The following is a 68,667-nucleotide window of genomic DNA, read 5'->3' as shown; positions in this document are numbered from 1 at the left end:
GTTGAAGTCCAAAACACCTGGAGGGACCAAGTTGGTCCATGCCTGATATACTTGGACCTCTTTATAACAAGTTGCTTGGGTTGAAGAATCGTTGAATTTTGGGTTTTAAGGGAGACTAACTTAAGTACTTAGAACCCCGGTGGCGAAGTGCGTTAAAGCGCTGAGCTGCTGAACTTGCAGACCGAAAAGTCCCAGGTTCAAATCCCGAGGGAGGCTTGAGCGGCCACTGTTAGCTCCAGCTCCTGCCAACCTAGCAGTTCGAAAACATGCAAATGTGGGTAGATCAACAGATACCACTCCGACGGGAAGGTAACGGCGCTGCATGCAGTCATGCCGGCCACATGACCTTGGAGGTGTCTACGGACAACGCCGGCTCTTCGGCTTAGAAATGGAGATGAGCACCAACCCCCAGAGTCAGACATGACTAGACGTAACGTCAGGGGAAGACCTTTACCTTACCTTTAACTTAAGTACTCAGCGATGCCCAGGTTAGTCACTTTTTGCTTTTTAGGAATGCTTACGTTAGAAGATGCATAACGATGTGGGTGAACTACAACTCCCAACATCACAGATCAATTCCCTCCCATCCCCGCTGGTATCCACTGATGGGTATGTGTACCCAGTGTTTACCAGATCCATCATCGATTGGGTTCACAGTGCTCTGTGGATGTACCTGAACTGTAAATCCCAACGGAGACCCTGGTGGCACAGTGGGTTAAACTGCTGAGCTGCTGAACTTGCTGACTGAAAGGTCGGTGGTTAGAATCCAGGGAGCGGGGTGAGCTCTCGCTGTTAGCCCCAGCTTCTGCCAACCTAGCAGTTTGAAAACATGCAAACAGAGCCGGCCCTAGGTATTTTTCAAGTGTAGGCGAACGGAATTTTGGCGCCCCCCCCCCAAACCAATCACTGAAAAATAAAAGCGTTGGATAAGCGAAAATGTTGGATAATAAGGAAAAATAAAGGAAAAGCCTATTAAACATCAAATTACATTATGATTTTACAAATTAAGCACCAAAACATCATGTTTTACAACAAATCAATAGAAAAAGCAGTTCAATACATGGTAATGTTATGTAGGAATTACTATATTTGCGAATTTAGCACTAAACATTGAACAGGGATATAGGGCAGTGTGGACTTAGATAACCCAGATAGCCCTCAGTATTAAAAAAACCCTCTAAAATCAGGACAATAAATAAAGAACAACACTCTGAAAACAGAAGAAATCCAGACAGTAAACAATCAGGGACAGCTAACACCTCCCAAAAAAAGATTCTCCCAAGCAAGAAGAAGCCAGGCCTTGAAGCCACAGGGCCATTAAATGCTAATCAAGGTGATTAATTACAACATTCACACCTGCTTCAAAGAAAAGTTATTTCTCCCACCCTGGACCTTCTACAGATATATAAACCCCACATACCTAGCTTCCAAGTTCCTACAGACCTCACAATCTCTGAAGGCCCCAAAGGTGGGCTCCCGTGTTGCGAATGTGGGTCTGCGCCGGCCGGAAAGCCCAGCACGGGCACCGGGAGGCCCATCGTGGCTGCCGGAAGGCCCAAAAGAGAAGGAGGTAGAGAGTGGTGCCCTCCTCCCAGGACGATGGCGCCCCTGGGACGATGGCGCCACAGGCAAGTGCCTAGTTCGCCTTATGGTTGGACCGCCTCTGCATGCAAATGTGAGTAGATCAATAGGTACTGCTCCAGCGGGAAGGTAACAGCGCTCCATGCAGTCATGCCGGCCACATGAGCTTGGAGGTGTCTACGGACAACGCCGGCTCTTCGGCTTAGAAATGGAGATGAGCACCAATCCCCCAGAGTCGGACACGACTGGACTTAACGTCAGGGGAAAACCTTTACCTTTACCTACGTTAGAAGATACATAACGATATGGATGAGCTACAACTCCCAACATCACAGCTCAATTCCCTCCCATCCCCGCCAGTATCCACTAATGGGTATGTGTACCCAGTGTTTTCCAGATCCATCATCGATTGGGCTCACAGTGCTCTGTGGATTTAGCTGAACTATACATCCCAACGGAGCCCCTGGTGGTGCAGAGGGTTAAACTGCTGAGCTGCTGAACTTGCTGACTGAAATTAATTATATACAGTAGAGTCTCACTTATCCAACATAAACGGGCCAGCAGAACATTGGATAAGCGAATATGTTGGATAATAAGGAGAGATTAAGAAGAAGACTATGAAACATCAAATTAGGTTATGATTTTACAAATTAAGCACCAAAACATCATGTTATACAACAAATTTGACAGAAAAAGAAGTTCAATATGCAGTAATGCTACGTAGTAATTACTGTATTTATGAATTTAGCACCAAAAAATCACGATATATTGAAAACATTGACTACAAAAATGCATTGGATAATCCAGAACGTTGGATAAGCGAATGTTGGATAAGTGAGACTCTACTGTATTTGATAACAGAGAAATGTTGGATCACTCTAACAACCACCATGTCAGACTACACAGAGAAGCCACTGAAATCCACAAGCTTGTGGACAATTTCAATGGAAAGGAGGAAACCATGTAAATGAACACAATCTGGCTACCAGTATTAAAAACTCTAAAATCAGAAAAGTAAATAAAGAATTACACTCTGAAAACAGGAATTCCAGATGGGAAACAATCAGGGTCAGCTAACAACCCGCAACAAAGGATTCCCCAGGCAGGAAGCAGCCAGGCTTTGAAGCTGAAAGGCTATTACATGCCAATTGCCAAAGTGGCCAATTGCAACATTCACACTTGCCTCAAACAGACAAGAATTCTTTCTCCCACCCTGGACATTCCACAGATATATAAACCCCACTTGCCTAGTTTCCAACAGTCCTCACAACTTCTAAGGATGCCTGACATAGATCTGAGTGAAACGTCAGGAGAGAATGCTTCTGGAACATGGCCATACAGCCCAGAAAACTCATAGCAATCCAGCGATTCTGGTCATGAAAGCCTTCAACAACACATATGTACAAACATATGTATGTATCCAGAAACATAGATACATACATACAAACATATGTCCACATTTGTATAGATAGATAGATTAGGTCATGGGTTTCATGTATCCCACGTTGAAACTGAATTTTAAAAAAGAAATTAATTGTACAGTTCCAGAATCCTCACAGTCACCATTAGTTTCAGTTTACCCATAGTAAGACCTCACTTTGATTGTAAAATCTTATATATAGTTCTACTGTGTGTTATGAGTGTTATTATCAACTCACAGCTCCCATGAAGTCGTGTATTTCGCTGTAGGCAGTTATCACTTTATTTTACCTTTTCTAGAAGAAAAACGAATTAGGCCAAAGTTTATCAGGGAGCTCTATCTTTAGACAACTTAAATCGTTTGTCTGTTTAGGACGTTGTTTACGTCTGTTGTGGAGATAGTGCCTTTGTTATGATGAGGTTTATTACAAGAATGGTAGAGGGCAGATAGTGAAAGGCTAGACAGCAAAAGGAACTGATGGACTTAAGACAAACTTCATATATATTTAATAGAGTGAGTAAGAAATGCCTCCAACCTTTGGCCCCATCTACACTGCCATATAATGCAATCTAAAACGGCATCATATGGTCAATGTAGACCAGGCATGGGCAAACTTCAGCCCTCCAGGCTTCAACTGTTTTAGACTTCAACTGTCACAATTCACAAGTCCAACTGTTTTGGACTTCAACTGTCACAATTCCTAACAGCCAATAGGCTGTTAGGAATTGTGACAGTTAAAGTCCAAAACACCTGGAGGGCCAAAGTTTGCCCATGCCTGATGTAGACTCATATAATGTAATTTTTAACTGCATTATATGAGTCCATTCTGACCATATGATTCTATGGCAGTGTAGATGGGGTTCTTTGTTTCATGAAATACCTAATCCTGATCCTTTAAGCTGGTCCACATATTTTTGATGGTAGGTTTTGCAGGAAAATTCCAAGACTCGACTTCACGTTTTGCTTTGGGGCAAATATCTTTGGAAAAAAACCAGCATTGAAAGCAACATTTATTGGTGATCTATTTTAACAGTATTACAAGTACAGTGATAGCATTTTCTTATCAAATATGTTTTGCCAAACAACCTTTGGTATTGAGTATTGCACTGTATCAAAATGCCATACTGAGATGTATGGTCTCTTTTAGGACTGAACTTGCACATCCACCAGACTCAATGAGGGTCACCAATAGTTCAGTGAAACTGTTCTTGCAGTAAAACCAGACCATTTAAATCCAATCTGGGACATTTAAGACAATAAAAACTGCAGAGATGTATATGCTTCAAATCGACCTTAGATTGCATCTCTTGAATCCCAATATCAAGAGAGAGGCAGGATAAAAATAAATAAGTAACAATAATCATTATTAAAATTATTATTTTTGGGCCATACATGATAAAAATCTAATGTACTCGCAGGAAGAAAAAAATGGCTTCTGGGGTATATCTACACTGTAGAATTAATGCAGTTTGACAACACTTTTAATTGCCATGGCTCCATGCTGTGAAATCATAGGATGTGTAATTTGGTAAGACAACAGCACTCTTTGCCACAGAAAGCTAAAACTCCTGCAAAATCACAGCACCCAGTATTTAAAACCAAACCAGGTGTTGCTGTTTTTTATATATTGTAATTTATTTGTGTTGTCGAAAGCTTTCATAGTTGGAATCAATGGGCTGCTGTGAGTTTCCTGGGCTGTATGGCCATGTTGCACAAGGATTTTCTCCTGATGTTTCGCCCACATTATGGCAGGCATTCTCAGAGATTGTGAGGTCTGTTGGAAACTAGACAAGTAGGGCTTATACATCTGTGAAAGGTCCAGGGTGAGAGAAAGAACTCTTGTCTGTTTGAGGCAAGTGTGAATGTTGCAATTAGCCAGCTTGATTAACATTAAATAGGCTTGCAGCTTCAAAGCCTGGCTGCTATAAACCCCACTTGCCTAGTTTCCGATAGATCTCACAACCTCTGAGGATGCTTGCCATAGATGTGGGCAAAACATCAGGAGAGAATACTTCTGGAACATGGCCATACAGCCTGGGAAAACTCACAGCAAACCATGTAACAGATTTGTTTAATGGTTTTAACTATGTGTTTTTTAAAAAATAATTAATGTTTAATTTGATTTTAATGTTTTTTTTTTAAGATTTGATATTATATATTACATTGCTTTTTCTATTAGCCGCTTTGGGTCTCTTTTTTAGAGTGATAAAGCAGGATACAAATAATAATAATAATAATAATAATAATAATAATAATAATAATGCTATAGCATTGAACCATGGTAGCTAATGTGGAATCACGCAATTCACTCTGCAATACCCTTGGTCTACAATTTTCCAACCATTTTCCTCAAGATAAACCTAATTCTAAGTCAGTGTGGATAGGATTACACAGTTATACGGTAAGTCACGGAGAGTGTAAAAAAGTCATTTGCATTACTTCGTAGTTTAAGAAATCAATTTACTTACTAATCCTTGTAAAATGACACAAGGCTTCTTATTGGAGTGAGTGGTTCAGTCTCAAGGAAGAACAAGTGTGTGTAACTATAGAGAAAAATGTTTAAAGAGCAGAAAACCAAAACCAAAACAATAGAAACTTAATGACATTATTTTAAGTCAGGTTTTTTTGAATTTTTTTTCAAATAATAATAACATGGATTTAATAAAACTCATCAACAGGGGGTGCAATTGCGTTCATGATATAGTGGAAGGCAACTCGATGGCTAATGTGTGAACAGAATATAGGAGTAGAAATGCCTTCAGCCAGCCTGGATCTACACTGCTCTATATCCGAGGATCTGATCCCAGATTATCTGATTATCCCAGATTATCTGGCAATGGAGACTCAGATAGGTAATGGTAAAGGTTTTCCTCTGACATTAAGTCTATTCGTGTCTGACTCTGGGGGTTGGTGCTCATCTCCATTTCTAAGCAGAAGAGCCAGCGTTGTCCATAGACACCTCCAAGGTCATGTCACCAGCATGATTGCTTGGAGCACCGCTACCTTCCTGCTGGAGCGATACCTATTGATCTACACACATTTGCAAGTTTTTGAAGTGCTAGGTTGGCAGAAGCTAGGGCTAACAGCGGGAGCTCACTCCGCTCCCTGGATTCGAACCACCGACCTTTCAGTCAGCAAGTTCAGCAGCTCAGCAGTTTAATCCACTGCGCCACTGGGGACTCTGGGGACTCATATAATCCAGTTTAAATCAGATAATCTGGGACCAAGTCCTGGGATATAGGACAGTGTAGATTCAGCCTCAGATGCAGAATCATAGATACTTGCAGAATCATAGACCCCATGGGCCATCCAGTCCAACCCCATTCTGCCATGAAGGAAGACACACATGCATGCACACAAAACACTCCCAACAGATGGCCATTCCTGGTCTGTGTCAAAACTGTTGGGGATTGTGGATGATAGGTAGAAGCTCTTACATGTGCTCATGAACCCAGAGTCACACTGCAGAATGATGCACCACTCAGCTTTGCAGAACAAATAACACAGGAACTTTACTAAGTCCAAGAGCTCAACAGAACAGTGGTACAGTAGAGTCTCACTTATCCAACATAAACGGGCCAGCAGAATGTTGGATAAGCGAATATGTTGGATAATAAGGTGGGATTAAGGAAAAGCCTATTAAACATCAAATTAGATTATGGTTTTACAAATTAAGCATCAAAACATCATGTTATACAACAAATTTGACAGGAAAAGTAGTTCAATACTCAGTAATGTTATGTTGTAATTACTGTATTTACAAATTTAGCACCAAAATATCACGATGTATTGAAAACATTGACTACAAAAATGTGTTGGATAATCCAGAATGTTGGATAAGCAAGTGTTGGATAAGTGAGACTCTACTGTATTTACAATAGCCCCTCTGATTGCTTACAGAAACCAGCAGTCAGAAGCAGTCCTTTCTTAGTCCATAAATCTGCTTCAGTGAAGATCAGCAGCAAACAAGGCCTGAGGAATAGTCAGGCCTCTCTGAGTACAGAGCTATCTTCTTTCCAGCCAGTACTCAGTAGACTCACATGTACACAGAGAGAAATCTGTTCAAACCAGCTCTCCAGCAGCAGGACAGCAACAGTTGCAAACTGATTCCAAGGTCCTTGCAAACTCAGGCAATCGTCTTCATGTATTTGATTTTCCAGTTAACACACATATAGTATCTTTTCAAACATGACAAAAAACCTCTGGAGAAGGAGATTCAACCACCCACCAAGGAAGTGTACTCCACTGCCAAATAGCTCTTACCATCAGGGAGTCCTTCTGAATGTTTAGGTTGAATCTTTTATACTTCTAATTACACTGCCTAGAATTACATTGGCTTTTTTAGCTGCTGCATTACAGTATCAAACCCTATGGCACTGGAGTGCAGAATAAAATATGCCAAACTGCATCCTAAAATAGCTATGAGTGTCAGCACACTGACGTATACACCTGAGTATGTACAGTATATTTCTGCATGGAAATTCAGAACAGAATAAGCCCCTGAATACTCCACATATGGTTCTTTCCACAATCTTTATACTTCAGCCCTATTTGAATCAGTCATTAGGGCTCATCTCAATTCAACAAAGAACAATTCTTTCATTTGGGCTACCCGCTTATTATTGCAGAATGCTCACACTATTATTTTGGATCATTCTAGCAAGTGTTGTAATGTTGTAGGAAGGCTGATGTCATATATATTTAGAAATGTATCAGAGACCAATGGCAGGGATTACTGTCCTCATTGTCCGGCTTCTGTCTAATCCCTCCACTGCATTTTTAGACATGTTCTTATCAGGCAGAAGAATGTCATTCTGTAACAAAGGAGGCAAGATAAAGATCAACACCTCTTGAAAGAAAAACAGTCCTCTGGTGAAACTCCTTTTCGTGGTTCTCTGATGATGGCAGATTCCTTAAATGCGTAAGGCATTTTGTAGAGCGGATCAGTAAACATTTGGACAAGGGAATTCTGTTTTCTTCCAGAGTCACTATTGCACTCATTGCCCCTTTTACGTCATATGTCTTAATTTGTGTTAGTGATAAGCTGCTTTGTAAGTTCTTTGAACTAAATGGCAGGGGATTAAATAATAAGTAATAACATTGTTTGTGTATGACTCCTACAAGTTGGTATGGACTTATGGTCACCACATGGATTTCATAGGGTTTTCTTAGGCAAGGAATAATCAGAGGTGGTTTTACTGTTCCTTCCTTTGAAGTACAGCCTACCGCACTTGGCATTCGTTGGTAGTCTCCCATCCAGGTTCTAACCAGGGCTGACACTCCTTAGCTTCCAAGAGAAAAAAAAGGACAGAGTATCTTGAGATAAATAACATTACTATTTTGTAATAATTATAACTAAAATTGTGTTGTTGAAGGCTTTCATGGCCGGAATCACTGGGTTGCGGTGAGTTTTCCGGGCTGTATGGCCATGTTCCAGAAGCATTCTCTCCTGACATTTCACCCACATCTATGGCAGGCATCCTCAGAGGTTGTGAGGTCTGTTGAAAACTAGGCAAGTGGGATATGCGGTATATATCTGTGGAATGTCCAGGGTGGGAGAAAGAACTCTTGTCTGTTGGAGGCAAGTGGGAATGTTGCAATTGGCCACCTTGATTAGCATTGAATAGCCTTGCAGTTTCAAAGCCTGGCTTCTTCCTGCCTGGGGGAATCTTTTGTTGGGAGGTGTTAGCTTGCTCTGATTGTTTCATGCCTGGAATTCACATGTTTTCTGAGTGTTGTTCTTTCTTTACTGCTCTGATTCTAGAGATTTTAAATACTGGTAGCCAGATTTTCTTCATTTTCATGGTTTCCTCCTTTTTGTTGAAATTGTCTACGTGCTTGTGGATATTAATGGCTTCTCTATGTAGTCTGAAATGGTGTTTGTTAGAGTGCTCCAGGTTTGTGTTCTCAAATAATATGCTGTGTCCAGGTTGGTTCAACAAGTGCTCTGCTTTGGCTGATTTGTGCAACATTCACACCTGCCTCAAGCAGACAAGAGCTCTTTCTTCCATCCTGGATGTTCCACAGATATATAAACCTCACTTGCCTAGTTTCCAACAGACCTTATAACCTCTGAGGATGCCTGCCATAGATGTGGGAGAAACATCAGGAGACAATGCTTCTGGAACATGGCAATACATCCTAGAAAACTCACAGCAACCCTATAACTAAAATTGTTTGTTAAGAGCCTAAATGGTATACAATACAAACTGTAGAAAATGTGGTTGCATTCTATGCCTTTATGTTTTTATAGCATCATTGTTCAGCCATTGTGACTGTTTTAATCATTTTATATTATGTTGATTTACTTTTATAATTTTATACTATGGTTTATTAACTATTGTGTCTGTTGTAGCTGTTTAATATTATTATAATTAGCTATATATTTTTAAATAAATACTTTAAGAGCTACCCTGGGAAGGTTTTGTCACAGAAAGCAGCATCTATTAAATAATTCATGTTATAAACAAGTAACAAAAATCCTGCGTTTAAGAAAGCCCATTTAGGCAAATTAATTGCTGTTGCCACGAAGGGGGCAATAATTTCTTGGTCTTCATTCTGTTTTCTTGGTCTTGGAGCAAGTAAAGGACAGCATGATTCCCAGCTGGAGATTGGGCGGATCCAGTCCAGCTGAAGATAATTTGGAGAAGAAAATTGTGTTCAGGGTGCATCTACATTGTAGAATCAATGTAGTTTGACACCACTTGAACTGCCCCAGCTCATTGCTGTGGAATTGTGGGGTTTGTCCTTTGTTAAGGCACTAGAACTTTTTGGCAGGGAAGGCTTGTAAAAACTATATCTTCAGTAATACCCTAGCATTGAGCCATGGCAGTTAAAGTGGTGTCAAACTGCATTAACTTTACAGTGTAGTGCTTCATTCAGGGATCATAGTGCTGGAAGACAGTCACATCATTTTGACACCTGAGGCAGAGAAGCCCATAACTATTTCTTCCACTCCTTGGTGGTAAAAATATATATACAGTACATTCAGTTAATATGTAATAATTGTCTGCCTATTCACGATGTCCCAAATCTGCTGCTTTAGGCAACCACATCACACTGCTAAATGGTAGGCAAAGGGGCCAATTGTCTGCCAATACATGCGTTGTGTCATATGCTTTCTCACAACTTTCCTGAATATCAGTGTTATTGTGTGGTTTCAAATTCCAACTTATGGTGACCCTATCATGGGTTTTCATAGCCAAGCGGGGAATTCACCCCTGGTCTCCTGTGTCATAGGAGTTACACACTTCGCTCTGATCCTGACACATGATGTTGGCGATAATTGGTTTGTAATGTGTTTCTTAGGCTTTAATCTGGACCTTTAGATGTGTGGATATTTACACTGCTCTGGGCAGCATCGCTTTGCTGTGTTATTGGGGAGTAATGGGCCAAACTAGTTGGTGGCAGGTGTTGTGACTGTGCCTTCGGGGATTATGGTTGATGGGGATGGAATTCGAAGAGGAAGAAAAAACCCTCGTGATGAGGGTTCACTGGAGGAGTTGCGCAGGAAGCGACTTAGAGAGCTATATGGGGGATCTTCTGAGGAAGATTCAGATGGGGAGATGGATGCTGAGGAACAGTGGTGGCTGGGGAAGCGGGCACTGAATGGGCACAGCCACCGGAGATGTCTGGGGATTTGGGGTCTATGGATACTTCTGAACCTGGGGTTTCTGCAGGAGCTGATCCCAATTGGGATGCTTGGAGAAGGGAGGATGGTTCTTTAAGTGTTCATGGGGCTAAGTGTGGGCAGGATGATTGGGACTCCGACGAATTGCTAGGTACTCCAGATCCACGAGCTCTAGCTGTGTGGAGCTCAGATTCTGAGTAGATTTGGGACACCTGGTGTTTGGGTGTGAGTGTTTGGTCACCCAGGAGGAAGGGGAATAAAATGGGAATGTTTGGCCACTGCACTTTGCGTGTGGCAAGGTGTTGCTGAGGCGCCATTGGGATCTCTGTGTTTCCATGAAGACTGGATTTGGACTATAATTTGAATCTGCTGTTATCACCTAGCTTGGCTCTCGCTGTGTCTTATCGTGGACCTGTTTTGGATGACTGTACCCTCTTCAGACCTTGGATCGGAATTTGACCTTGCTACTGCCTTCGCCCTGTGATTGATGACTACTATCGGCTTTTGACTCCTGGCTTGCTCTTTGGACACCGCTGTTATCTCCTGACCTGACCTTGGAATCCCGGACGACGTCTTTTCACCATCCTTTTGGAGCCTTCGGCTTTATCCACATTGTGGAAGCAGTCTACTGCATTCTTAGTTTGTTTGTTTCCTGACCAATGTGGTGTTTTCTTTTGGGAACTGTTCCTTTGAAAACTACAGAGCCGGCTGGCAGGGCTTGGACTCAGAAAGTGCAGTTTGCACTAAGTTTGTTTAGCTTTGTTTTTACCTGCTTGTGTTGCTGAATTATATTTTTGTTTGAACTGCTCTTGAAGCACTGATAGTGAAGTGTTTCAAGGTTTTTTCTGTGTTAACATTACTTTTTGGCTTATCTGCTGAATAAACTCTATTTTTGTTCGCTAATTGGCGTCTGACTCTTGACAGCAGGTGAGCCTTCTGTTTCCCGGGGGAATGTTAACGTTTTTCAAAAGATGGTTCATCATTGCCTAAATACTTGTAGATCAGTATATCAGTATTTGTGCACTTTCGCTTGGAAGGAAACATTTTATTTGCATTTATTTGCATACATGATGTAGAAAATATTCCCACATGGTTGAATATAATACAGAAGTTTGGAAATTAACTTGGCAGGCAGAGATGTGTGGCCAGTTACAGCAATCTCATCACGATGTGTGTGCCATCAACAGGGTTACTGCAGACTGGGAAAATGCTGTGCCAAACAGATTTGTTTTCATCAGTGTAGACAGGCCCACAATCCAATGCTCTCTATCTTGCATATTTGATGTCCAAAGCAGATTTGACACGCAGGGAAAGGGGATATGGGGTGCATCAATATTGTAGAATTAATGCAGTTTGACATCACATTAACTTCCATGGCTCATCGCTGTGGCAACCTAGATGTTGTAGCTTGGCACCAGCACTCTTTGGCAGAGGAGGCTAAAAGGCCTTGTAAAACTACAAGTTCCAGGATTCCATAGCATTGAGTCACAGCAGCGAAAGTGATGTCAAACTGCATTCATTCTACAGTGTAGATGCACCCTGAGTCACAATATTGTCTCCTTCCTTACATGTCTTGTCATAGGTAGTAAAGGTTTTCCCCTGACATTAAGTCCAGTTGTGTTCGACTCTGGGGGTTGGTGCTCATCTCCATTTCTAAGCTGAAGAGCTGGCGTTGTCCGTAGACGCCTCCAAGGTCATGTGGTTGGCATGACTGCATGGAGCGCCATTACCTTCCCGCCAGAGCAGTACCTATTAATCTATTCATAATTTTTAAAATTTTAGTCAGTGTGTAATGCTTCAAAAGCCATTGCTGTGCCCTCTGTAAATAATAATAACAACAATAATGACAACACTATGTAACAAATTTTGTTCCTAGATTTTAAATGTCATTTCCTAATTGGTTGTCATAAAAACATAGAAAAAGTGTATTAAACTTCCAAAACTTTGTTTTTGCGGGGCATCCTGCAACACATTTTGCTATAGCTTTTCAATGAATATCTCATAGAGTCTCAACCAATTCAACATAGTGTGTGGCAGCTACAAAAACAAAGTTTCTGGAGTATAACGACTACTTTCAAAGGAAGTACTGGCAATTAAACAGGAAATAACACTTTCAAACCAGGAACAGATTGTTTTCAAATTTTGTTACGTAGTGTAATAATAGTAATAATAATAATAATAATAATAATAATAATAATTTATGAAATTCATAATATTTTTATGAATTTCATAAATCCATAATAATCCATAATAATATTATTATTTATGAAATCCAGCATGTCTATCTTGTTTGCTGTGTCATACAATAATAATAATAATAATTTTTATTGTATGACACAGCAAACAAGATAGATATGCTGGATTTCGTATCACAAAATCACAGGTCGAACACTTCCCAAGCGTTTAGGACTATGTGATGTATTTTCAGATGATGCGCACAGATCCCAGTAGGGTGGCCTTTTGCAGTTGGCAGATCGTAATTTTGTCAATGTCTGTTGTTTCCAATTGCCGGCTGAGATCTTTTGGCACGGCACCCAATGTGCCGATCACCACCAGGACCACCTGCACTGGTTTCTGCTAGAGTCTTTGAAGTTCAATCTTGAGGTCCTGATAGCGGCTGATTATTATCATTATATTTATAATATATTATAATCATTTTATTTCTTAGCAGCCTCCCTTCATGGCTTGAGACAGGTTACAACAAGGAACCTTGGCACTGTTAAAGTCTGAGTGCTTCTGGAGAACACCGTGAGGTCACACTCTTAGGTATACTGACAGAGGAAGTCATCCCACTGAAACTGAAAACACTTCCAAATAGATATGATTAGCATGTAAGACATCTTGAAATGCTAGGTAGTGATCAGTGGAACTAAAGTCTGACATGTTTTAGGTGTGCCTTAATACATTGTAAATTGCTTAAAGTCTCTAAGATTGTGCCCAGTCAACATGCACACTTTGAGCTTTGTGAACAATAAAGATCATATCTGGCACTACAATCAGGTCTCTAGTAACCAAGACACTTTGGTGACAAATTACTTGATTTCCATACAGTTTATAGAATTCTGTTTGGGGTAATTTATTTTTATTTCTCTGCTTCTTACCTATTATGTGGGATTGCCTTTGAAGACTGTTCAGAACTTTCAAATGGTCCAATGGGCGGCAGCCAGATTGCTCACTAGAGTGGAGTGCAGGGAGCACACAATTCCCTTGTTACGCCAGCTCCACTGGCTGCCAGTCTGCTACCAAGCACAATTCAAAATGCTGGCTTTGGCCTATAAAGCCCTAAACAGTTCTGCCCCAACTTACCTGTCCAAACGTATTTCCCTCTACGAACCATCTCGGAGTTTAAGATCGTCTGGGGAGGGCCTGCTCTCGGTCCCGCCTGCTTCGCAAGCGTGATTGGCGGGGATGAGAGACAGGGCCTTCTCAGTGGTGGCCCCTCGGCTGTGGAATTCCCTCCCTAGGGATATTAGTTCAGCCCTCTCCCTTCTGATCTTCCGTAAGAGACTGAAAATGTGGCTTTGTGACCAAGCCTTTGGAGAACTTGTGCAATAGACATATATGGGACAATGTGAAATGACTTTTGGAATGGCCTGGTTTATGCTTTTGGATTACGTGATTAATTGTGAATGTATTGTTTTAAATGTTTTAATTGTTTTAATGTATTTTACAATTTTCTTTTAATGTCTATTTGAACACTTGTATACACTGCTTTTAAGGCATCAAATAATTACTTATGTGAGTTCCCCTCAGGGTTGAAAAAGGCGGGAGAGAAATGTCGTAAATAAATAAATATTATTGGCTTTATTAGGATTTGAACTGAGCCTTGGTGGCCAGGCAGTGGATGTACAATACATTGTATATTTATAAGGTAGGATCCTTGCTCTGCAGAGACAACCTTTAACAGAATTACAGATAGAGTTGCCACACTGAACATTGGAGAAGTCTCCTGTATCTTTAATTGAAGGGTAGAACAGAAATTTCAGCAAGTGATATCAGGCATCTAGCAATATCTGTTGAAATTCCCTCTTCTACACAACCATTAAAGGGACAGTACTAACCATCCCGTTTTCAATCTTCCAGCCATAATTACAGCATGTGAGTGGATGGGGTTACTTCTTCCCTCCATTGTGGTCAATAGGGGTGCATCTACACTGGAGAATTAATGTAGTTTGATGCCACTTTAACTGCCGTTGCTCAATGCGCTCAAATCCTGGCTGTTGTAGTTTAGTGAGACATGGGCACTCTATATATAAGGATAACGACCTTATAAAACTACAGCTCCCATGATTCTATAACATTGGGCCATGGCAGGCAAAGTGGTGTCAAAATGGATTAATTCTATAGTGTAAGTGTACCTCTAGTCTAATTCTCAAACTACTACCCCACACTGGTTCTCTATTTCTCAGAATACCTGAGTCACATCTACTCAGGCAGAATCCCTCCCAGGCTAGATGAAGATTACTCCAAAATAAGATGGTAGCCATTTCACCCACTACTGTTCTCTTTAAAGCCGTAGCTTTTGAGGATTATTTTTTTCAAAAAACCAGACCATCTCTGGGCCCAGTCTTGTCTAGACATGCTATTAACTGCTATCCAGACACTTTTGGGATTAGTAGCAGGTAAGATCATCTATGTTAACATCTTTACATTCATACAACCAATGTTTACTGTCTCACACAGACGTATGTCTTTAATCAATGGGTAGAAGGATTCGGGTGGAGCATAGGAAGTTACTTATTAAAAGTCATTTGTTCTCCAGCTCTTAGTAGTGAAAACATAATTGTCATTGCTATTTGTTACTAGGTTTTTGAAATTATGTGTGGTGCTGCGCTGCACTCCTGTATTGCTGTATTTCTTCAATTCTAAAATTCACTTTCCCCCTATATAAACATTGCTAAAAATGGAGTGTAATTTAGAATCGCAGATGTACCGTATTTTTCGCTTTATAAGACGCACCTGATGATAAGACGCACCTAGTTTTCAGAGGAGGAAAATGGGGAAAAATAATTTGAACTAAAAGATGACCTAGAACATTTTAATAAAATAACATAACAGTAAGGGAGAATTGGGCGATCTGGGCGATCGCCCAATTCTCCCTTAGTTCCTTGACACAGGCGCAGATCGCCCGGGCGATCTGCGCCTGCGTCCAGGAACTAAGGGCAAAATGGGGCGATCTGTGCTGTGTGCGCACACGCCCCATTCTCCCTTCCTGGACGCGTCCGCAGATCGCCCTGGCGATCTGCGTCCAGGAAGGGAGAATGGCGATCTGCGGACGGCACAGATCGCCCCATTGATGGCAAGGCTGGGGTGACTTACTTGAAGTGGGGACGAACTTAGTAGATGTGGGTGAAACGTCAGTATTTTAAAAACACTAAAATCAGGACAGTAAATAAATAACACCACTCAGAAAACTGAGAAATTCCAGGCAGGAAACAATCAGGGCCAGCTAACACCTCCCAACAAAGGATTACCCCAGGCAGAAAGCAGCCAGGCTTTGAAGCTGCAAGGCTATTTAATGCTAATCAAGGTGGCCAATTACAACATTCACACCTGCCTCCAACAAACAAGAGTTCTTTCTTTCTCCCACCCTGGACCTTCTGCAGATAGATTTAACCCCACTTGTCTAGTTTCCAAGAGACCTCACAACCTCTGAGGATGTCTGCCATAGATGCAGGCAAAACGCCAGGAGGGAATGCTTATGGAACATAGCCATAACCCCACCAGTGACTGGGAAAATGGCCAATGTATGTTGGTGCAGTAGAAAGGAGATGAGGAAGGAGGAAGGGAGGCAGGAAAGAAGGGAAGAAGAAAAGAAGGAGGAAAGAAAGATGGAATGAAGGAAGGAAGGAGTGAAGCATAGGAGGAGAAAAGGAAGAAGGAAGGGCAGGAAGGGAGAGGAGGAGGGAGGGAGAAGAGGGAGGGTGCCAGGGAATCCTCAATCACGGCCAGCTAACACCTCCCAACAAAGGATTACCACAGGGAAAAAGGAGGGAATGCTTCTGGAACATAGCCATACAGCCTGGAAAATTCACAGCAATCCAGCCTTTGACAACACAATAAATTTATCATCCTCCTCCTCCTAGTTATGAAAAGATGGGTAATAAATGTATTGTTGTTGTTGTTGTTATTATTATTATTATTAGGCTAGATAAGGAGAGACAGGTAATACATTTATTATTATCACATTAAATAAGGATAAGGGGTATTACTATTATTAAACTAATAAATTTATTTATTTAATTATTAATAAATATAATTATTTATATGTTATATTATATAATATATTAATATAATATAATTAATATTAATAATAAATAAATAAAATTAAGCTGCCGGAGGGAGGCAGAAGAAAGAAGATGAGGAAAGAAGGAAGGAAAGAAAGAGGAAAAGAAAGAAAGAAGGGACAAAGGAAGGAAGGAAGGGAGGGAGGAGTCCCTCAAGCCTGCAGGAAGGGCCCCTGCCTCTCACCTGGCCTTCGCTCCAGCCGAGGAGGAGGAGGAGGAGGAGGCAGAGGAGGGGGCTGCTGCTGCTGCTACCGCTTGCTGGCTTGGCTCCCCCGCCTCCCTCCTTCCTTGCCTTGGAGGAAGGTGGGGGCAGGCACCGGTCAGGCAGGAGCAGGCATCGCGGCCAGGCGAGCAGCCGGCAAGGCTGGCAAGGCCGGCGAGAGGCCGCAGGTCTGGGAGGAGGAGGCGGGGGTGTGCAGGCCAGCAGCAAGAACAGGCCCCGCGGGAAGCAGGAATGGGAGCCCGAGGACCCTTTCCGTCCGCCCTGAGCCTCACGTGACACATCGGAGGCTTCCTTGCTCGAGCACACGCACAGGCCCATCGACGGCCAGGGCGATCTGCGGACGCGTCCAGGAAGGGAGACGGAAGGCACAGATCGCCCCGTTCTCCCTTCCTGGATGCAGATTGCGTTTATAAGACGCACTGACTTTTTCCCTTTATTTTGGGGGGGAAAAAAGTGCGTCCTATAAAACGAAAAATACGGTATCTTATGTATTTTTGGTAGTGGTGGTACTGAAATTAGGATAAGTTTTACAGTCAATGGCATCTTACAATAAAAGAAATACAGGTACAGTAGAGTCTCACTTATCCAACATAAACGGGCCGGCAGAATGTTGGATAAGCGAATATGTTGGATAATAAGAAGGCATTAAGGAAAAGCCTATTAAACATCAAATTAAGTTATGATTTTACAAATGAAGCACCAAAACATCATGTTAGACAACAAATTTGGCAGAAAAAGTAGTTCAATACGCAGTAATGCTATGTAGTAATTACTGTATTCATTAATTTAGCACCAAAATATCACAATATATTGAAAGCATTGACTACAAAAATGCGTTGGATAATCCAGAACATTGGATAAGCGAGTGTTGGATAAGTGAGACTCTACTGTACTTTAAAAAGACAATGGCAAAGACAATGGCTGCCTCTGGAAACAGCCTTTAGAAGCAAACTTGAAAAAGGACTTTGACTGTATCTACACTGTCCTATAATCCAAGATCTGATCCCAGATTATCTGCTTTGAGCTGGATTATATGAGTCTACACTGTCAGATAACCTGGGATAGACTGACAATCTGGGATCATATCCTGGGATATAGGGCAGTGTAGAGCCAACCTTGTGTAATCCAGTTCAAAGCAGATAATCTGGGATCAGATCTTGGATTATAGGGCAGTGTAGAGCCAGCCTTGTGTAATCCAGTTCAAAGCAGATAATCTGGGATCATATCCTGGGATATAGGGCAGTGTAGAGCCAGCCTTGTGTAATCCAGTTCAAAGCAGATAATCTGGGATCATATCCTGGGATATAGGGCAGTGTAGATCCAGCCTTGTGTAATCCAGTTCAAAGCAGATAATCTGGGATCATATCCTGGGATATAGGGCAGTGTAGATCCAGCCTTAGGAGCCCTCAGTGGAGCAAGAAGCCCCGGGCAGCACAGCAGGTTAAACCGTTGAGCTGCTGAACTTGCTGACGGAGAGTTCCGCGTTTTCAATCTGGTGAGTGGGGTGAGCTCCCACTGTTAGCTCCAGCTTCTGCCAACCTAGCAGTTCGAAAACATGCAAATGTGAGTAGATCAATAGATACCTCTATGGTGGGAAGGTAACAGTGCTCCGTGCAATCGTGCCGGCCACATGACCTTGGAGGTGTCTATGGACAATGCTGGCTCTTCAGCTTAGAAATAGAGATGAGCACCAACCCCCCAGAGTCGGACACAACTAGACTTAATGTCAGGGGAAAACCTTTACCTTTACTAGATCCAGCCTTTGGGTGCATCTCCACTGTAGAATTAATATAGTTTGGCATCACTTTAAACTGCTATTACTCAATGCTATGGAAACAAGGGAATTGTAGTTTTATAAACCATTTCTGCAAAAAACTGCAGGTGGCTCAACAAATTTAGCATTGAGCCAAATGAGTGTCAAACTGCATTAATTCGACAGTGGAGATGCACCCCTCCTTTGATTAATTTCATAGACCAATTTAAAATCCTACACATTATTTGCCGATTTCCAGTTTAGTCCCTTCTATTTACATTGATTCAGAAACCTGCACAGGAGACAGATGGGGTGGAAAACACCAGCAATCCTCCTTCCCCACCCAGCAGTAAATATTTGCTCTTTGGGGACCCCATTTTTCCATTGAATTACCATGGATATGTGTTGTTGGTTCCCCACAGGCTCTCCCCTCACCTTTAACTAGGTGAAAGGTTGCCAACCTGAGTGAGGGAAAGGTTACAAGGCTGCCAGGTCACTGGAGTCAATGATTGACCGGAACGAATCACCGAGCCAGGACCTGACCTGTTCCAAAGAGCAGAAAGGTGCCAACCTTCAGTTCGGTCAACCACATCCAGTCCCCTTCCTCTCAAGTTTGTTTAATGGATGACCCATAGAACAAGAAGGGGACATCTCCTTGTACCTAAAAACGAACAGTAGGAACTTTTTCCCTTCTTTGACTGATTCAGTTTTTTTTAAGTGAGCCTGCAATTCTAAACCTTCTGTGATTCAATCTCAGAAGATTATAGTGTAATGATAGGATCATGCAAGCTACCAGAGCAAGAAGAAATAGTTAGAAATGACTCAGGTATGGATACATTGAAATTTGTTATAGGTGTGCTGTGAGATGAGAGTAGCACATGCCGTTAGAGGACGTACCTGTGGTACATCTACACTGTAGAATTAATGTAGTTTGATACCACTTTAACTGCTATGGCTCAATGCTGTAGAATCATGGGCTTTGTAGTTTGTGAGATGCCAACACTGTCATAGGATGCTAAAGGTGTTATATAACTATAACTCTTACGCTTCCATAGTGTTGAGCCATGGTAGTTAATGTGATGTCAAACTACATTAATTTTACAGTGTAGATGCATCCTAAGTTACCCATCTGCCTTCTGATGTAGTGTCTCAAGTGGGTAACATAGTATCAGGTTATTTGAAGGACCATTTTGGATCTTGGAAGCTAGGCCCTGGGTTACATCTACACTGAAGAATTAATGCAGCTTGACACCGCTTTCACTGCCATAAATACTTTGGCACCTGGGAATTAAAGTTTTACATAGTCTTTAGCATTCTCTGCTAAAGGGTACTGGTGCCTCACCAAACTACAGATCCTAGGATTCCATAGCATAGAGCCATGGCAGGTTTTTTTTTCATGTCAGGAGCGACTTGAGAATCTGCAAGTTGCTTCTGGTGTAAGAGAATTGGCCGTCTGCAAGGATGTTGGCCAGGGAATGCCCGGATGTTTGATGTTTTTACCATCCTTGTAGGTTGGTAAAATGTCCCTGCATGGAGCTGGAGCTGACAGAGGGAGCTCATCTGTGTGCTCCACGGATTCAAACTGGCAACCTTCATATCAGCAACCCAATCTTCAAGTCAGCAGTCCTGCCGGCACAAGGGTTTAACCCATTGCACCAGCAGGGGCTCCATAGCCATGGCAGTGTTGTGTTAAAGTGTTGTCACTGTGCCTTCGGGGATTATGGTTGATGGTGATGGAATTCGAAGAGGAAGAAAAAACCCTCGCGATGAGGGTTCACTGGAGGAGTTGCGCAGGAAGCGACTTAGAGAGCTATATGGGGGATCTTCTGAGGAAGATTCAGATGGGGAGATGGATGCTGAGGAACAGGTGGTGGCTGGGGAAGCGGGCACTGAATGGGCACAGCCACCAGAGATGTCTGGGGATTTGGGGCCTATGGATACTTCTGAACCTGGGGTTTCTGCAGGAGCTGATCCCAATTGGGATGCTTGGAGAAGGGAGGATGGTTCTTTAAGTGTTCATGGGGCTAAGTGTGGGCAGGATGATTGGGACTCCGACGAATTGCTAGGTACTCCAGATCCACGAGCTCTAGCTGTGTGGAGTTCAGACTCTGAGTAGATTTGGGACACCTGGTGTTTGGGTGTGAGTGTTTGGTCACCCAGGAGGAAGGGGAATAAAATGGGAATGTTTGGCCACTGCACTTTGCGTGTGGCAAGGTGTTGCTGAGGCGCCATTGGGCTCTCTGTGAAACTGGACTTGGACTATGATTTGAATCTGCTGATATCACCTAGCTTGGCTCCCGCTGTGTCTTATCGTGGACCTGTTTTGGATGACTGCACCCTCTTCGGACTTTGGATTGAATTTGACCTGGCTTCTGTCTACACCCTCTGACTGACGGCTACTCCTGGCTTCTGACTATTGGTTTGTCTTTCGGAATTTCTGCTGCCTCCTGACCTGACCTTGGATTCTTCTGACGACGGCTATTCATCATCCCTTTGAGGCTTTCGGCTTATCTGCACCGTGGAAGCAGCTTTATTGCTTTTCTAGTTTGTTTATTTTCCAGCAATTAACTGTATTTGTTTTCCAAAGCTGAATTGAAGCGTTATTTAGTTTTTTATTGAATGCCAGCATGGGAAATTAGCGTGGCTCGTTTTTGAGTTATTATTGTCCAATCTACTCTCGAAACACTGAAAAGTGAAGTGTTTCAAGGATATTTCCTGTGTTTATGTTATTTTCTGGCTTATCTTCGGAATAAACTCTGTTTTGTATGTTAACTGGCGTCTGACTCTTGACATAAAGTGATGTCAAACTGCATTAATTCCACAGTATAGATGCACCCCCTGGTTAGTACTTGGATGGGAAGCTGCAAAACAAATGTCACGTGATACAGGCTATATTTAATAGGAAAACATTTTCAAAACTATCTCCGAATAGTTCTTGTTGCTATAACAGACTCATGGTTGAATAGGGGCAGATGGACCTCAAGGAGAGCGGTACAGGAGTCCCTCGGTCAAATACTATCTGTGAGCCCAAGTGTAGTCAAAATTAAGTTCATTTCATGGCTACGTAGGGACTTTCAAGCTCAGGACCGCTCCATACGTCTCGTTATCACCTTTGATGATAGCACTTTAATTGAAGCACTTTGGGCGCGTAAACCCCTGTTGAATTCATGGGGTATTAATATTAGGAAGGTATTTCTGGACCCCACAATCCGCCCCTTGATGGCAGGTTCGGAACTGCATTTTCAAGGTACCATTAGTTCCAGAATGGTTAGTGCCCATGACTCTTTATCTAGGTCCCCTCCACTCTTAGAATCTTGTGTAGTGTCCCCCATTTCAACTCTAGACCCTTCCCAATCCATTCTCGATTCCCGCCCAGAGACATTGCTCTTGTTTAGTCAATCTAGTTCCCCTGACTGCTCCATCATCTCATCATTACAGGATTCATTCTCAGGCTCTAAGCAAGATAGAATCCTGAGTAGCTCCCCATTTATGGACAGCTGACTAGGGCATCGCAATGAGAGCTCTATCCTGCCTGTCGCCCTGGGGGGAGTGGACCGGAGCCTGGGGGAGACCATTGAGGTCGTGTGGGGGAGGAGGAGGAGTGGTCACCTTTATCCCAGGGATAAGCGCAACAGAGTTCTTGCGACCCTGGAGAAGGATAGGAGTGGTAGCCTCCATGACAGTCCCCTCCGTTTGAAGGTCCTGCTATTTAATGCCAGATCCGTCAATGGTAAATCAGCTATCATCCAGGATTTGATCCTGGATGAAGCGGCGGATCTGGCTTGCATCACCGAGACCTGGTTGGATGAGCCCGGTGGGGTAAATCTCGCCCAGCTGTGTCCTCCAGGTTTCGGGGTGCAACAGCAGGCCAGAGCCGGGGGGCGGGGAGGTGGGGTTGCGGTGGTCTTTCGGCAGACAATCTCCCTGGTCAGGTGCGCCATCCCGCAATCTGCAGGTTTTGAGGGTGTCCATCTTAAGGTGGGTACCCGGGACAGTTTGGGGATTCTGCTGGTGTACCGTCCACCCCGCGACACGGCAGTCTCCCTGCCCAAGCTGGCAGAGGTGATCTCTGGTGCGGCGTTGGTCTCTCAGCAGCTGGTAGTGCTGGGGGACTTTAACATTCATGCCGAGGCCACATTAACTGGTGCAGCTGAAGACTTCATGGCCGCCATGACGACCATGGGACTGTCCCAAGTGATATCTGGTCCCACTCATCAAGCTGGACACACACTTGACCTGGTTTTTGTTGCGGCAGATGGTGAGGTCGGAGTGGAAGAGCAAAATATTCTTCCGTTGTCATGGTCCGATCACCACCTGATCAGTTTAAGACTCACTGTGACCTCAAACCTCCGCAGGGGTGGTGGACCCATTAAGATGGTCCGCCCCAGGAGACTGATGGATCCAGATGGATTCTTGAGGTCTCTTGGGGATCTTCCTGTCATGGAGGCTGACGATCCTGTCGATGCCTTGGTAGATCGCTACAATAGCGAGATGTCCAGGGCAATTGACATGATCGCCCCCGAACGTCCCCTCTCATTGCGAAGAGTCACTTCGGCTCCCTGGTTCACGGAGGAGCTGGCAATGATGAAGCGCTCGAGGAGGGGACTAGAGTGCCACTGGCGGAAAACTTGTAGCGTTTCTGACCGAGCACGGGCTAGAGCCGCTATTAGGGCCTACTCCGCGGCTTTGCGGGCAGCCAGGAAGACCTTCACGACTGCCCGCATAGCGTCTGCAACTAACAGACCATCAGAGTTGTTTCGGGTCGTCAGGGAGCTCCTTCACCCTCCTGAGGGAGGAGGGGCACCCGAAGACTCGGCAACTCAGTGCAGCGAGTTCGCGCACCACTTTGCAGACAAAGTCGCTCAGACTCGCTTCGACTTGGATGCTAGTTTTGTTGCAATGCCAAAAGAGGTAACTGAGGCACCTGTCTGTTCGAACTTGTGGGATTCGTTTCAGCTTGTTCGCCCGGATGACGTGGACAGGATCCTTGGGGCGGTGAGAGCGACCACTTGCTCTGCAGACCCTTGCCCCTCGTGGCTAATTAAATCGGCCAGAGGAGGGTTGGTAGAGTGGTTTGTGATGATAATTAATGCCTCTTTGGATCAAGGCAAATTTCCATCTGTCCTCAAACAGGCCATAGTGAGGCCTATATTGAAGAAGGCCTCCCTTGATTCGGCCATTCTAAACAACTACAGACCAATCTCGAACCTCCCTTTCTTGGGCAAGGTCCTGGAGCGGGTGGTTGCCTCGCAGCTCCAGGGTTTCCTGGATGACACCGATTTTCTGGACCCATCGCAGTCTGGCTTTAGACCTGGGCACAGTACTGAGACGGCTTTGGTCGCCTTGGTGGATGACCTCCGCAGGGAGCTGGACAGGGGGAGTGTGACCCTGCTGGTTCTCTTGGACATCTCAGCAGCTTTCGATACCATCGACCATGGTATCCTTCTGGGACGGCTCTCCGGGATGGGCCTTGGGGGCATGGCTCTGTCGTGGCTTCAGTCCTTCCTGGAGGGCCGTTCCCAGTTGGTGAAGCTGGGGGACACCTGCTCGGACCCCTGGCCTTTGACCTGTGGGGTCCCGCAAGGTTCCATTCTGTCCCCCATGCTTTTTAACATCTACATGAAACCGCTGGGAGAGGTCATCCGGAGTTTTGGAGTTCGGTGCCATCTCTACGCAGATGACACTCAACTCTACTACTCCTTTCCACCGAACTCCAAGGAAGCCCCCCAGATACTGAACCAGTGCTTGGCAGCTGTGATGGGCTGGATGAGGGCGAATAAGCTGAAGCTTAATCCCGACAAGACAGAGGTCCTCCAGGTCAGTCGTATGTCCGATCGGGGTATTGGGTGGCTACCTGTGCTTGACGGGGCCGCACTCCCCCTGAAGGCGCAGGTCCGCAGTTTGGGGGTCCTCCTGGACTCAGCACTGACGCTTGATGCTCAGGTGTCAGCCGTGGCCGGGAGGGCCTTTGCACAATTAAAACTTGTGCGCCAACTGCGACCTTACCTCGTGAAGTCTGATCTGGCCACGGTGGTCCATGCCTTAGTTACCTCTAGACTGGACTATTGCAATGCACTCTACGTGGGGCTGCCCTTGAAGACGGCCCGGAAACTCCAACTAGTTCAACGTTCGGCAGCCTTGCTTCTAACTGGAGCATATTATAGGGAGCGGTCAACCCTCCTGCTTAAGGAGCTCCACTGGCTGCCGTTCACCTTCCGGACCCAATTCAAGGTGCAAGTGATCACCTACAAAGCCCTGAACGGTTTGGGACCTTCCTACCTTAGTGATCGCCTCTCCCCCTACGAACCTGCACGATCTCTTCGTTCGTCGGGGGAGGCCCTCCTCTCGCTCCCACCTCCGTCACAAGCACGGTTGGTGGGGATGAGAGAGAGGGCCTTCTCCGTGGTGGCCCCCCGGCTCTGGAACTCGCTCCCCAGGGAAATCAGGCAAGCCCCCACCCTGGTAGCATTCAGAAAGAGCTTGAAAACCTGGCTCTTTACTCAAGCCTTTAGATAAAGATTGCTAATCCAGAAGCAATCTGTATCTGTGACCATTCTTGTACCGGTTTGCACCTTTTACCTTTGTCAACTCGATATAGACACAGGGTCTATTCCCATCCCAATTTGCACTTCCAGAATTTGCAGCACTTTATCAGTCACCTTGTGTTTACAATATTTATATGGTGCACCTTACCCAGTCTACTTTTACATTCTCTCAGTTTTAATCCATGTTTTTATTAGTTCTTGTTTTTTATTGGCTAATGTTTTATTTTATTTTTTTTATTATTATTTTTTATTGTGCAAGTTGTTGTCTATTGCTGTGTTTTATACTGCTACTGTTTTTATTCGGGCTTGGCCCCATGTAAGCCGCCCTGAGTCCCCTCCGGGGAGATAGAAGCGGGGTATAAAAATAAAGTTATTATTATTATTATTGCTATATACAGAATGGAACAGCAACCATTCTGTTCTTTGTCTCAGTGAATAAAATGCCTTATTGGCCTTGCTATTATGCTCACTATAACTCTGCATTGGTTCTTGCTGGGGGCAATGCCAACATTTGTTTTGTTGTTTCTTTTTGTTCCAGTTATTTCTGACTTATAGCAACCTTAAGGTGAACCAATCATGGCATTTTCTTGGCAAGATTTATTGAGAGGGGGTTGCCATTGCCTTCTACCGTGAACACAAGACTTATTATTCAAGATCACCCACTGGGTTTCTATAGCTGAGTGTAGATTATAATCCTGTTCTCCCAGAACCCCGAGCCAGCATTTAACCCACATGTTGCCCCTCCTGCCTATGCCAGGGACAGCCTCCCAAAATTACACCTGTCCCATGAACTTTCTTAAATAGTGTTCTTAATGCAATGATACAGTCTTGAAGATTAGTTCTATCCAGGATTCGTACTAATGGGGGATACTTGTGGTTGGTTTATCACAACAATTGTGCTTACATAGCTGGGAGAGAGAGATTGTACGTGGTAAACATAGCCACAGCATGAAGTCAGATAGATCACGAGAAAAGTGGTAGACAGGAAACTTCAGAAAACAGAGATAAAGAAACAAAGTACAGGAAAAATCTCCCCTTTGTGATACCGTTTAATAGAACAGGACAACAATAAAAGTGAGAAGTTACTGATCACCAGCATTGGTCAGCACAAGGAGTACTTGTGCTGACTATAATGTTACTTAAGGTTAAGTAACATGAAGCCAATCTCGACCCATAGTCTGCATCACTAAGTCTATTAATAAATATTCAGAAATGGAAGAGAAGGTCAAGAGGTGCTTGGGCTTATTTAGTACACCAATTTAGATCAAGGTGATTTAAATCACTTACTTAAATTAAAAATTAAACCAAGGGAAGGGGGAAAAACCCCTTTTAAAAGAAAGCACTAAATCTACATTTCTAGTTCTTGACAAACCCATAGAAATGGAGGTGTGTAATAATTAATTTGAATTACCATAAACAAATGGAACTGCCGTGGCACAATGAGTTAAACCCTTGTGAACTGCTGACCTGAAGGTTGGGTTGCTGACCTGAAGGTTGCTGGTTCGAATCCGCGAGATGGGGTGGACTCCCATAAATCAGCTCTAGCTTGTGGGGACATGAGAGAAGCATCCCACATCTGGGCCTCCTCTGGGCAATGTCTCTGTAGACGGCCAATTCTCACATACCAGAAGCGAGTTGCAGTATGCTGTCATGTCGCTTCTGACACGATTTTAAAAAGTTGTGAATGATTAGAACTTCCAAGGGTTTTATGCTTACCCAGGTTCAATTCCCTTGAAGGTGATCATTGGATGCTTATTGTGTTTTTTTAAACATGTGTTTATTTCCAAACAAGAGCATAGGCAGAGACATATAGCTTGGACACTCCAACAGACATCTACGCCCACTGTCCCACCACATGAGATCTCCAAGGTAAATGCTCTTGATGCTATTCCTTATGGATCCCCAAATCCTGGACTCAGTATTCTCCAAAAGCTACTTTTATTATTTTCCACTGTCCTATTTCTCTATTGTACTGAGTGAGGGCCAATATATCCCAACAGCACTCACCAGGGCTGATATACAGTTGGAGCCTGGGTTGTATGAGGTTCCATAGACTTAGGGTGAATCTATACTGTAGATTGACATTGTAATTGCCATGACTCAGTGCTATGGAGTCCTGGGAGTTGTAGTTGTACAAGGTCTTTAGCCTACTCTGCCAAGTCAGTGGTGCCAAAACAAACTACAACATCCATTATTCCATAGCAGGGAATCATGGCAGTTAAAGTGGTGTCAAACTGCATTAATTCTACAGTATAGATGCACCCTTTGGGATGGCAGGCATTTTCCTTGGTCATGCCACACTCACAAACATCTTTGGTGAGGATTCAGGAGAAATCTTTCTTAGTGAATGCTCTCTGCTAGGGTGGCAAGATTAGTTCTTTCCTGGATTTTCTGCATGTAGGTAAAGACAACTGATTGCAACAGTCTATTTCTTTCCTTCCTTGCAATGTTCTTGTTACATTTTCTCAGTTGATGGAGTTACATTGTTAATTCTACATTTTATTTCTTGGCAATTGGTTTTTGTATGTCTTAAAAACTTTATATCTGTTTTAATATTTGAAAGCTGCTTTGAAACCAATTTTTTTGGGTGGGGGTGCATATGATGCTGCTGTCTTCACTCATAACTATCCTCTCCCTTAGTGCTTATATCACTAAGCCACTGTATATATTGATGTACGCAAATATTTGGCCTTACTCTTGGCAGGGGGTTGGACTGGATGGCCCATGAGGTCTCCCAACTCTACTATTCTATGATTCTATGATTCTATACTCGGTATGGAAATGGTGTCATTGAGAACTAAGAAGCTATATGTCTCATATCCCATGGAGGGGAGTTCGAACAAACCATAGTTTGGTGTTAGGTGTAAAACTGGTCAATATATTGTATAGTACTTCCAATCTGAGGCCGAAATACCCTGGTCTTGGATACTATGCAGATGTTGGAGGCTATATTTTAGAGAGGAAGAACTGGCAAGACCACCTCTGAGTATTCCTTTCCTAAGAAAACTCTATGAAATCCATGGGTTTGCCATAAAGTCAACAGGACAACCCCAAGGCACATTACTCACATAATTTTGATCTCTGTTTAAACATGTCAAAATTTCTCTCACTGGTTAATATTGTTTTTGATACAGGTCAGAACAGACAGGTTTTAAACAAATGTGTTTTGTTACATGTTCAGCATCTCTTCCATTCTTGAGGATGACCTGATATTCCCCAAACAGCTGATAACATAACATGGTAAAACCACAGAGCTATTTTACATGTGACTGCTTATGTAATTGCTCATGATGCCAGTTATTCTACATATTTTAATTGCATTATCATAGTAATGCTTGTGGAGTACTTGGAAGACAATCATACTCGGCCACGAGTGATAGCCTATGATGATGACGATGATGAGTACTACATTCCCACATGCATTTACATTTCAAATACAATGTGATGGATCTTCCAGATGGCATCTAGACACTGAGTGGTTGAATTGCCTTCAGGTGAACTTCCTTTTCCACCTCAAAGCTTCTGACTCTGTGAATATTAAATGCAGCTTTCCCTGTGAGTGCTGAGGAAAGCTGCCTTTCCTGAATTTCTGCCCATGCGCAGCTAAATAAGTAGCCTTTGAATATGGAGTTAAGCAGTGGAAGTGGTTTAGAAGGCACGAAATCAGATCTAGCAGTGGGGAGCGAAAGGGTAACCTCCATAGAATAATAGAATCATAGAGTTGGAAGAGACCTCATGTGCCATCCAGTCCAACCCCCTGCCAAGAAGCAGGAAAATCGCATTCAAAGCACCCTGACAGATGGCCATCCAGCCTCTGCTTAAATGCTTCCAAAGAAGGAGCTTCCACCACACTCTGAGGCAGAGAGTTCCAGTGCCAAACAGCTCTCACAGTTAGGAAGTTCTTCCTAATGTTCAGGTGGAATCTCCTTTCCTGTAAGGTTTTGAACACAACTTGACTACAAAGTGACACACACACGATAAGAGGATATGACTAACAAGTCATCAATATATTGTGGGTATTCTTCTCATTGCAATCACGAGAGTTAGAAACTCTTTGCAAAACAAATATCAACAAGCTGAGACACTCCCTACCTTTTTAGCAATCCTTACCTGTCATCCCATTTCTTTCCCAATTCCCGTGTCATTCATCCAATTACTAAAGCCCAGATGACATATGGATTTTAGCTCAATTGCTTGTCATTTTCACAATCAACTAAATTATAATTTGGGGGTGGTGGCCGGATTGTCACAGTGGAGCAAGAACTAATGGATACGAAGGTGTATTTTTATTGTGTTGACAGCAATGTACTGTACTACAAGGGGTAAAGGAGACCAATATTCCCATACCATGAAAACTAGAGTTTTTAAGAAACAAAAGCAGAAACTTTCATTACACAATAAAATAAAATATGAACATCTGAGATGGCAGGGGCACCTTTAATGAGGAACAACTGGACTAAACCACAACTCCAGGTTTGGGTTTGTTTGCTAACTAAAGAAACTAATTTATTCACATTCTCTGGACCTCTGACCACCTGAGCATAATCCAAAAATCCCTCCCTTCACCGGGATATTTGTCCTGGATAGCTGTGATAGGTACCATAAAGCCTGGAAGGCCTGAACTAATCTTGTACCTATATAGAGCTTTTCTTGACCATATCATAAGACAACAGGAATTATTTAGGATGAAGGTGATTAGATGCGTTATTGTTTTTGTAGCTAATTTGTTGAGATCCCTTCATTCTTGAGGAGACTCACATTTTCAAATGGAAACTATCATGTTGTTCAAGGCTTTCATGGCCGGAATCACAGGGTAATTGTGTATTTTCTGGGCTGTATGGCCATGTTCCAGAAATACTTCTGGAACATGGCTATACAGCCCGGAAAACACACAACAACCCTGAAATTATCATCTTAACTATCATAATAACTTACTCCCTTGAAATACTATCCCCAAAGCAGGGATGGGCAATGTATGGCCCTTCAGATGTTGTTGGACAGCACCCCCCATAATTATTAATGATGCTAACCCAAGTGATTGGGAATTGCAATCGTAAAACATCTGGATGGCTCCAAGTCACCCATCCCTGGTCTAACATCTAACCTTGAAATCCCAGAAAGTATCACTGTATCTAACCCAAAATATTGCGTTCCTTTCTTTCATCAGTTAATACAGTCTGGAAGCAGCCCTAACTCAAGTCTTCTCCATGGCTTAGGATGTCTCCTCTGATGTTACTTGTCCAGACTGAGATAGGACGGGCTTTAAATCCACCTCTGAGGGCTGTGTAGGGCAATGTTCTCCTTCTTTTACAGCTTTAGATTTAGATTTTTCCTCTGCTGCTGAGACGGGCACCATGGTATATCGGGTGCTGATAGTACGCCCTGAAACACACCGATATTCTGCTTGCTCTTTACTTTCTTTCCCGTTCTGACAAATAGTGAGCTCCACTGGGACTGAGGTCGTGGTCTCTTTCCTGATCACGTGGATAGTAAGCTGAGTGTGTGGCGGGATCTTAGCAGGTAGCAGAACCTCGACCTTCTCTTTGGTGATGATGGATTCCTGCTTCCCCTTCTTCACCTTAAAGACATTGGAACCTCCCAAAGTGACCTGGAACGAGAGGCCAAGTTTTAGGGTCGTGGTGTTGCTGAAGTGGAAGCTCTGGAAAACGGTGGCCGTGTATTCCCTGCAGGTGTTTGCAGTGAATGCTTGCTCATATTCGGTACAGTTGGTTCCCACAATCTCATCGATCAGGACATCCCTCTCATCCTCCACCTTTTTCTTGTCCCAAAATAGCTTTGTGGTGATGATGGGGCACCCAGGCTGTAGGGGCCTCAGGTGGGAGACACTGTCATCAAAGTTGAGCTCTGTTTTGTAGTCACAAATGCGCTCCCCAGGCCAGGCGACGTGATACCATCCACCCCGGTTGGAGTTTTTGTACAAGAGCCACACTCCCCTTTGCACCGCATGGGAGGAGACGCAATCGTTGAAGTAACCATAAGCAAGGTTGGTCTCCTCTTGCACCACCTTTCGTTGGCCCTCATAGTTAGGACGCTCATACAGGGTGATCAAGGGCTCAGAGAGGTCATGGTGAACCAGCCGAAGGGATGAGATTTTATTGTTCGTGTCAATTTCACTGTAATTCCCTTCCTCAAAAGCAAAACCATCTCCTCCAAACTTGGGGGATTTGTAAGCCACCCAAGGCTGCCCAATCACCCTCAGAGAGGAGATGCAATCCCCAAAATCCAACGCGTGCAGGTCAGGTATGTCGCAAGTGAACTCTTTGCTAAGCCCTTCAAAGTTGGCTTTGTCATATACAATGATCTTGTTCATGCAGGACGTTTGTGAGGACATGGCTTTGCTTCTCTAGAAGCTTCTTCCAAAGAAAGTTGGAATCCAAAGTTGCCCCAGGCCTATAAAGAAATGATAACACATAGTTAATTTCTTGGTTGTGTCACAAAGCTTCCACATAGAAAGAAGAATCTTAGGACTTCATCAGATGGAGTGGAGAAAAGCAGGGGAAAGCAGAAAGAACCATTTTACCCCGTTCCCTCCTGTCTTTCCCTGTCTTGTGGGATGGCCAGCCATCCCACATCCTTACTGAATTGATGCCTGTCTTTCCCCTGCTTTCTCCCATCTGTTTGAAGACAAGCGTAAGGCTCTGTTTCCATGTGCTGCGGAAACTGAGTCCCTCGGATTCTCAAAGGAAGTGCTTTTATGTTATGTGATGATCTCTGTGGGTCTCCCGTGGGGCTCTTTATCTACAGTGCATGGAAACAGAGCCCTAAACCCGTCTGATGAGGTCCTAGCATCTGCTTCAAGGGTGGGCTATCATTGAAGGTGTGGACTCTACCTAAAGATATAGGTGCAGGGAGGGGGAAATGAGTTCAATATGAATTCTGCGCCTAAATAAATTTTCCTCAAATTTCTAGCATTGTAGAAACATGAAACTTCAGTTGAGCATACATTAAAAAAAAGGGACAGACACAGCAAATGTCGCTTGCAAGTGAGCCTTGAAATTAAGCAAAAGATTACAGGTTATCCATGTCTTGCTTAATCCTTCAGTATTCACGTTCATCTGAAAAAACAGCCTATGGTTCATCCTTTGTTACCTTTGTCCCCCTTTCCTCCTTTGTTGTGTCTCGTGTTGTTGAGTAGTAAGATTAGTGACTGTACAATGCAGTAATTGCATTTTGGCTATTTGCACCATTCACAAGGATTATGTTTCAAGGATCAAGCATTTTACTTCAATCCATCTTTAAAAATCAAATATCAGCAAGACTGGATCCAAATAGTTTTAGCTATCTTAAAAGGAGATCATAAAGCCAACAGTATTTAAAAAAAACAAACATTGAAAGCAGCATACAAATTAATGTCTTTACTGAGGTGGTGGCACTCACAGAAAAGTTGAGTGACTTCTATGATCAAAAATTTAAATCTTCTGGAAGTGCATGTTTAACAATGAAGGGAATGTGGCAATGCAGTGATAGCGATTGCTAGTGGAGAGTGATGACTATTCAAGTCCAGTTCTTAAAGGCAAACTAAATATGATGGCAGGAGCAATAGGATCCAACATCCGAAAATTTCTAAATTACCAATGGACAACTGCAGAAGGCATGAGGTCCATTTTTGTTCCCTTCTCCTGTCCAACGGGCCACACCAATGAGTTCCAGGTACCATTTTGGAAGATTTTAGACCAATTTTTTTTTCCCTTTTGAGTTTTGTGGAGGTTTGGGAGACCTTGCAAGCTTAGGAGGAAAAAAATACTGCATTTTAAACGCTTTGGGTCATCTGGGGGAAAAATATTGTCTATTTTTTTTGATGGAGCTGGAGATACAAAGGGAGCTGAAGGCACCCATCAGCAATTAGCAGTAGATAGGACCAAAAGATCACAGAATCACTGTGCTGCTTAGAGATGAGGCATTGCATTTGTTTCATCCACAGAAGTCATATTGTTTATTTTAAACACATGTCCAAATGCCCTAAAACAGTGGTCCCCAACCTTTTTTGACCAGGGACAACGTTGACCAGGGACAACAATGACCAGGGACCACCCTCCAGCATTAGTACCAAAAGGGTTACAGATCAGTTTTTGGTCGACTTTAGATTCAGTTTGGTTATTTGGGGTGCTGATTCAGAAAATTACATTGGATAGACCACATCAGCTCTAGTTTCTGTTACAGAACATATGCCCTCCAGTAGTTGCCATCTGCTCGCCAACAGAAAACCGTATTGAATAATCTAGGGCTGATATGGTCTAATCAATGTAATTTTCTGAATCAGCACCCCAAATAATCCCAAGAACAGGCCTAAAAACAAAGACACCAAGAAAATTTTTTATTTTTGGTTGAGCTGTGTTATTATCCGTAATACTAATGGTGAGGACCATATTTTAGTTCTTGTGGACCACTGGTTGGGAACCACTACCCTAAAAAAAAACCCTTATTGAAAGAAGAATCAAGTACAAGGCATGTTTTGTTCTTTTCTCATATTCAGCCTCACTAGTTGTGTTTTTGAAGTAGTTCCTATTTGCCATTTGACCATGATTCATTTAGGATTATGTCTTGTTTGATAACCAATTACTTGTCTATTTCTCTTGCTATATCAAACTGATACCTACCAAACATTGCTTTCCAGAACATGCTTTGTATCCCAACACATGCTGGCTACGTATACATTCCTTTGGAGTATCTCCAATGCATACCTGTTTCCTAAGCCCTTTCCCTGAATTTTGCTATTAGCTTTCCAAATGCTGATGTATCTTTTTCAGCCAGATTCACATTTTGTGTCCAATACAACCTGCCAAAAAACATACAGCCCGGAAAACATACAACAACCCTGCCAAAACATTTTCCTCACTGCTTTGTGGAGAGATCCAGTATACCTTTGATATACTGCAATGAAGTTACCTATACCTGTGTGATCCTTTTTAAAAGCTTTTGCATGGGCAAACTTTGGCCCGCCAGGTGTTTTTGAACTTCAACTCCCACAATTCCTAACAGCCCAACTGCTGTTACCTCCCAACAAAAGATTTCCCCAGAAAGGAAGCAGCCAGGCTTTGAAGCTGAAAGGCCATTCAATGCTAATCAAAGTGGTCAATTACAACATCCACACTTTGCTCAAACAGACAATAGTTCTTTCTCCCACCCTGGACATTCCACAGATATATAAATCCCACTTACTTAGTTTCGAACAGACTTCAGAACTTCTGAGGATGCCTGCCATAGATGTAGGCAAAACATCAGGAGAGAATGCTTCTGGAACATGGCCACACAGCCTGGAAAACTCACAACAACCTAGCTCCAGAGTGTCTTGTGTTTATAATTCCTGGCTATATTTCCTTTTCCTTACTGATTTTTCTGACATTTCTCACTACAGAAAATTCATGATGGTAGAAAGAAAGATTAACTCTACACAATCTTTTGACTGGCAGTTCTCCAAGCTCTCTTCTCAGAAGTATCTGTGATCATAGGTTCCTAATTATGGTACAATGCACCTTATTACTATTTTAATTATTATAATTATTCCTGAAATTGCACGTATGCTCATGAACCAGTGTTCACTTTAGGATTTTCTCTTGGTGCTGTACCATCAACCATTGTTGGAAAAACAGGTGGCTCACAACTTTCTCTTCCATGTGAATTTCGAGTTTAAAAAGTGCAAACTTCAATGCATTCTCAGCTGCAACGCTGGCCTCCTCCTGTCTGATAATAGGATTTCCTCCAGTGTAATCTTGTAGCTGCCCTGTAACCTAATACATATCACAAGTGGAAGAAGACGATCTAATCCTCATGACAGATGTAAACCCATTTGTCCTGTGTTGCAACGCTTGGACTGAAGCAGGAATTTCTGAAGCTATGTCACTGACTTGTAAGCCAACTTCCTCAGGCCTAAAGGAAAGGCTGGGAAGCCTCAAACTCCACCCTTCTTTGCAAGGGATCAAAGACCGGTTTAACCTTTTACCCATGTTGATAAATCTCTATCCAGAGCCAACTCAAGCTATCATTCTGGCTGAAGTTGGACAGCGGTTGGTACCATTACCAAGCTTGCTCAAGCAGTATTGTTAACAAAGCAAGCCAGATTATTTTGGCACTTGAAGCAAAACCAGAAACAGGAAAAATTATAATATTAACTAGGAGTTTATTATCCTTACATTACTATATTGCATTAAGCCACTATCCTGCATTATTATTGCAACAGTGGAAAGCTCGGAGTAAAATTGACAAAAGCATAAAGGCAGATTTAAATGAAGGTTTTATCAACCTATACAACTGTCCTCACCACTTGACAACCCACTCCATGTTTCTATCTCACCTTCTTAGCATCTCTAGTACATTATATCTAATACAGTGTTCCCTCACTTATCGCTGGGGTTAGGTTCCAGGACCACTCGCAATAAGTGAAAATCCGCAAAGTAGGGACACTATATTTATTTTAATATTTATACATTATTTTAGTAGTTATACACTGTTTTAAGTCTTTATCAACCAATTGTGTGCTGATAAATCACCTCCTTCTCGTCCCGTTGCTGCTAGGCCTCTTTTCTCTCCCTTTGGCTTCTCATCCCTCCCTTCCTTAGGCTGTAAATTGTATTTTTTTATGATTTATAATTCTCTTTTAGAGTCTATTGAAAAACCGTGAAATAGCGAATCCGCGAAAAGTGAACCGCGAAGTAGTGAGGAAACACTGTACTATTTCTACTTATAATTATCTACTATTCAGAAAAGGAAAAGCAACTAGGGATCAATGAAGAACTTGGAAGAGTGGCTATGAAGGAAATTGATAAGATCTTGATGTGCGAAGATGTATAATTTAATACTAAAGTTAGCATTGCCCACACTGTCATATTTCCTATTTCTGTGTATGGTTGTGAAAGCTGGAAAGTAAAGAAAACAAATAAGAAATTTGGTGCTGGAGAAGAGTTCCATAAATACCATGGGCAGCTAGAAAGACAAATGAATGGTGCCTAGAAGAAATCAAGCTTGAACTCTCTCTAGAAGCCAAAGTGGCTAAGCTGAGACTGTTGTACTTTGGGCATATCATGACAAGACATGCCTCACTAGAAGGGTCAATAATAGAGGAAGGTAACAGGAAAACATGAAGCCTACTTCCAGATAGATTAGTGGTTCCCAAGCTTTTTTTAACCAGTGACCACTTGACCAGGGACCATTTTGAACAGGGACCACTTTTATCAGAAATCACTTTGACCAGGGACCACTCTCCCAATATTAGTACCACAAGGGTTACAAATCAGTTTTTGGTCAACTTTAGATTCAGTTTGTTTTTCTGGGGTGCTGATTCAGAAAATTGCATTTGATAGACCACTTCGGTTCTAATTTCTGATACAGAACATAGTTGCCATCTGTTCACCCACAGAAAACCATATCTAATAATTTAGAGCTGATGTGGTCCAGCCAATGCAATTTTCTGAACCAGCACCCCAAATAACCCCAGGAATAGGACTAAAATCAAAGACACTTCCAGGCACCACATGGAACGGCTCACTCAGGTGGAGGGAGGAGGAGAAGCAGCAGTCAGGAGGCTTGTTTTCATGCCTTGCATGTGTAGTCAGCCTCTTTTCTCCCAACATCCCTGTTATCATGGCACTATAAGAGAAGTTCACAAGACCAGTCACTCTCGTTGCAATGGTAGTAACGGTGAGGCTGCGAACTATATTTTAGTTCTTGGAGACTACTGTTGGTCCATGGACCGCAAGTTGGGAACCACTGAGATAGATAAATTCTGTCAACGAAACCTTAGCTCAGAGTCTGCAAATCCTGAGCAGGCTGTTGATGATAGGGTGACTTGGGGGTCTCGCATTCATCAGGTTGCTGTAAATTGGGGTAATAATAACTAGTGATCATAGTGCAAACATAACATTCACTTACAAAAGGCGCCAAAGAATTTCATGAGGAAAATTCTTCTCCAGCACATTTCAAATAAGTTTAGTTTAATCGTGCCATTTTTCTTTCAATGTATAGCTTTCACAGTCATACACAGAAATTGGAAATACTTTGGCCTAGATAACTCAAACTTTGTTATCTAATTATTCATTTTTATACTTGAGGATATCTAGTTCCTTCAGCTCTGTCATTCCGAGTCTTAATCTTCTGATTTCTTAACTATAATCTCATTTTTTTTGTTTATGACTATCTTTAACTCTTTCAGTATTTTTATTGGCCATTTCAAAGTAAAGTGTCTGTCATTATTATTTGTGTTTATTATCCCGCTTTTGTACTTTCTTCCTTAACTTCCATCAGTTTTCACTTTAGGTCTTTGATATTTTTGTTCAAGGAACAGCCATCATATTACTAGCTGAAAATATCCAAGTTTTGAAATGATTATGGATTCAATCCAAGGAGCCAACTGCCCTCACTTTGCAAGACTTTCACAGGACTATTAATAATGGTGTGTTTTGAAGGTCTCCCAATTCATAGGGTCGCAGAACGTTGAAGCTGACTTGGTAGCAATTCACAACAGGCCAGATTCTTGCATGCTTTTTACCACTTCCATTAGTTTTCTGGTGTGTATAGAATGTAGAAATCAGTAGTAATTTTAATTCTGATTATTTGAGACGTTTCCAATTTGTCCATCCCTTTATACACACTCATATACAGTGTGCATGTACATATATACCTATGCACAAGATATGATGATAAAGTACATATGGATCAGTGCATTCTTTGCAAGGCTAAGCACAAAGGGTGCAGATATCAGCATTTTAAATCATTCCCTGCTCAAAAGACCAGTTTGGTAAGCCCAAAGTTATCTTATTAGATTGACTAAGCAACAAGATCACTCTTCCCATAGGGAATTCGGGTGGTGAGAGGCTACAGGATTGGAATGTAAAAAATAAAAAATAAAGTTATTAATGAAACATAACAAAGTGTAATTAGATGTCAATATCCAGAGCAGCATTTCTTAACCTGGGGGTTGGGACCTCTGGGGGAGGGGGTCACGAGGGAGGTGTCAGAAGGGTCGCCAAAGGCCGTCAGAAAACACATACAGTATTTCTTATGGTCTTAGGAACGCTTTGGCAGAGAAGGCTGAGGATCTCTCCACCTGTCCTTCTCTTCCTTTTTGGAAACAGATGATGAATCCTCCCACCAAAAGTATTCAAATTTGGGTGTATCAGGTATCTGTGCCAAATTTGGTCCAGTGAATGAAAATACATCCTGCATATCAGATATTTACATTATGATTCATAACAGCAGCAACATTACAGTTATGAAGGAGCAACGAAAATAATTTTATGGTTGGGGGTCACAACAACATGAGGAACTGTATTAAGGCATTAGGAAGGTTGAGAACCACTGGTCCAGAGCATCCATGATAGCCTGGACTCCTGAACAGAAACACCTGGGATGGGAGATAAATATTTTCTTTGTTTCAGCTTGTTGATCCTTGTGTCTGCCTATTATCTCCCTATTACTTTCTCCCTTTCTTATGAAAATGTGTTGGCCAAATATCCCATATGATATGGAATCTGTCAGAACTATAAATAGGAAGGCAAATTTTAAAATAAAGTTCATCCATGATGATGGTACTCATCCATAACACTGGACAACACACAAATGTTTGCCCTGTTTTGGGATTATTTAACCTGCTAATTCCAAAAATGGCACTAGTTTTTCCCCATCAACTCTAGATTTTGAGATACAAAACATGTGTCATCTACAAGTCATCTGCTCTTCCATAAAAAAACAATGCTAACCGTATCTAAGATACTAGGGCTGATGCTGATTATCCAATACTATTTTCTGAATCAGAGCCCTAAATAACCTCAGGAACAGGACTAAAAACCAAGGCACCAAGGATTTTGTGTGTAATAATTGAGTTAATCTATAAATGGAAAGCCCATGGTCCAAACCCCAAAGCATCTTCTCAAAACAAGGTCTTCTCAGCTCTTGTGCCCTATCAGTTGGATATAAAACTGACCAAAGATCCAACCAGTTACCATTATAATGTGTACCCCGAACACTGGAATACCAGGGCAAACTATTTTCTTAAGATTATTTTGATATATTTGAATGGAATCTTGGACTACTTTGCTGTGGAACACATCCATCTAGCTTTAAAATCTCACAGATCTAATCAACCTTGTTGCGATCAACCTCTTTTGGCGATACTAAATGAGTGCAAGCTTCTGATGAGAAAGGAACTCTGTGAAACCATATTTTCCCCAAATCCCCTGAAGCCCATTTAGTTAAACATTGCTTACCTTAGAAGACGGGAGTTCCACAGCTTGTGTCTGAATGCGAGGGCTCCAACACAAGTGTTTATACACCTGTGTAAAAAACACGCCCCTTTTAATAGGAAATGGGGCTGGCTTTGATCTTGTCAGGACCTGAATGGAGAACTTCAGGGTTTATCAGCCTTATGCAACACAACGTACACCCACATCTTTGGAAACAAATACTTTTCATCTGACAAGGGTGACTCTTGACGTAGGTTTTGTCCATCCCTGTAAAAAATTGTGACTTCTCACCCTTTACTAAAGTGGGCTATATTCTTGGCAACTCCCTCGTGTTCATAAGCCACATGCAAGTGCAGAATTACAGGTTGAAGCAGACACACCACTTTGTAGCTCAGCTGCTTTTCCCAAGTTACTGCAACACACCTAAGTAATTAGGTTTCACACCCTAGGAAACAGATGCATCACTCCATTTCCACTGTAAGGAATCCTGGGTGAGATAGTTTGTATTTTCTGATAGCGTTTAAGCCCATTTTCCTGAACTGCTTACTCAAGCTCTACAGCAGAGAATTCACAGGACCTCAACAAAACAAAAACAACCAGGATTGTAATGGATGGAGCCAAATGGTATCAAAAATCTTATGTTTAGTAGCATAGATGCACTGTGTGGTTCCCAATTTCCATGTAAGTTATATTGCCACTATACAAGATGTAGACATTGCATTAGAAAACTTGGTTCCATGAGCAGATAAGAAAAATACAAAGTCATTTCTTTCTTATAAAAGTTTATTTAATCCCAGAAAGGGTTGTTGTAGATGCTGGAGCCCAAGTGGGCGAGGCACTGCGTTATGTGGTTGCACTAATGTGCATGGGATACAATACTAAACATAAACACACACTCAAATCCACAAATATAAGATCAAACCAGAATTGGCATAGTAGTCCTCCTTGGTTACGTTGCCAGAGGCCGCATGATAACCATCTGATGCTCTACTGGATTTGAATTCTTCTGCCCTCCTTCACCTCCCTTGCCCCAGTTTCTCTTGGCTAGTGTTCTGTTTATGTCTTAAGAGTCAATGCCAGAAAGCTAATATTAAACTGCTAGGAATTTTAAGATGGATTGAATGCAGTAGGGTCTTAGCTTGGTGGAAGCATAAGGTAGGACTTGGGGATTTTTACTTCAATACCCAGAAATGAAGTCTGAAGGCTGCAATCAAACACAAATGTGCTTGCCAGATCACCTTCTTGGCAAGTCCTAGCCAGGGCAACATCAAGGAAAACCAAATCCCAAGGAAGTGTGAAGATCCTTGTGGATGTCACATTGAGACATAAATAATTCATTTTCCCAGCTCAACAAGGATCTGTCGAAGAGAGCAAGATGCCCCTACTCCTATATACTCTCACTATACTATGATATGAAAGAGACGTCCTTCTACTCCATGGCTGGCAGGCTCCTGGCAAGCACGTATTTTGGTTGGCTACCACAGCTCACCAGTTTGCAGACCACAGTGCTGTACTGATGACATGTTAATTCTGTCTAAAGAACAGCATGTGTCTCTCCTTTGGTTAGCCAAGGTTGAAATAGCTCCCCATGAAGCCAGGTCTTCTCTGATAGTTGGAAGGGATACACTAACTCAGAGAAGGGCTGTCCTTCCCACTCCTAAACTTGGCAAGTTAAGAAATGATAGGTACAGAGTCAATCATGCAGCTCGACTCCTTGTCAAGAATACTCTTAGTTAATGTGTTGTTGAAGGCTTTCATGGCCAGAATCACTGGGTTGCTGTGAGTTTTCCAGGCTGCATGGCCATGTTCCAGGAGCATTCTCTCCTGACGTTTCGCCCACATCTGTGGCAAGCATCCTCAGAGGTTGTGAGGATGCCTGCCATAGATGTGGGTAAAACATCAGGAGAGAATTGCTTTTGGAACATGGCCATACAGCCTGGAAGACTCACCGCAACCCATACTCTTAAGTTATTTGAGATGGCTCAAGGCAAGATTGGGAAACCTTTGGCACTCCTCCCACACTGGGCTTCTTGGGAAGACCTGGCTGACATGTATGGGAGTTAAATATGCAGTAGGGCACACACCTCCCACAATCTTCCCTTCTTCCCACACTAAATAGAGCTTACATATAAAACTGAGGTCCATTTCTGAACTGAAGAGGCCAGAAGCCTGGGATATTCTATCTCCACCCCACAACATTCAATTAAAAAAAACGTGTACTTCTTTAATGTATTATCTCTTTAATGAGATTAGAGCCTCTTTGTTTTGCTTTTCATTTCCTTCAACTTGTGAAAACGCAAGAATGAAGAAAGACCCCACCAGGGAAAGTACTGAAAGCTGGGTTCAGACTTGGAATGGCTGAACAGGAATGGAAATGCAGGGCGAGGAGGGGAGATGTTCAGGACAGGTTACCATAGGGCTAAAAAAGGATTGTGATTCTCTAGATGTGGTTAAGCTTCCATTTCCATCTGCCCAGTCAAAGGTGGGCTAGTAATTCATTCAGATCTGATGTACTGAAGCTTCCCTGCCTCTATATTACAGTAGTCACTTTCTGGCTGGACTGGAGAAAACATTTCTAACCATCAAAACTACAGCATGTATATACTGTGAATTAACATGACATGAAGCAGCAAGGGCTCCCGTAAGTTCGTTCCCCCCTAAATAAATAACAAGCTGGCACCGGCAGAGACAGCACCATATCCACACTGCATTAAAACGTAAATCTAATCCTCCTGCCTCCGGGAGGTCCTGAGGCAGCTCCAATACTGATCAAGGCATACAAGAGGAAGCTGGCACCAGGAGCCTTGAAACACGGCTTGCGTTGTGTTAATCTTCTGCTCCTTACCAACATAGAAGGGAGAAGAGGAGGTGGGCACGCAAAAAAAGTCCTTGTGTGAACAGAAAGGCACCCATTGGTCTCTACTGTCTTGGCTAGGGACTGGAATGCCAGCCCCATTGTCTAATGAGGTTGTCAACGGTCATGTGGGTTTGACAAGCCACCCCCGGTAGTGAGGCCAGGGGCAGCCGCTCAGTTCATCAGCAGGAATAAGAGACAGCGACCGCATCAGTCTTTTGTTGCAGGAGAAGCAGAGGTGTCCCCATCCGCTCTGGGGCAGCTCCTCCTCCCAGTGCTGTCCAAAGGCCACCATAGTCACAGGCTGGTGCCCGCTTTGGGCCCCGTGGGCTGCTGAGGCCCTTTGCGTCCGCTCTGCTCCAGGTAGGCGAGGAGCCAGGGATGGGCCAGGATTTGCTCCAAGGAAGGCCGCTTCTCTGGGGCGAGTGAGAGGCACCACTCGATCAAGTGACGACAGTCTAGCATAGGGACAGAGAGGATACAGTCAGTCTTCCACATTTGCTGGAGTTAGAAGTACAAGACCCCCATGAAAATGTAAACATGTGAAAAAGTATTGTCTCCCCCAGTTGTGCCCAACCACTGGGTCTACAAATGTTGGACTGTAAATTCCAGAATTTCTTAATATGAGGCATATTAGCTGAGGATCCTGTGAACTGAAGCCCAGAAACATCTAGAGACAGAAGGTTAGGAACTGCTGGTATTGGAAATAACTGGCAATCATAACCTTATTAAAAAGGAAAAATGATGTTACATCAGTTTGGCAAATGTGAATATCCATGAACATGTGGAGACCACCTTTTGAAAACCACTTGTTAGAAGTCAACCCTTTGAACAAGTGATATTTATAAGCATTCATGTAATGGCGCACAGGTAACTCATCTGTTAAACTGAAGAAGCCTGTCTTTGAACTGCCAAGGACAAAGACATGCCACTACAAAAATATATTTGGTTAGCAGAGGATGGTTGTTTCTTTGAAGATGAAATTGCAGTTGCCCAAAAGATATACATTTCTTTGAAACCTCTTAGGCAACGTGTATCTACCTCCACTGAGGTTTGATGCAAACATGCATCCACCTCCACGGAGGGGATAGGAGATACATCCACCTCCACTGAGGTGGTAAAACAGACAAAATACAAAATGAAGTCCTGAGTCTGAACATGCTCAGTACAATCACATGTCTATAACTCCTCCTACACCGAAGAGAAACAGTCAAACTGGCAAATCAACATACACATAGAATATAGGTTAGTAAACATATACATTAACAAATAGTGAAAGGCTTGGGAGGTTGCTATTTCCAACAGCTTGTCTGTAACCAATTGTGGTTCTCTAGATGCTTCTGGACTGCAACTCTCATGTCACTGACAATGGGTTATGGTCTTTAGGCATGATGGCATTTGCAGTTATATGTATTTCCAGTTCCCCTTCCCTAGAATCTATACTGATTGGCGGCAGAGGTTTAAACAAGAATCTTTCCCAAGATGGCCAGCATTAAAATACCAGGTTGTGTAAAATAATTGGTGACTGTATTCTACAATCTTTCACCAGTGCAGGACTATCCAGATGTGTAGAATTATATCTTCTCTAATACATTGTAAAAATAATTGAAAAGAAATTCTGTTCCTGGTTTGAAAGTATTCCTGTTAAATTGTGTGGTACTTATTTTGAAAGTAGTTGTTATACTCCTGCCACAAACTATGTCGAATTGGTTGAGACTCAATGAGATATTCATTGAAAAACTATTGCAAAATGTGCTGCAGGATGTCCAGCAAAAACAAAATTTTGCAGTTGAAAAAAACTTTTCCCATGTTTTATGATAGAGCCAATTATGAAATTACATTTATAACCCAGGAACAAACAATGTGTTGCATGGAGTAATTTATAGCCTGCTGGAGCCATGCTGGCTGAGAATCCAAAACTTCCCATTGATGAAAGGCTGTGTGTACTAAGCAGCTGGGAAAAAAACTGCTCTAAGCATTCCCTGTGCTTTCATGACATCAAAAAATGTCTATCAGAAGTGAGAGAAAAGGGAATATGCAATGGAGTCCAAAATCACTCAGAACAATTTTGATCACAATTATCTGGCATCTTTCCTTGGGCTCAGCTTCCCCATGGTCAGCAGTAGCACTCTCACCTGAGGATAGCCTGCAGTGATAGTGGAGTTTTCCAAGGAGGATCTCTTCATCCCGCTCAAAAGGGATGTCCCCGCACACCATATCATACAGCAGCACACCCAGTGACCATACAGTGGCAGGCAAGCCGTGATACCGGTGGTATTTTATCCATTCAGGGGGACTGTATACTCGTGTGCCTGCAAGAACAGAAAGAAACAGGTGACAACTTGCTCAAAGAAACTCCCATTTCAATTTAGATAGTCCTAGCAAAAGCTCATATTATAGCACCTTTATCCTTACATATCTGTAGGGTGAATACCTCCAGTGTAGAAACTAGACACAAGATCCAAATTCAGTTAGAGAATAGTTGCTCAGTGTAAAAAGAGCTGACCATAGGGCATGGTGCTGCTCCTACCAAAGTGTTTCTCCTTGCTTATGTCCATCAAGTGTTTTAAGTGTTCTGGTTTCAATTTCTGTATCTCTGGCCACAGTACTCCGTTTTTTTTCTCCATTTTGAGTAGATCACTTACTATTTTCCTTTTAGCTTTGTTTAAATTGCTTGCAAAGCCTTCTGATGCCTTGAGAGTAACTTCTTCCTTGCTCTGGCATGTTCAGTCGTGATAATGTGGACTAATTGCTCCTTCATTCATTTACAAGCGTTTCCAGGAATGCCAGGAGCAGGACTTGAGAATTTCTCTACATATTCAATTGAGGTGTGTTGTTTTTCTATTTTGGGGGGGGAGATTGGCTTATTTTTATACTAAAATACAGAATGGGTTTAATTGGTTGGTTGGGGAAAAGTGAAGGCCATATGCAGCACCTGGCCCCCTTTTTGGTCCTTGAAACTCTCAACCAAGCCTCCAAGCCTTCCTGAAATACTCCAAATTTTTAAAAATACTTTGGCTAGACTTTTAAGTTGAAAAAAATCACTCAAAATTTACACTCCCAAATGAGTGCAAACACATAAAACAATAATTGTCAAGTCAAATATATGTTTTTTCCAGTTTCTTTTTCAAAATGACATCAAGAGTTTGTGTGTATATATATGTACGTAATATTTTTCTTGTTAATTGTGCAAATCTATTAAAATATTTGGAAATCAAAATGACATCAAAAAGTGATACAATGTCACTTCCAGCTACCATTTTGAGAGAAAGGGTTTTGAGGGGGGCTGGGAGATGTAGTCCATAGTGGTGGGAAAAGTGAACTCTGTCCTTATTGTTGATTAATAAGTTGAGGTACAGAGGAACCTATATATTTCCATATCAGGTTCCTTACTCCCACAGCAATGTGTTGTCGAAGGATTTCATGGCTGGAATCACAGGGTTATTGTGCGTTTTCTAGGCTGTATGGCCATGTTCCAGAAGCATTCTCTCCTAACGTTTCGCCCAGATCTATGGCAGGCATCCTCAGAGGTTTTGAGAATGCTTCTGAAACATGGTCGTACAGCCTGGAAAACACACAACAACCAAATGTTAATGGTTTACACTACTGGATCTGTTGGTTAGTGCTAATAAGACTTGTAGGCTGAAAGCATCTGAAAGGCCACAGATTCTCTATCCTTGAGGGTAGTATATACCATTCTCGTGGCATGAGAATATAGGATAGTCTAATGATCTCTGTGTAAGCCAGAAGTGTTCAAGGTAAGAGCTTTTCCAGATAGGCCCTATATCCTTGGATCTGATCCCACGTTTTCAGTTTATCCCAGATTATCTGGCAGTGGAGACTCATATAATCCAGTTTAAAGCAGAAAACCTGGGATCAGACCATGGTATATAGGGCCTGTCTGGAAGGGCTCTTCGAGACTTGTTGTGAAGATATTACACAAGAATCTCCATCTAAAATGCTGTGTCCTAGGCCCCATCAACACCAGCATACAATGCACTTCGAAACTGTATTATATGGTCAGTGTACACTCATATAATGCAGTTAAATTGCATTATATGAGTCCACACTGACCACACAATGCAGCTTCAGACTGCATTATTTAGCAATGTAGATAAGACATTGTAATTTCTTCATCATGGCATTGGAATACCCCACCATCCTGTTGAGTGAGTTCTCTCATGTCCCCGCATGGGGAGCTGGAGCTCATAGTGGGAGCTCACCCACTCTCTCTGAATTTGAACTGCCAACCTGTCGGTCAGCAGTCCTGCGAGCACAAGGGTTTAACCCATTGCACCACCAAAGGCTCCAGAAAGAGGTTGGACTGGATTCTATGATCTGGATGACACAAGGTTTTCAACTCTTTCCCTCAACTCTTACTGGAAAAGCCACCTGCCCTCTCCCCCAAGGCAAAGTGTACCTACCATCAAAATCAGTGTATGGAGAATCCCGGAGCAATGCCCCCGAGCCAAAGTCTATAAGCTTCAGGTCACCATGTAGAAGGTCCACCAGGATGTTCTCATCCTTTATGTCCCGATGCAGTACGCCACACATGTGGCAATGGTGCACGGCCTCCACCACCTGCCGGAAATAGCTGGCGGCCACGCTCTCCGGGAGCGGGCCCCGGTCTGTGATGACGTCAAACAGGTCCTGAGACACCAAAGGGCGTTCCATCACAATGAAGTAGGAGTCAGGCTGTTCAAACCAATCCAGGAGGCGGATAATGCCTCGGCAACCCGGGGAGGACACTTTCTTCATCAGAGCGACTTCCAGTGGAACAAGGCTGCCATTCTGGAGAAGGAAGAGAAAGAGGGCAAAGAGTTCAGTATGTGTCAAGACCTCGAGCCCAAGCCATGGAATGACATCAACAACACCTTGAATTGGAAGGATAGCACTATGCAACACAATTAGTTCCTGGGTTATAAATGTCATTTCTTAATTGGTTCTATCATAAAAACATGGAAAGCGTTTATTAAATTGCAAAACTTTGTTTTTTATAGGACATCCTGCAGCACATTTAGCTATCATTTTTCAATGAATAACTCATCAAGTGTCAACCAATTCTACATGGGGTTGCTGTGAGTTTTCCGGGCTGTATGGCAATGTTCCAGAAGCATTATCTCCTGACGTTTTGCCCACATCTATGGCAGGCATCCTCAGAGGTCTTTTGGAAACTAGGCAAGTGAGGTTTATTTATCTGTGGAATGTCCAGGGTGGGAGAAAGAACTCTTGTCTGTTTGAGGCAAGTGTGAATGTTGCAATTGGCCACCTTGATTAGCATTTGAAGGGCCTTGCAGCTTCAAAGCCTGGCTGTTTCCTGCCTGGAGAAATTCTGGAAATTTGGCTACCAGTATTAAGAAACTCTAAAATAAAGACAGTAAATAAAGAATGCCACTCAGAAAACAGGGGAATTCCAGACAGGCAACAGTCAGGACCAGCTAACACCTCCCAACAAAGGACTCCCCCAGGCAGGAAGCAGCCAGCCTTTGAAGCTGACAGGCTATTCAATGTTAATCAAGGTAGCCAATTGGAACATTCACACTTGTCTCAAGCGGACAAGAGTTTTTTCTCCCACCCTGGACATTCCAGATATATAAACCTGACTTCCCTAGTTTCCAACAGACCTCACAACCTCTGAAGATGCCTGCCATAGATGTGGGTGAAATGTCAGGAGAGAATGCTTCTGGAACATGGCCAGACAGTCCGGAAAACTCACAACAACGCAGTGATTCTGACCATGAAAGCCTTCGACAACACAATTCTACTTAGTTTGTGGCAGTCACAAAAACAAAGTTTCTAGAATGTAACTACTTTCAAAATAAATACCGCACAATTAAACGAAAAAGAATACTTTCAAACCAAGAACAGAAACATTTTCAAGTTTTCTTACATAGTGTAGTTAGCAGAGAAGGATAAACTCACCATATGCTGGAACTGCAAAACCCGCTCCTTCGCGACATATTTAATGGCCACCTGAAAGAAGAGGAAGAAAGAATTAAAGAATTGGAAGAGATCACAAAGGCCATCTAGTCCAACCCTTTGTCATGCAGGGACACACAATCAAAGCAGTTCCGACAGATGCTGTATATGGATTTGAGTGTTGGCTTGGGTCGCTGGAAGATTGGAGTTTGAATCCCTGTTCAATTGTGGAAAGTCACTTGGTATTCTCTCCGTTTTAGTAGAAGACAGCGGCAAACCTCTAAATAAATTTTGCCAAGAAAATAACTTTGTGGGAGTGCCTTAAACTAGAGACAACTTGAAGGAACATAAAAAAGAAGCAGAGAATAACAATATAGTAGAGTCTCATTTATACAACGTTCCGTATTATCCAGCGCAATCTGCCTTTTAGTAGTCAATGTTTTTGTAGTCAATGTTTTCAATACATTGTGATGTTTTGGTGCTAAAGTCATAAATACAGTAATTACTACATAACATTTCCATGTATTGAACTGCTTTTTCTATCAATTTGTTGTAAAACATGACTTTTGGTTCTTAATTTGTAAAATCATAATGTAATTTGATGTTTAATAGGCTTTTCCTTAACCCCTCCTCATTATCCAACATTTTCGCTTATCCAACGTTCTGATGGCCTGTTTATGTTGGAGAAGTGAGACTCTACTGTTTGTTGAAGACCATGGATAGCTACAATGGTGTTATTTAAATTTTTGGACCTCAATCTTCTTCTGGTTCAGCAATTAGTTGCTGAAGGAGACTATCTGTCTGTCTGTTTATCTATCTATACATGTATTGGCTGAAATGCATCAAGAAAATCTGTGGAATAAAACAATATTTATATATTGTGAGACTCAGGGCCTTTCCACACAGCGCTATTTCCCAGAATATCAAGGCAGAAAATCCTACAATATCTGCTTTGAACTGGGTTATCAGAGTCCACACTGCCATATATCTCAGTTCAAAGCAGATAACGTAGGATTTTATTCAGCTGTGTGGAAGGGGCCTCCGTCTCTCCTTTAGGAACAAAGAAAACCAAGAGTCTGATGTAACACTACTCAAGGAGGCATTAATGGAATGGAAGTTTTCCAGGAAAGAAAGAAACCACTGTAACCAATGAGCGCAAATATGGTGTTGGTTCCTGACACACTGGGAAACAGTCTCTGCTGCTCTCCTAAACAATGGAAGATTGGGTTTGTTGTGTGTTTTCTGGGCTATATGGCCATGTTCCAGAAGCATTCTCTCCTGACATTTCGCCCACATCTATGGCAGGCATCCTCAGAGGTTGTGAGGTATATATAAACCTCCCTTGCCTAGTTTCCAACAAACCTCACAAACTCTGAGGATGCCTGTCATAGATGTGGGTGAAACGTCAGAAGAGAATGCTTCTGGAACATGGCCATACAACCCGGAAACACACAACAACCCTGTGATTCCGGCAATGAAAGCATCAGACATCACAATAGAAAATTGCCTAAGTTTATCTTCCAAGAGCAATGTGACAAAGTGCATTAAAACGCTCTACAATGAGTTACACTGTTTCCTGATTCCATATACAACACCCATGATATTACAACACAGTATGTCTATTTCGATATTATACACTGTCATGCATATTTTATTGGCAATTGCCAGCGTTCTGTTCATTTCAAAACAATAAGGCTCCAATGCAAAACGGCACTTAGCTGCAATAAATAATGTGAGAAGTACTCAGCCCAATTAGTATATGATCTACTTTTCCCACGGTCTTACCAAACACCCAATTCAGAGTGTTCAGTACTGAAGCAGATACAGTTTTAGACAGCTTTATAGAAACATCCTGAACAATTTTAGTTTATGTATCTGTAGTAAAAGTGTAGTTTATGACTTCTCACATTATCCAGACTCTCAGGGTGCATTTATACTGTAAAATTAATGCAGTTTGGCACCACTTCAACTGATGTGGCTCAATGAACTTCAAAGTGCCATTAAGTGCTATTGACTTTATAGACCAGTGGTTCTCAATTTTTGGGCCTCCAGGTGTTTTGGACTTCAACTTCCAAAAATCCCAACCAGTTTACCAGCTGTTAGGATTTCTGGGAGTTGAAGGCTAAAACATCTGGGGACCCACAGGATGAGAACCACTGTTATAGACCAAGCGTCCTCAAACTGGGGCCCTCCAACCCCCAGAAGTCCTTACCAGCTTGTTCAATGGTCACAAATTCTGAGAGTTGTGAGCCCAATCAGCTGGAGGGCTGCAGTTTGAGGATATGTGTTAAAGAAGATATACTACTGTAGGTGAAAACTGTTTTAAATTATTCAACAAGCTGTCAGAACTGGTTTGTTGGTATGCATCAACTCAACTGCACACATTTTCACATTCTTCTTAGGTGTCTGGTCACCAATTGTTAAAAATTAACCACTGGCTATAAGTCAGCCTCAATAGTACAAATTATTAGGCAGCAAAAAAATCAGATGTGTTAGAAGTGCTAAGTCACAGAAATAAATTAAGGTTAGCTGTTTACGGATGAATGGCATGGAGCATAAATTGAAGGGATCAGGAGTTTATCTCCAGTAAAGCAATTAACAAATGGTTTAGCTAATTACTTTCTTAGTGCACCCACTTTGAGTAGATGTGTGCAAAGTGTGCATGCCTACAAGTTACCCATCAACTCATGGTAATCCCATAAGGAAGAGCTTTCCAAACACTTCATGTTGGTGCCACACTCTTTAGACATCAGTTTTACCAGCAAACCAGTGGTTAAACCAGTATTTTATAACTGATATGGGCACATACATAAATTATAATCATGAAGTGGATAGGGACATAACATATCCCATGAAAACTTTTCATTAACATTTTTAAAATATAAGATTTATTGATTATGTCATATAGATATTTCCTGCTATGTTGTTGAAGGCTTTCATGGCTGGAATCACATGGTTGCTGTGAGTTTTCCAGGCTGTATGGCCGTGGTTCCAGAAGCATTATCTCCTGGCGTTTCGCCCACATCTATAGCAGGCATCCTCAGAGATTGTGTGGTCTTCTGGAACATGGAATGCTTCTGGAACATGGCCATACGGTGCAGAAAACTCACAACAACCCATTTCTCGTTATGTTTGTTCAACACACCTGTGCACTGCAGCCTACACACTACAGGCATGGGCAAACGTCAGCCCTCCAGGTGTTTTGGACTTCAATTCCCACAATTCCTAACAGCCAGTAAGCCGACTGGGATTTCTGGAAGTTGAAATCCAAAACACCTGGAGGGCCAAAGTTTGCCCATGCCTGCAGAATATTGTAATACAATTTGGAAAGCTCTGCCCGAAGGGTTTTTAAAAGAAGGACTAGTCTGGGTGTACCTATACAGTTGAATTTATTGCAGTTTGGCACCACTTTAACTTCTGTGTATAGAATCACAGAAATCATAATATGGCAAAGTAGCAGTACTCTTTGACAAAGAAGGCTGAAGAACTTATACAACTACAACTCCCAAGGTTCGATAGTATTGACACAATTAACATGGTGCCAAATTGCATTAATCAGATAGTGCAGATGTACTCCCAGAGGTGGTTTTGCACCTGCAACTATAAACAGGCATAATGTGTTATCGAAGACTTTCATGGCCAGAATCACTGGGTTGCTGCGAGTTTTCCAGGCTGTATGGCCATGTTCCAGAAGCATTCTCTCCTGACGTTTTGCCCACATCTATGGCAGGGACCTCACAACCTCTGAGGATACCTGCCATAGATGTGTGTGAAACGTCAGAGGAGAGAATGCTTCTGAAATATAGCCACGCAGCCCGGAAATCTCACAGCAACCCAACAGACATGTCTACCATTTTCACATATTTAGTCGGAACCTATAATGACGAAGATGTGCTGTTTTGCTCACCGGGAGAGAATCGCAGAGCCGTGTGCCGGCATAGACAGTGCCGAAGCCACCACTCCCGATCAAGGCTCCCAAGCGGTAACGTGTCTCCAAGGTCGCCTTCCCTGAAAGAGAGAAAGTGGAACGTCAAGCAGGATGCCTGCTACCAGGAGTCCCATTATAGCATATTATAATATTATGCCATCATATAGTGTTCTCTCATACACCATATTTCATCACTAGGAAAACACCTTTGATTGTAAGATGCATCCTGCGGGGCCTTCTTTCGTGTCCTCGAATGGGAAGCTAGAGCTGACAGATGGGAGCTCACCTAGTCTCGCAGATTTGAACTGCCAACCCTCAAGTCAGCAGTTCAGCTGGCACATATATATATGGAGGGAAAGGGCATCACACACATCTACACTGCCATATCCTGCCATAGTTTGAAACTGCATTATATGGTCAGTGTAGAATTGTAGAAATACAATTAAACTGCATTATATGACTTTTAATGACCGTATACAGTGTTTCCTCGCTACTTCGTGGTTCACTTTTCGCTCCCACGCTGTTTCACGGGTTTTCAATTAATATTAATGTGAACATTTATTGCAGTATTTTTGCTGTTTCGCGGGTTTTCAATTAATATTAATGTGAACATTTATTGCAGTATTTTTGCTGTTTCGCGGGTTTTTCTGGTGTGCAAAGGGTTTTGGAAGGAGGGAAGGGAGAAATAAAGGGAGGGGTTCGGGAAGGGTTGGAAATAAAAAAGGGTTATTTAGCTTCCATTCTTCTTTTCTGCTGGTGTACTGTATATTGTAACTGCTAAAATAAAGTATAGACTTCATTGTAGTAAGTGGTCTGTGGTTTGCTCTCCTCCACACATAGAATAAATATAGTGTCCCTACTTTGCGGATTTTCACTTATTGCAGGTAGTCCTGGAACATAACCCTCACAATAAGTGAGGGAATATTGTAATGCAATTTCAAACTGTGTTATTATACAAGTCTACTGGCTTTGCTGCATTATATGTCAGTGTAAATTGGGCCTTAGAATGAAGGAAAACACCATATTATTATCATCATTTATTTATATAGCACACAGCACATTACAATAAAACAAGCAAAAATAATGAAACAATCTAAAATATATGCAGATACACAACAGAGGGATTAATAACAAACCACAAAAACTTCACAATTGCAAAACAAGCTGCTTTGAACTTGACCAAGACAGCAATCGGTTATAATTATCATACATTATAATAAGCAGATCACACAGATAAACAGTTGACTGTAATTAAAGAGAAATCAACAAGTAAATGTATGAAGGACTGGGGTGGTTTCTAGATTATATTTATAGTCACACAATATGTAAGTTATATTCTACACCACAGAATTAATGCAGCTTGTCACCACTTTATCTGTTATGGCTTGATGCTAAGGAATCCTGCGAGTTGTACTTTTGCAAAATTTTAGCCTTCTCTGCCAAAGGCAGTTGGTGCCCCACCAAACTACAAATCCCAGGGCTGCACAACACTGAGCCACAGCAATTAAAGTGGTCTCCAACTGCATTGATTATTCAGTGTAGATGCACACAAAGGGATTAAACTTGGAGGTTTGGAGTGCTCAGTCTTCCACAAAAAGGCAGAAGAGCAATATACATTTCCCATGAATAAGGTAGGTATTATATATTTTGGTTTTTTTTTTCTTTTCAGTGTAGAGTATAAGATTTCAAGCTGAAAAAGAGCTTAATTTGGCTTTCAAAGGCTTTCATGGCCTGAATCACTGGATTGCTGTGAGTTTTCCGAGCTGTATGGCCATGTTCCAGAAGCATTCACTCCTGAAGTTTTGCCCACATCAATGGCAGGCATCCTCAGAGGTTGTGAGGTCTGCTGGGAACTAGGCAAGTGGAGTTTATATATATGCAGAATAATGTCCAGGGTGGGAGAAAGAACTCTTGACTGTTTGAGACAAGTGTGAATATTTCAAACACCCAAACACGAATTAAGGAAAGGCACTGCAGACTAACTCAACCAGAGAAGTCAGCTATAGCAGAAAACATGATGAACCAATCTGGACACAGCGTATTATCTGAGAACACAGAAATGCTGGACCACTCTAATAACTACCATGTCAGACTACAGAGAGAAGCTACTGAAATCTACAAGCATGTGGACTATTTCAACAGAAAGGACGAAAACCTGAAAATGCACAAAATCTGACTACAAGTATTTTTTTTAAAAAAAACTCTAAAATCAGGACAGTAAATAAAGAGTAACACTCAAAAGACAGGGGAATTCCAGACAGGAAACAATTACTGCTAGCTAACACCTCCCAACAAAGGATTCCCTCAGCCAGGAAGCAGCCAGACCTTAAAGCTGCAAGGCTTTTCAATGCTAATCAAGGTAGCCAATTGAAACATTCACACCTGCCTCCAACAGACAAGAGTTTTTTCCACAGATATATAAACCCCACTTGTCTAGTTTCCAACAGACCTTACAGCCTCTGAGGATGCTTGCCATAGTTGTAGGCAAAACATCAGGAGAGAATGATTCTGGAATATGGCCATACAGCCCAGAAAACTCACAGCAATCCAGCTTTATTTGCATTTTGTGAGGTTGGGAAATTCATGTGATTTAATGCATTTGTACATGTATCATAATATAATATAATAAAACTTTATTTCTATTCCGCCCTATCTCCCCAAAGGGACTCAGGATGGATTCCAACATACAATGGCAAACATTCAATGCTTTCACAAATACCAACATAGAATCCTGTGTCAGTATGTGTTTCAAATTACTATACACCCACACACACACACACATATAATACATAATTTTACATGATATATAAATTATATAATATATAATATAAAGCATCAATAACATTACATATAATAAATATATGAATATTTATTACAAATGAATATGAATATTTAATAAATGTATATTATAAATCTATACTATATTACAAATAATAAATATAACTAAAATAAATATAAATATATAATACAAATAAATAGGAAAATCATAAATATAAATATATAAAACATAACATTTAACATAATATAAATATGAAATATATATTAAGTATAAAACTAAGTATTACAAATAAATGCATGCAGATAGAAAAGGTAAAATATGCAAAGTCAAAAACGATATAAGCTTATTCTTTTCGCAATTAAGAACATAAAAGGTACAGAGACTCCCCTACATTGCCTACATCGGTGCAGACCCTACCCAAGTAGCAAGCCTCTCCTCCGGCGGGGTCTGCATTGGAAGCCAGTGGTGCTGCTTCGGGATTTTGCTGGTTGATGGGAGATGTCGCCAGAAGCATGGCCAGCGGCAACAGGAAGCAGCTTCACCAAGCATCACTGGCATTTAAACCTACCGCGTGCCCCAGCCCCGCCCAATTGGAATGCCTTGGAATTCCTCTGCCTAGCCAATGGGAAGCCGGGACAAAACGTCTTGGCCAATCGGAAAGGCTCACACAATCGTCACACCGACGGGCGGGGCTAAACTGCCTGGGATTTAAACAGCCCGAGAGGCGGGGCAGACATAATCAATCTGCGGGAGGTTTGGACGAATCAAAAGAGAGGCGGCGGTCAGCGGGAGCCAATCGAAGTTAGGCGCGCGAAAATTCTATTTTCTTTCCTCTCCACTGGCCGGCTGCCTCATCCACGTGTTGTTCATTAAAGTCGGGTGCATCTACACTGCGGCACTGAAACAGTTCAACACCACTTTAACTTCCATGGGTCAATGCTACGGGATCCTGGGAAACACCAGCCCAAAGACTTTGTTAAACTACAGATCCAAGGATTCCACAGCAGGGAGCCATAGCAATTAATTGCATTAATTCCACAGTGTGAGTGCACAGAAAGGTGCTAAATTGCAAACCACTGGCAGCTGTGAAGGAAGGACTGATTTATGGAGAGACATTTGCTCCAAAGCCTCAGGCAAACATGCTGACCCGAGGCTCCCTCTGATTGCTTTCCATCTTCAGCCTGATTATATAAAAGGTTTCCCTAGCAGCCACCTTAGCTGACCTTACAAATACTTCCACACATCTGAGAAAGGCAGGACATAAAGTAAAGAAGCAAATAAGGAATGGCAACTATAATGTCTTTGTGTTGCTGTGAGTTTTCTGGGAAGTCTGGCCATGTTCCAGAATTATTCTCTCCTGACATTTCGCCCACATCTATGGCAGGCATCCTCAGCGGTTGTGAGGTCTGCTGTAAACTACGCAAGTGAGCTGTGGAAGGTCAAGGGTGGGAGAGAGAACTCTTGTCTGTTGAAGACAAGTGTGAATGTTGCAATTAATCACCTTGATTAGCATGGAAAAGACTTGCAGTTTTAAAGCCTGGCTGCTTCCTGCATTTGTTGGGTGTTAGCTGGCCCTGATTATTTCATGTCTTGAATTCACCTGTTTTCTGAGTGTTACTCTTTGTTTACTGTTCTGATTTTAGAGTTTGTAAATGCTGGTAGCCAGATTTTGTTCATTTTCATGGTTTCCTCCTTTTTGTTGAAATTGTCCACATGCTTGTGGATTTCTGTGTAGTCTGACATGGTGGTTATTAGAGTGGTCCAGCCTTTCTGTGTTCTCAAATAATCCTCTCACCTTTGCAGGAGTCTAATAACAACAACAACAACAACAACAACAACAATACATCTTTATCTCCCACTTTTCTCCCTCCCAGGACCCAAAGCAGCTTGCAACATATTAAATCATGTAAACAACAATCCAAATACATCGATAAAAAGTTTAAACTGTATACCATGCAGCTATGGACAAGTATACATAGGGACCATCAAACACAGCATTGCCCAAACACAAGTCAAGGAACATGAAAGGCACTGCAGACTAACTCAACCAGAGAAGTCAGCCATAGCAGAGCACCTGATGAACCAATCTGGACACAGCATATGACACAGAAATGCTGGACCACTCTAACAACCAATTCACTGTCGTATAATCCAGTTCAAAGCAGATAATTTGAATTGTACATGGTAGTATAGAAGGGTCCTGAGTTCAAAGCAGATCATCTGGAATTTATACAGCAGTGTAGGAGGCCTAGGACACCATCGAGTGTAATTCCACACCTATTTCAGTAAGATTAATGGGATATATATCTATATATATATATATCTCAAGATTCTAAGGGCCCTTCCAGACAGGCCCTATATCTCAGGATCTGATCCCAGGTTTTCTGCTTTAAACTGGATTATACGGGTCCACACTTCCAGATAATCTGGTATAAACAGAAAATCTGGGATCAGATCCTGGGATATAGGGCCTGTCTGGAAGGGCCCTAAGACTTATCCCATTTTTAGAGGTGTTCATATAGGGAAAGGTGTATCCAAGGCCCTTCCACACAGCTGAATAAAATCACACATTATCTGCTTTGAGCTGGGATATATGGCAATGTGGACTCAGATAACCCAGTTCAGAGCAAATATTGTGGGATTTTCTGCCTTGATATTCTGGGATATAGGTCTGTGTGGAAGGGCCTTTATGCCCCTTCTACACAGCCATATAATCCAGATTATCAAAGCAGATAATCTATATTATCTGCTTTGAACTGGATTATATGAGTCTACACCACTGTTTTATAATCCAGTTCAAAGCAGGCAATATGAAATTGAGTCCCCTCGGGTGAGAAAGGCGGGGTAAAAACGTTGTAAATAAATAAAATACATTTTATATGCCAGTGTAGAGGGGGACTAGGATTCCAAAAAGGTCCGGTAATAGAGCCATTCAGTAAATGCTACAGAAGTTGTAATTTTACATTTTCTCTGACAAAGCCTCACCAAACACCTCCCAGCATTCCATAGCAGTTGAACCTGTATCAAACTGCATCAATTCTACAGTATAGAGGCACCTCAAATTATTTCTCCCTCCTTGCCTTGACAGGGGTCTGTTAACCAACAAGTCTCCCTTTCCCGGCAATTCCAAATCTTCTCTAGAAATACAGGATAAGTGTTTTACCTTGATCTCTTTGACAAGCAGCCCTGGAATGTGAAAAATGTGCTCTGATAAGGGTCTGCCTACAGCTAAGCCATTGGCAAGTGAAAACTGAGGAGGGAAGGAGGTTGGATGGGATGGAAGTCTTTCTCACATCTAATCCTTAGGAAGAACGTCCAGATGGTAAGAGCTGTTCGGCAGTGCAGTGTGCTGCCTCTCTGAGTGTGGTGGAGTCTCCTTCTCTGGAGGTTTATAAGTAGAGTCTGGAAGGCCATCTGTAAGGAGTGCTCTGACTGTGTATTTCTGATTGGCAGAATGGGGTTGGACTGGGTGGCCCTTGGAGTCTCTTCAAACTGTATGATTCTAAAGTGGATGTCACCTCTATGGACCTCCTCCCAGACCAGACCAAAAAGGCATAATTAATTACCAGAAAATTGGGCAAAATCAATTACACTTTAAAAAAAATACCTCCAGGAGCAAATAAAAAAACAGTACATGCTTGTAGTCCATGTGGACAAAATCACATGATTAGAAGTATTGACTACAGTGCATTAGGAGGTTCAAAAATAAATCAGCATAGCCTTATTAAACATGTACAGTTTTTTTTGGTGTTATATCTAACTACAGCGCTCCATGCAGTCATGCCGACCACATGACCTTAGAGGTGTCTACGGACAATGCCGGCTTTTCGGCTTAGAAATGGAGATGAGCACCAACCCCCAGAGTTGGTCACGACTGGACTTAATGTCAGGGGAAAACCTTTACCTTTACCTATCTAACTACATGATTTTTAAAATATAAAATAGATTTCTACAGAAGTACTGCACAATTTACCTTATAGACAATTATATTGGTGTCATCCGGTGCAGTTTGTGTCCACAAGTGACACCACTGCCTACTTAGACATGGAAACCAATCAGACATTAGGAAAAAGCAATGGAACATGTTGTGCCAAGAAAAGCCTGTTCCAGTGTTGCTTTAGGGTCGGGATAAGTCAGAAATGACTTGAAGACACACAGGAACAACAAGAAAGAGTCAGCATAATGCAGTATTTTGGATGTTGGATTAGAAGTTGAATTAGAAGTCTAGGAGACCAGAGTTCGAATCCCATCAAGATCCACTGAAGCAACACTGATGTACTGTTGTGTGCCTTCAATCCAATTCTAACTTCAAGGTGATCCTATTATGAGGTTGTTTTTTTTTTTTTGGTAAGATTTGCCTCTAAGGCTTAGAGAGAGTGCCTTGCCCAAGGCCACCCAGTGGGTTTCCATAATTGAGAAGAGATTCAAACGTGGGTCTCCTAAACTGTAGTCCAATGGTAAAAGAACTTTATGTTGGCTCCTCCTGTTGAAGAAATCTTGCCAAGGAAATCCTACTTTTGGAACCAGCATGATATAGTAGTTTCATTATTGGTCAAGAGATCTGGAAGAAGAGAGTTAAATCTTTGCTAGGTCGTGGAAACTCATTGGTTGACTTTGGGCAAGTCACACTTTCAGCTAAAGAAGGCAGCAATGGCAAATCCCCTCGATATAAAACCCTATGAAAGGTCCTTCACCAGTCAGAGTTAAATTGAAGGCACAAACAAACAACAACAAAAGGTGGATCTATACTAAAGCTAACACAGTTTGACACCACATTAACTGCCATGGATCAATGGTGTGGGGATTGTAGTTTTACAAAGTCTTTAATACGTGTATTTTATATAATGGTTATGTGTTTTTAGCTACGTTGTACCCACCCTGAGCCATGAGGAGAGGTGGGAAAGAAATAAAATTATCATCATCATCATCCAACCTCCTCTACCAAACTACAGTTCCAAAGATTCCATAGCACAGAGTGTCAGTTAAAATGCTGTCAAACTGCATTAATTTCAAAGTGTAGATGCACCCAAAGTCTTTCCAAACAATTTTTAAAGCATTGTTGAAGGCTTTCGTGGCCAGAATCACTGGGTTGTTGTGGGTTTTCCGAGCTGTATGGCCATGTTCCAGAAGCATTCTCTCCTGATGTTTCGCCCACATCTATGGCAGGCATCCTCAGAGGTTGTGAGGTATATTAGAAAAACTAAGCAAGGAAGGTTTGTATATTTGTGGAAGGTCCAGGGTGAGAGAAAGAACTCTGTCTGTTGAAGGCCAGTGTGAATGTTGTAATTGGCCACTTTAATTAGCAAGACCTTTAATGCTAATCAAGGTGATTAATTACAACATTCACACTGGCCTCCAACAGACAAAGTTCTCCCACCCTGGACCTTCCACAGATATACAAACCTTCCTTGCTTAGTTTTTCTGATATACCTCACAATCTCTGAGGATGCCTGCCATAGATGTGGGCGAAACATCAGGAGAGAATGCTTCTGGAACATGGTCATGCAGCCCGGAAAACACAACAACCCAATTTCCAAAGCTCTTAGGGAACGAGATATGCTTTATACATCCCTCCAAAAGTACGTGGGATTCTGAACTCTGTTATCTCCTTTTCCCAGTGCAACTTTCCCCAGAGCTGGATATAAGCATACCATCATGTAAGATGACATGACCAGGTCAAAGTACTGGCCAGCTCTGCTCTGTCACGGTGATTGAGAGTCGATCCTAAAGGGTCATTTCAAAAAAAGATATTACCAGGAAGTAACACCTTTGCAAAAACATTCATGTTGGTAGAACCTTTGGCAAGATTTGTTATGTTCTTACATAAAGATCATAGACTTGGAAGAGACCCCATGGGCTACCCAGTCTAACCCTATTCTGTCATGCAGGAAAACACAATCAAAAGCACTTCTGACACATGGCCATTCAGCCTCTGCTTAAAAACCTCCAGGGAAGGAGACTCCACCCCATTCCGAGGTATTTGTTTATCGTGGTAAAGGGGAAGAAAATATACATCATGGAGTGATGCAGGTTTACTAAAGGGACTAAGGCCCCTTCCACACAGCTGAATAAAATTCCACATTATCTGCTTTGAACTGGAATATATGGCAGTGTGGACTCGGACAACCCAGTACAAAGCAGATACTGTGAGATTTTCTGCTTTGATATTCTGGGTTATATGGCTGTGTGGAAGAGCCTAAAAGGTTGAGCTGTTCTCTAGCTGAAAGCAAGTCCTCCTTTAAAACTCTGAATCAATACTTTGGTCTTGGCAAGTAAATCATCATCATCATCATCATCATCTTTATTTCTATCCTGCCACCATCTCCCAAAAGGGACTCTGGGCAGCTTACAAGCACTTATAATGTAACAACACATACGGAGCAATAAATGCAGATACATCAATATCAAAGGAAAACATAATTTACATCATCAATACATAAAACAATACCACAATAAAATCAATCAACCCTAAAATAGACATTGATAAAATATTACGGTAATTATAGAGATAAAATGAGTAACAACCAACCAATCATATAAAGTGCTTTCAGTGAAAACAAGTGGGTCTACAATTTCAATCTTTTGGGCTCTATAGCTATTGGAAAGCTTGGTTAAAGTATTATTATCATTAATATTATTTTTATTTATATCCTGTTTATCTCTCTCAAAGGGGGCTGAAAACGGCTTAACATAGAAGCATTAGTACACAATTTGAAATATATAAACATACAAACATTAAAACAGAATTAACAGTATTAAAATTCACAGTTATAACTTAACATATAAGTAATGCTCTCAGATCCCTTTCTCTCGAATCTCTGCCTTATCATCCTTCAACCTGAGGACAGTATCACTGACTTATCTTGTAGAGCTGTTGTTACTAAAACAATTGTGCCAATTGCCATCAGATTGGTTTGGTGAGACAAATTGTGGTATGGCAGGGTTAGGTGACAATAGTAGTTAGCAGGTACAAGTCTAGCTACCTCCCTAATAAACTTTCTGTTTTTCAACAACAAAACAATTGAGCCAGGGCAGTGAAAGTAGTGTTAAACTGCATTCATTCTAGAGCAGTGTTTCTCAACCTGTGGGTCTCCAGATGTTTGGTCTTCAACTCCCAGAAATCCTAACAATTGGTAAACTGGATGGGATTTCTGGGAGTTGTAGGCCAAAACACCTGGGGACCCACAGGTTAAGAACCACTGGTCTATGGGGAAACAGGGAACCTGCTAAGGGAATACAACATACCCAGCCTTCCATAGCCATAGATTCAACCATCCATGATTTGAAAATATTTTAAAATTTTGAAAGTAAACTTTAATTTTGTTATTTTATATAAAGGACATCATTTTACCTGCACCATTAAATATAACAGGACTTGAGCATTCAAGGATTTTGGTATCCACTAGGGCCCTAGATCCAAGCCCCTGGAGCTACAAAGAACTCATGATATGCCATTTCCTCTTTTTTCCTGCTCTCTTCATCTCAGTATGTGCAAAACGTGTATACAAACAACAACAACTGCAGTCTGCTTTTTTCTCTTGGTTGAGACCCTAAACAATTCACAACATTTGAAAAATGCAACTGAAAATCTACAACATATAAACACGAAAATACAAGCATCCCAAAAGTTGCCATTCATAGGGAAAATAAGAAATAGTAGCTAAATTTACAAAATAATGATTACAAAACTTTGCAAAATATTCCCTAAGTGTTGTATATCTACAAGTATAAAAAAATAAAAAAATTGTACACACACATATGATAAGTTTGTTAGTTTTTCCTATACAGTATACAAAAAAATTTGGGACACTCTGTAAAATTAAACCTACAAGTCAGTTAAAATCACTTAAAACACTATTAAAATGATCAGACCACTATGCAAACCCTGTACAAAGCTGTACGGACAAAGGAGTCCCCCAGGCAGGAAGCAACCAAGCTTTGAAGCGGCAAGGCTATTCAATGCTAATCAAGGTGATCGATTGCAACATTCACACTTGCCTCAAATAAACAAGAGTTCTTTCTCCCACCCAGGACATCAACCCCACTTTCCTAGTTTCCAACAAACCTCACAACCTCTGAGGATGCCTGCCATAGATGTATTCTACAGTATAGATCAGGCATGGGCAAACTTGGGCCCTCCAGGTGTTTTGGACCTGTTGTATTTGTTGTTCTTTGGAGTCTGTCCCTTTAAATGTCAAAGGGCCAGACTCTAGCGGTGTCTGTCCCTTTAAAGGCGGCATTGCATCTCATTCCCTGCTCTTGCCTTTATAAAGTTGAAAGGCATGAGCGAGGCATGAGGTGCAATACCACAGGCTGCCGGTGGGTGGCAGCACTTGCGCTGGCAAGTCTGCGGCTCTTTCCATAGGTTGGCAACAGGCAAGGCAATGGAAATCTCCTCAACTTTGTCAAGAGAGAGAGTCAGTAAATAAACACTTTGCAAAGCTAGCAGCATGCCAAGTCTTTTGCCTTTAAGCAAGTGAAGGGAGGAAGGGCAAGAACGGGTGGGGAGGGGCACAGGTGCACCTACACTGTAGAATTAACGCAGTTTGGCACCGCTTGAACTGACATGGAATAATAATAATAATAATAATAATAATAATCAGTGGAAACTGTAGTTTGGAGAGGCTCAAGGTCTTGTGAAATTAAGCTTCCCCAGGATGACCCAGTATTGAGCTAAAGTAATTAAAGCGACACCAAACTGCGTTAATTCCTCAGTGTAGATGGACCCCAATCTATCCAAGAGCGATCATCGTACTTACCGGGAGTCACGTCATCCTTAGGGAAGGTTGGGCCCAGGACGTTGTGGTGGAGCTTCGGGGGATAAAGCACCTGCACCGAAGACATGGGGCCTGAGCGGCGGAAACACCCGAAGAAACACGAAACAGACCCGGAGCGCCGGCAAAAACCTGCGTCCCCGGGAAGCCTTTTCCTCCCGCTCTGGATTTCTGTCACTCACGGGGTTGGGAAAGTGACACAAGCCACGCCTACGTGGGCGGGGCCTCGGCCCCTTAACACCGCCATGCGCTGTCACTCACTGGGTTGGGACACGCCCACTACAGCTAGGCCACGCTCACTCTGAGTGATGACTCCTTTGGCACCGCCCACTTTCTCCTTCTCTGTCTCTCACGGGGTCGGGAAAGTGATGCGGGCACGCCCACTGCGGCCAAGCCACGCCCACTCAAAGACAAGCGTTTTCCTCCCTCTGTCTGCCACTCACAGAGTTAAACACGCCCATTTGGGCGGGGCTTATAAACTGGCACCTGCTTTCCCCTCTCCTACTTCTCCTAAACCACGCCCCTTCTTCTAAGCCACGCCCACTACAAGTACAGTGCAAGACTTTTCCGTTTCTCTGATACTGATTAATTTCTGACAAGGCTCCAAACCACGCCCATCTCGCGTAGGGGGCGGGGCGTTCTCTTCCTGCGGTACCGCCCATTCGCTACCCGCTTTCCTTCTCTTTCTCACTTTCTGCTTTCCAGAGGGTTGAGAAAGGGACGTGGCCGCGCCCACTTCTCACAAGCCACGCCCACTCCAGGCGGGCGGGGCTAAGTGTTACTTTCTGAGGGCTTATTCTACTTCCTTGGCGCGCGCGAGAGGAATGCAGTCGGCCTTCCGTATCCGTTGGATTGTTTATCTCCCGCGGATACCAAAACCCGTGGAGCCTCGAGTCCCATTATATGCAATGGTATAGTGAAAAAGATCTCCCTGATACTGTATATATAATTGGTGTCTGTTGAGGTTTAATTCCAGGACCCTCCTCCCCCCGTGGATACTGAATACTGTAGATGTTCAAGTCCAACTATATACATAGGCATAGTCAAATCGGTTGTCTTAAATGGAAAGGGGAAAAAAACAAGGTTTGTATTTTGGAATTTCCAACAAAAATTCTCAAACTGGATATTTTTGAAGGGAATGCAGAGTGGGCATTCAGTCCTCCATGGCTTGAAAATAACCCCCCCCCCTAAATATTCCAAAATCTACATTTTATCATTAGTAGATAAGAAATACAGTTTTATCATACAATTACATATACAGTAGAGTCTCACTTATCCAACATAAATGGGCTGGCAGAAGGTTGGATAAGTGAAAATGTTGGATAATAAGGAGGAATTCAGGAAAAGCCTATTAAACATCAAATTACATTATGATTTTACAAATTAAGCACCAAAACATCATGTTTTACAACAAATCAACAGAAAAAGAAGTTCAATACATGGTAACGTTACGTAGTAATAGCTGTATTTACGAATTTAGCACCAAAACTTCACAATGTATTGAAAAATTGACTACAAAAACACTGACTACTAAAAGGCAAACTGTGTTGGATAATACAGAATGTTGGATAAGTGAAGGTTGGATAAGTGAGACTCTACTGTAATGGAGCTTGTGCATCGATGGATTTGGGAATATTTGAGGTTTCTCGAACCAAACCCTGGAAAATAACAAGAGTTCACTCTATTTTCAACCGGGAATAGTTGCATCTCTGGATACATCAGTGGTTCTCAACCTGTGGGTCCCCAGATGTTCTGTCCTTCAACTCCCAGAAATCCTAACAGCTGGTAAACTGGCTGCGATATCTGGGAGTTTTAGGCCAAAAACATCTGGGGACCCACAGGTTGAGAACCACTGATGTAGATGGAGGGATGACCATATCTCAAGAGTGATCTACCAAAGACAACAGAAATATGCTGTTGAAGGCTTTCATGGCCAGAATCACTGGGTTGCTGTGAGTTTTCCGGGATGGATGGCCATGTTCCAGAAGCATTCTCTCCTGACGTTTCAGCAACATCTATGACGGGCATCCTCGGAGGTTGTGAGGTCTGTTGGAAACTGGTTAAGTGGAGTTTATGTATCTTTATTATGTTCAGATATATAAACCCCACTTGCCTAGTTTCCAACAGACCTCACAACCTCTGAGGATGCCTGTCGTAGATGTTGGTGAAACATCAGGAGAGAATGCTTCTGGAACATGGCCACCCATCCCGGAAAACTCACAGCAACCCACAACATAAATATATGCTGAAACAAGTCACAGATGAAAATGCTGGTTTATGTAATTAAGCAACATCAGAAGCTAATCAACATTATAAACTAATAATGACTCAGAACTGGCAAGCTAGACAGGACTGCAGTGCATTGCTTTTGCCTGAACTTGCTGGGAAGGGCAGGACTCTCCTTTACTTCTCACTTCTCTAGAGTTAATTTAATGTTACCTCTTGGACAGTTTTAAGAGGTGACTTGGCAGATTCACTGACCTATTACCCAGTAAACTGAAGGACTTGTAAAACATTGATTTGATATCCTCTCTTGCCTTTCAGATGCACAAAGCTGAGTTGTATGTGCCAATTTTTGCACACATATGAGTCAAGACCAGGCACAGGCAAACTTTGTCCCTCCAGGTGTTTTGGACTTCAACTCCCACCATTCCTAACAGCCTCAGGCCCTTTCCTTTTCCCCCTCAGCCGCTTAAGCGGCTGAGGGGGAAAAGGAAGGGGCCCGAGGCTGTTAGGAATGGTGGGAGTTGAAGTCCAAAACACCTGGAGGGACAAAGTTTGCCTATACTTGGTCAAGACAGACAAAGGCCCCATCTACACTGCAGTATAAAATCCAGATTATTTGCTTTGACTATCTGGATTATATGGCAGTGTAGAAGGCGCCTCACACGCTGTCTTTTCATCATCTCGAAAACACATTTCAACATAACAGCCTTGTTTAATTTTGCATTTCGGGACGCAGGAAGATCAAGCACTCGGTGTTCCATCTCAAGGGCAGGTCTCCGATGTTGTGAGGTCCAGTTCTGGGTGCCGTGTCGTTATTACTCCACTATTTGTTTCACTTTGGATCTCTTTGCTTATTTTGCTTTCTCTCACTACAAATCTTTGGGCTCATATTTAAATTATAATGACTTTGATCCATAATGAGACTAACAACAACCAAACACATATGCAATGTGGTCCTCATAGTGTGCCTTTTGCTGCATCACGCTGTTAATATAATGTAGTTAATCATTAGCATGGCAAAAACAGCCCACTGATGTTTCGTCTGTGAGGTTAAGCAAAACCGAAGACCCTGTTTACTCAGGAAAAGTCAGAGCGACTCTTTGCCACATGGCACCAGCGAAGGGTTCTCAATCTAACCATCCTTCAGACTTGAGAAAACTATTAATTCCCTTTACTTGTGATGTGTTATGTTTCTTACAGATGTGTTTTACCATTATTTGGGAATATTTGCTTTTTTCCTGAGGGTGTTTACTCTGGAGTACAAAAAGTTAAATGAATGGGTTTTAGAAAAAAATCAGTCTTGACACCTGGTATGCATCTACATTGTAGAAATAACCCAGTTTGACACCACTTTTAGCTCAATGCTAATGCTATGGAATCCTGGCATTCATAGTTTGATAAGACACCAGGCAGAGAAAGTTCAAGACCTTCTAATCCTACAGCTCCCGTGATTGCATAGCATGGAGACATGGCAGTTAAAGTGGTTTCAAACTGCATTAATTCTATAGTGTAGAAGCACCCAAATACACAAGCCTAGCCTATTAAAATATTTGGTGAGTTTTCAACAGATTTGAGGTGGGGGATGTTACTTCTAATCCTATGAGATGGATGTCCATATGTTTGCACCAGTTCACAGCAACTGCTCTTGTTGTGTCCTTCAACTCATTTCCAGTTTCCTATTATGGAGCTTTCTGGGACTGAGAGTTTACGACTCAGCTAAGATCACTCAGGAGGTTTCCATGACCGAGAAGAGATTGCCTTCACATAGGCATAATTGTGATCACCATAACTACTAACTATTGACAGCCCGAAACTTTATGAATTCACTTTTAAAGCTGTCCAAATTAGAAGCCTTCTTGACATACTGACTTTTATTTTGTTAGTGATACTAGGTCTGGATCTGCACTGCCATAAGTCTTCCCTGTATGGCAGAATGGGGTTGGGCTGGATGGCTCTTGTGGTCCCTTCCAACTCTGTGATCCTAGGAGTTCTTGAACCTGAATCCCAGGGCTCTTCCACACAGCCATATAACCCAGAATATCAAGGCAGAAAATCCCACAGATCCCTGGGTTATCTGAGTCTACACTGCCATGTATTCCAGTCCAAAGCAGGTAATGTGGGATTTTATTCAGCTGTGTGGAAGGAGCCTTAGAATCACAGAGTTGGAAGAAACTGTGAGAGCCATTCAGTCCAACCCCATTCTGCCATGCAGGGAAGGACTTTGCTTTCAAACAAGAGTTAGATTTGTAAGTACAGTCAGCCCTCCACATCACTGTAATTAGGGGCATAGGACTCAATGAAAGTGAAAAAACAATGAATAACAAAATAACTATTTTTTTAACCAGAGAGACCACCTCCTTGGGAATTTCTAGGTCTTCCAGCACAACTCTATGGCCAACTTTTGCAGGGAACTGAACAGAGAATCACATTAGAGGACCGAGAGCAGAGCTTTCCAAACATTTCATATTGTTGGTGTCACACTTTTTAGACATACATCATATAGCGATGGTGAGCCCCGGTGGCGCAGCGGGTTAAACCACTGAGCTGCTGAAC

The 68,667-nt window shown here is 42.3% G+C and overlaps 2 protein-coding genes across 3 annotated transcripts; both read right to left on the bottom strand.

The window, feature by feature from the left end:
* Positions 1-29,425: 29,425 nt before the first annotated feature.
* Positions 29,426-31,853, bottom strand: LOC100558726 (epidermal differentiation-specific protein). The gene has a single exon (XM_008105446.3). The coding sequence runs from the start codon at positions 31,789-31,791 to the stop codon at positions 30,652-30,654; it is 1,140 nt and encodes a 379-aa protein (XP_008103653.1). The 5' UTR covers positions 31,792-31,853; the 3' UTR covers positions 29,426-30,651.
* Positions 31,854-40,399: 8,546 nt separating this feature from the next.
* Positions 40,400-64,069, bottom strand: LOC100562074 (serine/threonine-protein kinase pim-3). 2 transcript variants are annotated; one of them, XM_008105447.3, is made up of 6 exons: positions 63,874-64,069; positions 52,315-52,415; positions 48,411-48,461; positions 46,913-47,279; positions 44,624-44,800; positions 40,400-42,946 (listed from the first exon to the last, which is right to left on the bottom strand). In XM_008105447.3, the coding sequence occupies exons 1-6, from the start codon at positions 63,956-63,958 to the stop codon at positions 42,786-42,788; spliced, it is 942 nt and encodes a 313-aa protein (XP_008103654.1). In that variant the 5' UTR covers positions 63,959-64,069; the 3' UTR covers positions 40,400-42,785. The 2 variants fall into 2 exon arrangements, with proteins under 2 accessions (XP_008103654.1, XP_016847187.1); XM_016991698.2 differs by lacking the exon at positions 63,874-64,069 and adding an exon at positions 55,532-55,727.
* Between the last annotated feature and the right edge of the window lie 4,598 nt (positions 64,070-68,667).

Source organism: Anolis carolinensis, chromosome 2 (genome assembly GCF_035594765.1).
Source record: "Anolis carolinensis isolate JA03-04 chromosome 2, rAnoCar3.1.pri, whole genome shotgun sequence".
Taxonomy (NCBI): Eukaryota; Metazoa; Chordata; class Lepidosauria; order Squamata; family Dactyloidae; genus Anolis; species Anolis carolinensis.
Note: the sequence above shows the minus strand (reverse complement) of the source record. Positions and strands in the feature narration are given on the sequence as shown.

What these genes read in the sequence shown, in the direction of transcription:
- LOC100558726 (XM_008105446.3), bottom strand. Translation starts at nt 31,791, where the DNA reads ATGTCCTCACAAACGTCCTGCATGAACAAGATCATTGTATATGACAAA.
- LOC100562074 (XM_016991698.2), bottom strand. Translation starts at nt 55,628, where the DNA reads ATGCTTCTGGCGACATCTCCCATCAACCAGCAAAATCCCGAAGCAGCA. An exon ending in AGGAGAGGCTTGCTACTTGG is followed by an intron (nt 52,416 to 55,531) that starts GTAGGGTCTGCA and finishes TCTCTCTTTCAG; the next exon opens with GGAAGGCGACCTTGGAGACA. An exon ending in TCCATACACTGATTTTGATG is followed by an intron (nt 44,801 to 46,912) that starts GTAGGTACACTT and finishes CTGTTCTTGCAG; the next exon opens with GCACACGAGTATACAGTCCC.